This window comes from Coregonus clupeaformis, chromosome 7 (genome assembly GCF_020615455.1).
Source record: "Coregonus clupeaformis isolate EN_2021a chromosome 7, ASM2061545v1, whole genome shotgun sequence".
Classification (NCBI taxonomy): Eukaryota; Metazoa; Chordata; class Actinopteri; order Salmoniformes; family Salmonidae; genus Coregonus; species Coregonus clupeaformis.
The window spans coordinates 31,126,386-31,196,979 of NC_059198.1; the positions used below are offsets into that span (position 1 = coordinate 31,126,386).

At 43.8% G+C, this 70,594-nt stretch overlaps 6 protein-coding genes across 7 annotated transcripts in view; all 6 read right to left on the reverse strand.

Annotated features, from left to right (window-relative positions):
- Nucleotides 1-8,156, reverse strand: part of LOC121570584 (complement C1q tumor necrosis factor-related protein 1-like) — a 15,145-nt gene extending 6,989 nt beyond the window's left edge. Inside the window, exons 1-2 of the mRNA XM_041882051.1 lie at nucleotides 8,070-8,156; nucleotides 7,121-7,157 (exon numbers count right to left, since the gene is read on the reverse strand). Of these exons, the coding sequence (XP_041737985.1) occupies nucleotides 7,121-7,157; nucleotides 8,070-8,099 (67 nt within the window). The 5' untranslated portion in view covers nucleotides 8,100-8,156. The remainder of the gene's footprint in view (nucleotides 1-7,120; nucleotides 7,158-8,069) is intronic.
- A 7,589-nt stretch (nucleotides 8,157-15,745) lies between these two features.
- Nucleotides 15,746-21,320, reverse strand: LOC121570585 (interleukin-2 receptor subunit beta). 2 transcript variants are annotated; one of them, XM_041882053.2, is made up of 10 exons: nucleotides 21,003-21,320; nucleotides 19,971-20,056; nucleotides 19,625-19,745; nucleotides 19,410-19,494; nucleotides 19,026-19,119; nucleotides 18,673-18,809; nucleotides 18,184-18,361; nucleotides 17,830-17,932; nucleotides 17,485-17,557; nucleotides 15,746-16,831 (listed from the first exon to the last, which is right to left on the reverse strand). In XM_041882053.2, the coding sequence occupies exons 2-10, from the start codon at nucleotides 20,038-20,040 to the stop codon at nucleotides 16,106-16,108; spliced, it is 1,587 nt and encodes a 528-aa protein (XP_041737987.1). In that variant the 5' UTR covers nucleotides 20,041-20,056; nucleotides 21,003-21,320; the 3' UTR covers nucleotides 15,746-16,105. The 2 variants fall into 2 exon arrangements, with proteins under 2 accessions (XP_041737987.1, XP_041737986.1); XM_041882052.2 differs by having other exon boundaries at nucleotides 15,747-16,831; nucleotides 21,017-21,320.
- A 7,479-nt stretch (nucleotides 21,321-28,799) lies between these two features.
- On the reverse strand, nucleotides 28,800-31,862 carry LOC121570586 (testis-expressed protein 33). Its single transcript, XM_041882054.2, has 5 exons — nucleotides 31,696-31,862; nucleotides 30,891-30,974; nucleotides 30,628-30,760; nucleotides 30,343-30,453; nucleotides 28,800-30,024 (listed from the first exon to the last, which is right to left on the reverse strand). Exons 2-5 carry the CDS (start codon nucleotides 30,936-30,938, stop codon nucleotides 29,945-29,947), a joined length of 372 nt encoding a protein of 123 aa, XP_041737988.1. The 5' UTR covers nucleotides 30,939-30,974; nucleotides 31,696-31,862; the 3' UTR covers nucleotides 28,800-29,944.
- A 246-nt stretch (nucleotides 31,863-32,108) lies between these two features.
- LOC121569724 (SUMO-conjugating enzyme UBC9) lies at nucleotides 32,109-40,375 on the reverse strand. The gene is made up of 7 exons (XM_041880878.1): nucleotides 40,016-40,375; nucleotides 34,483-34,568; nucleotides 34,299-34,382; nucleotides 34,000-34,072; nucleotides 33,410-33,519; nucleotides 33,085-33,164; nucleotides 32,109-32,903 (listed from the first exon to the last, which is right to left on the reverse strand). Exons 2-7 carry the CDS (start codon nucleotides 34,546-34,548, stop codon nucleotides 32,840-32,842), a joined length of 477 nt encoding a protein of 158 aa, XP_041736812.1. The 5' UTR covers nucleotides 34,549-34,568; nucleotides 40,016-40,375; the 3' UTR covers nucleotides 32,109-32,839.
- A 10,723-nt stretch (nucleotides 40,376-51,098) lies between these two features.
- On the reverse strand, nucleotides 51,099-52,777 carry mpst (mercaptopyruvate sulfurtransferase). Its single transcript, XM_041882055.1, has 2 exons — nucleotides 52,166-52,777; nucleotides 51,099-51,976 (listed from the first exon to the last, which is right to left on the reverse strand). The coding sequence occupies exons 1-2, from the start codon at nucleotides 52,752-52,754 to the stop codon at nucleotides 51,675-51,677; spliced, it is 891 nt and encodes a 296-aa protein (XP_041737989.1). The 5' UTR covers nucleotides 52,755-52,777; the 3' UTR covers nucleotides 51,099-51,674.
- Nucleotides 52,778-61,557: 8,780 nt separating this feature from the next.
- Nucleotides 61,558-66,964, reverse strand: si:ch211-256m1.8. The gene is made up of 2 exons (XM_041881727.1): nucleotides 66,656-66,964; nucleotides 61,558-66,254 (listed from the first exon to the last, which is right to left on the reverse strand). The coding sequence occupies exons 1-2, from the start codon at nucleotides 66,962-66,964 to the stop codon at nucleotides 62,316-62,318; spliced, it is 4,248 nt and encodes a 1,415-aa protein (XP_041737661.1). The 3' UTR covers nucleotides 61,558-62,315.
- Nucleotides 66,965-70,594: the final 3,630 nt, after the last annotated feature.

A 70,594-nucleotide genomic window follows, 5' to 3' on the forward strand; every position in this document is an offset into this window, starting at 1 on the left:
TGTTTTGATTGTACAGGCTAGCTATGGGCCACATGTTTTGTTACTACAGAAATTACTAAATTGATTTGATAATAAGGAGAGCTTTAAATCAATCAGCCTCTTTAGTTGACAGTTGTGCCACAGAGTTCCATTTTACAGTTTAGAAGATGGACATTTGGACGCTATCCCAAATCGTACCCTATACCCTACATAGTGCAGTACTTTGGGCCCTGGTCAAAAAAGTTGTGCTCAATGGGAAAAGGGTATCATTTGGAATGCACACTGGGTAGATCTCTAGAGAAAACAGCGCGTAAAGGCTGACTTTATGAATCATGATTCAGCTGATCCAGCACCCATTGTTTGAGTTAATATCCATACACAACGGCAAAGCTGGCCTGCAGTCCTAGACCAAGGGGATGGTAACACAAGCATGGTTAATCAAGTATGACTTGGCGTGTAGTAGCAGTGACATGGTAGAGTCTGGGTTTAAAGCTATATGATCTGGTGGTGTGCTAGACTAGAGAACACACTAATAAAGCCAATGGAATGCTGCAGTAGACTAATCTGCATTAGATAAATCAAGTACAGTAGCATCTTGGAGCAAGCTGCCCCATACGGAAAAGTAATATGGCCATATATGCCCTTATATACACTACATTACCAAAAGTATGTGGACACCTGTTCGACGAACATCTCATTCCAAAATCATGGACATTAATATGGAGTTGGTCCCCCCTTTGCTGCTATAACAGCCTCCACTCTTCTGGGAAGGCTTTCCGCTAGATGTTGGAACATTGGTGCAGGGACTTGCTTCCATTCAGCCACAAGAGCATTACTGAGGTCGGGCACTGATGTTGGGCGATTAGGCCTGGCTCACAGTCAGCGTTCCAATTCATTCCAAAGGTGTTCGATGGGGTTGAGGTCAGGGTTCTGTACAGGCCAGTCATGTTCTTCCACACCGATCTCGACAAACCATTTCTGTATGGACCTCGCTTTGTGCACGGGGGCATTGTCATGCTGATACAGGACAGGGCCTTCCCCAAACTGTTGCCACAAAGCTGGAAGCACAGAATCGTCTAGAATGTCACTGTATGCTGTAGCGTTAAGATTTCCCTTCAATGGAACTAAGGGTCCTTGCCCGAACCATGAAAAACAGTCCCAGACCATTATTCCTCCTCCATCAATCTTTACAGTTGGGGTAGGAAGCGTTCTCCTGGCATCCGCCAAACCCAGATTAGTCCGTCGGACTGCCAGATGGTGAAGCGTGATTCATCACTCCAGAGAACACGTTTCCACTGCTCCAGAGTCCAATGGCGGCGAGCTTTACACCACTCCAGCTGACGCTTGGCATTGCGCATGGTGATCTTAGGCTTGTGTACGGCTGCTCGGCCACAGAAACCCATTTCATGAAGCTCCTGACGAACAGTTATTGTGCTGACATTGCTTCCAGAGGCAGTTTGGAACTCGGTAGTGAGTGTTGCAGGACAGACAATTTAAACGCGCTACGCACTTCAGCACTCGCCGGTTCCGTTCTGTGAGCTTGTGTGGCCTACCACTTTGCGGCTGAGCCGTTGTTGCTCCTAGACGTTCCCACTTCACATTAACAGCACTTACAGTTGACCGGGGCAGCTCTAGCAGGGCAGAAATTTGACGAACTGACTTGTTGGAAATGTGGCATCTTATGACGGTGCCACGTTGAAAGTCACTGAGCTCTTCAGTAAAGCCATTCTACTGCCAATGTTTGTCTATGAAGATTGCATGGCTGTGTGCACGATTTTATAAACCTGTCAGCAACGGGTGTGGCTGAAATAGCCGAAACCACTCATTTGAAGGGGTGTCCACATACTTTTGTGTATATAGCATATTTCACAGCGGTTTAAATGGTACAATGATTCTCTACACTATACTTGCTTGTTTTGTCACAAAAACTGAAATTAGGCCAGCCTAAAGGCTGTCACACCAGCCTTCACTTTGGCTCCCCCTCCTGTCCAGTTCAGGCATTCGGCGTTGCCGGCCTTCTAGCTGCTGCCGAACCTGCTACTGGCAAACACCTCATCAACCCCGGACTTGTCTCGTCATCATTACACACACCTGGTTCCAATCCCCACTCTATCACTGTATATATACTCCCTCTGTCATTTGTCTTTGTCGGTCATTGTATATGTTGCATGTTTTCCTGAGAGGGAGCTCTCCTACTATGTCCTGAGTACTTTATATTTTGCACTGTGGGTTTCGTCCCGCTTTAAGCTATGGTGCTTTAATAAATTGAGTAGTTCTAAATCTGCGACTGCCTCCTGCCTACTCCTCTCTACACCAGTGACAGAATGACCGACCCAAGAAAACAGGAAGCAGCAGGACATCCCGACCTCTCCGCTGTAGGAGCGATGTTCCGGCACCACGACTCGTGCCGGAAGCGCCTCGGGACTACCATGGACGAGGTTCACCGGGTCGTATGCCAACTGCAGGCTACACCACCACCTTCCCAGCTCCCTGCGGTCGTTCCAGCCACCCCACCACCATCTACATCACCCGGTCCGATCAGCAACGTCCACCTGCCCCTCCCGGAGTGGTTTGACGGCACCCCAGCTCACTGTAGGGGGTTTCTCCTGCAGTGTGACCTCCACATTTCCCTTCATGCCGGGTCGGCCTCCGAGAGGGACAAGGTGGCCTTGGTGATCTTGGTGCGGACAGGCCGGGCTCTGGAGTGGGCGCACGCCGTCTGGGAGAGGGACGGTCCAGAAGTGCAGTCCTATGAGCGCTTCACACAACTCTTCCGTGCCGTCTTCGACCACCAAACAGATGGCTGAGAGGGAGGTGAGCATCTACGCCAGGGTCCAGGACAGCGTCGGAGTACGCTCTGGATTTCCGGACAGTGGCTGCGTCCACTGGCTGGAACGTCCCGGCCCTGTTGACGGTTTTTCGCAGCAGGCTACAGGCGGACGTCCAGACCGAGCTGGCCTGTCACGATGAGGACCTCACGCTGGACCAGCTCATCGCCATGGCCATCCGCCTGGATAATCTCCTGTATGCCCGTCGTCACCCATCCCGGGGGTTCGGGTCTCTCCCAGGAACCTCCAGCGAGACTGAGCCCATGGAGGTTGGCACAACACACCTTCCCCCTGCAGAACATAAACGCCTCTGTAAACAGGGTCTCTGCTTCTACTGCGGGGAGTCGGACCACTCCTGGAACACCTGTCCCAGAAGGAGAACCAGGCGAGGAAGCGACAGGCCGAGGCGCGCTCCTGCAAGTTCCCAGGTAGACGTGGGCGTGGGCGTGCCTTGCTCCTCTCTGTCCACCCAGCCTGTCCTCCTCCCTGTCATCTTGCCTGACTATCCTGGTCCCCCACTGAGTCCTGCCCTAGTGGACTCACGTGCAGTAGGCCATTTCCTAGACCGGTCAGTGGCCTTATCATTACGCATTCCTCTAGTCCCTTTACAACCCCCTAGCCCAGTCCATGCCCTAGACAACCGTCCCCTAGGAACAGGACTGGTGCGCCAGACCACGATTCCCATTTCCCTCACTGTTAATCACAACCACCATGAACACATCACTTTCCTCATCTTAGACTCTCCTGCACACCCCGTAGTTTTAGGTTTCCCCTGGCTACAGTTGCATAACCCCAGTATATTGTGGACAGAGAGGAGGTTGTTGGGTTGGTCGCAGGACTGTCGGGGAGGTGTCTCTCTGTGTCAATCTGTGGCACCTCTGTGGAAAGTCCGGACCAGGCCACCCACGTCCCTATCCCGGAGGAATACCGGGACCTAAAGGTGGCCTTGGTGACACCCATTATTCCCCTGTCCTGCATTGTGGCTCCTGTCGTGTGGAATGTGGACGCGGACATTCGTCGAGCCCTGCGACAGGAGCCCTTGCCTGCCCACTGTCCTGAGGGGCATATCTACATGCCCTCTGATGTGCAGGACCGTCTCCTTGCCTGGGTATACACATCACCTGTGTCGGGGCACCCGGGTACAGCCTGTACTATCGACTGTCTCTCTGCCAAGTACTGGTGTCCCACCTTGGCCCTGGACGTCCTGGTTTACGTCTCTTCCTGCTCCACCTGCACACAGAGCAAGACACTGAGACACCTCCCCTATGGCAAACTCCACCCGCTGCCGGTTCCACAACGACCCTGGTCCCATCTCTCCGTGGACTTTTTCACAGACCTTCCCCCCTCGGAGGGGCACACCACCGCCCTGGTTGTTGTGGACCGGTTTTCCAAAGCCTGTCATTTGATTCCTCTGCCTGGTCTCCCTACGGCCATGCAGACCGCGGAGGCCCTCTTCTCTCACGTCTTCCGGCACTACGGGATCCCGAGGACATTGTGTCTGACCGTGGTCCTCAGTTCACCTCCCGTGTCTGGAAGGCCTTCATGGAACGACTGGGGGTCACGGTCAGTCTCACCTCCGGGTACCGTCCCCAATCAAATGGGCAGGTGGAAAGGGTAAATCAGGAACTGGGTAGGTACCTTCGTAATTACTGTCAGGACCAGCCAGGGGATTGGGCTGCATTTCTTCTCTTGGGCAGAATACGCACAAAACGCCCTCCGTCACTCCTCCACTAACCTCACACCCTTTCGGTGTGTTCTAAGCTATCAGCCGGCCCTGGCACCCTGGCACCGGAGTCAGATCGAGGCTCCTGCGGTGGACGATTGGTTCCGGCGCGCCGAGGAGGTATGGAACACAGTGCACACCCATCTCCAGCACTTTGTCCTCCGGCAGAAGGCGCAGGCCGATCGTCACCGCAGTGTGACCCCGGTGACAGGGTCTGGCTTTCTACGAAGGACCTGCCCCTCTGCCTGCCCTGCCAGAAGCTGAGCCCGCAGTTTGTGGGGCCGTTCAACGTCCTGAGGAGAATCAATGAGGTGAAGTACAGATTACAGCTCCCTGTCATTTACCGTATCTCACCCTCATTACATGTATCTCTCCTCAGGCCGGTGGCAGCTAGTCCCTTGGCTAGTGCTGGACCCCACGACGCACCTCCCCCTCCCTTGGACTTCGAGGGAGCCCCGGCGCCCCGGCATTGGTCTCTCCAGTACCTGGTCAACTGGGAGGGGTACGGTCCCGAAGAGCGGTGCTGGGTTCCAGTTCGGGAAGTCCTGGACCGTTCTCTCATTCGGGATTTCCACAGGCGTCATCCCGACCGACCGGCTCCGCATCTCCGGGGTCGTCCCCAAGGTCGGCAGCGCCCTGCTGCTGAAGCAACGCCTCGAGGTGGTACTGTCACACCAGCCTTCGCTTTGGCTCCCCATCCTGTCCAGCCCAGGCATTCGGCTTCGCCGGCCTTCTAGCTGCTGCCGAACCTGCTGCTGGCAAACGCCCTTCACTCATCAACCCAGGACTTGTCTCGTCATCATTACACACACCTGGTTCCAATCCCCAATCTATCACTGTATATATGCTCCCTCTGTCATTTGTCTTTGTCGGTCATTGTATATGTTGCTTGTTTTCCTGAGAGGGAGCTCTCCTACTATGTCCTGAGTACTTTATATTTTGCACTGTGGATTTCATCCTGCTTTAAGCTATGGTGCTTTAATAAATTCAGTAGTTCTAAACCTGCGACTGCCTACTCATCTCTACACCAGTGACAATTAAAATTTTAGCAACCAGGAAATGGCAGAGTGATTTCTGCATAGTGCAGTCAAAAATTGGATTTTCCTATTGTTTTTATATATAGGTCCACACTATGATGTTGGAATAATACTGTGAAATTTTGAAAATGTTAAGAACGTTCAAGCTCATTTGCTGCATTTCTATACTATTTATATGGTCCTCTGTAGCTCAGCTGGTAGAGCACGGCGCTTGTAACGCCAAGGTAGTGGGTTCGATCCCCGGGACCACCCATACACAAAAATGTATGCACGCACGACTGTAAGTTGCTTTGGATAAAAGCGTCTGCTAAATGGCATATTATTAATTAAACACTCTAAAATGCTTTTGGAAAATAGCAAAAATTATCCCAACCATTATCACATTGGTTCTTGTAGCTTCATTTACCTCAGTCGATCTACAAACAGATAGCCTATTAGCTATACAATTAGCAGCTACACATTAACTCACATTAACTCAGCACCAGGATAGTTTAATACATACAGAGGGATCTGATAGCAGAAAAACTATTTTATTAACAAAACGTAAACAAATTAAGTTTTAAAGCTAATTCCATTCAATTCTACACATTTTGCCATGACTTATGTCATGTTAATATGATACCTGAGTGAGACTGACAAACATGTCAATGAGGGCCCCTTGGAGGTTAGGATCCCTGGGCTAGTGCCCAGCGTTACCTGTCAGTAATTCGGCCCTGATTACTACACATTTAGATAGCTGTCTAGACTAACTAGGTAGAATCTCAATTCACACTCCTTGCGTCCTCTCTCCTTGCCTCCTTCTCGAAACCCATTGGATGAGAAAGCCAGAGATCCCGCCCCTCTGATCTTCTCCTCCAATGGGTTTTGAGATGGAGACGAGGAGAGAGGAGAGGACACGAGGAGTATGGAATTGAGATTCTCCCCTAGACTAATCCAAAAATGTTTTATGACATGGGCTAATTGCGTGACTGTCAGTGAGTGACATATAGCAAGAGGAAAACTGCTGATGCACAACTACATTGCGAAATTGCACCTTGTCAATTCTACTATTCTAACTCTCAACAGTAATTTGAGACCCTGACTGGGTTCCTTAAAAAAACATTTTTAGCGAATAAATTACCGAAGACCGGACCTCTCTGTCCTCATAATATGAGGTCTTGTCCCATCGCTGCAACTCCCCTACCGACTCGGGAGAGGCGAAGGTCGAGAGCCACGCGTCCTCTGAAACATGACCCTGTCAAGCCATGCAGTGTGCAATAGTAGAAATTAGCTTGAATTATTATGTAATTACGGCCATGCCTGTATGGTCATGTAGAGAGGCGGCCAACTATTGAAACTAGCTGCGGCTGCTTTATATGCAACTTCACCAGCTCTCTGGTGCTGCTCTATCCTCCTCTCTGCAAGTTCTGGCGACGCCCATCAGTTAGACATTATGTTTAATATAGCCAAATGAAAGATGTGGGACTGCGTGAGACGTGCACTCTTGGTATTGTGCAGAAGCCACCGCAGAATGACACTTAATGTGATTGATAGTAAAGCATGCTGTAACTTACCTCTCGTAGAAGTCTCTGTGCAAGTCGTGTCGATCAGCTGAGGAGAGAGAGAGGAGAGGGGAGGGGAGGGGAGGAGGAGAATCCTGAGTCAGCCTCTCTCTCTCTCTCTCTAAAATTCAAATACAATATACTTTAATGGCATGAATGACAAGGTCGATGTTGCCAAATCGAAATGATACACATAAAAAATATGAAAACTAAAGCGACAACAATAAGAATAGCTACAAATACCAAACTAAATAAATATCCAGCATCTAATTTAACAATCAAAATTGAAAATCTCTCTCAGACACAATAGCAACATTGACTAACACCAGTTCAAGTAAGAAGGTTACTTTGCCCACATTCAAGTCGTTTACTCTGACTGAATGGCTGCTGTTTCTCCATGAATGTCTTTCCATGAAATGTAACATGACATTTATAGCTTGTGAGAGGTAAGGCGGTGGACATGGCCCTAGTCATTAAAAGTCGATAACTCATGAAAAGTGATGGGAATGTTTAAGGGCTCTGACAGAACGGATGGAATGTATAGGCTATCTCTGGAGGTTCTGTTTGAACATAATAAAACCAAACAAATCTTGAGACATTCAGGATGACGTTCCATTTTGTGTAGATGTATACAATACTATTTTTTTATTTCTCAATCAAGAGCATTAATAATAGTTTTATTAGCATCACATTATAATCAAACAAATAGGCTGTGTTGTCGGATCATTTTTCTTGCCCTTTGTTAAGTTACACTATTTATACCAGACCCTCATTTGTAGGAGTCATTATCAAACATCTTACATTCTGTTAAATAAATGAATTTGAACACAAATTGGAACGTTTTATTGATACCCCATAACCAATCAAACAGTGGACACACACAGACACTACCCTTTCCCGAACCCTACACTACATTACACTACATCTGTATAATAGTTGCGGGAGGCTCAAGAGAACAAACCTCATTGCCTTTGCAAGTACTGTCTGCCATCCTTCCAGTCCAGTCCTGTATTTCTGCTGTGGTGAATTCCTTCCCCCTGCTCTTTTTTCTGCTGCTTCACATCTGTGAAAGCTAAGTCACAAAGGAGAGGAGAAGGCAGATGTTAGTACGGGAGTGTGGGGGGCCTGGAGGGGAGCTAGCGCTCCGAGGAGAAAGGGGCCACAGGGTTTTACACATGGAGTCAGGGACAGACAGGGTAGGGTAGTGTTATTGTTGGGGTGGAGACGGGAGGTGAGTGGGGCAGAGGGGAGAGCTAGGCTAGCTTGAGGGAAGGAAAGGATTGGGAGGGAGGGAGGACCATGGAGCTGGGGAGGAATTGATGGCAGAAACCTTGGGGGAGGGACAGTAACGCTCACACACACACAGAGATCCACTTTTAGCAGAGCCAATGTATGTTTTACTATTTATGGGGACCAATGGTTTTTGTTAGCTGAATTAGCCAGATTTTGTTCCATGTTCCCTTGGGACTAAAGTTTTGAAATGGAATGTCTGGCTCACTGAAACGTAGACCACATTTTATGATTGTCTTTTTGTAAGGCAATTAGAATAGACACATTTATACAGGCACATCAAATGGTACTTTTACACTTTCCTACCATCACTGTTGGTGCAGATACAGCACAACCATGTTGGCACAACGGTCTACCTGCAGCGCACAGTGAGAATGAATAGGCCTATTTGTATTTACCCTCTGCAAGTTTTTGGATGAACTGTTATTGCCATTGCTGTGAGAGCTGAGAGCGGAAGTTGATTTCAGATTGGTGTACACGTGTAACACAAGCACATCTGGAGTGCGTTATTGCCCTAGGGGTCCAGGAATGAAGGAGACTCCACAGACTGTTATGTAATGATGTCAGGGGTCTTCTTCTTCTTCTTCTTCTTCTTCTTCCATCTCCTCACCATTAACAGACACATCTGACCCAGATTTGATTGACTCTAAGACATTGACACTGACTGTCGTCCCTTGAACTACCACTGTCTATAGTACCGGTATGTCTATGTCAAGGAAGGAAGGGAGGGAGGAAGGAAGGGAGGGAGGAAGGAAGGAAATAAGGAAGGAAGGAAGGCTCATGCTTCACATACTGTCTGTTGTCTGCCCCTCTTTCTTTCCCTCTTTCTCAATTTTTAAGTGCAAAGAAAAATCGAAATGTTCAAGAAAAACATTATTTGTAGCTCAATATGCTTTCATTCAGACTATTGATTCACCTTTCAACTGCAAGCTACTCAACCTTTATCATCTCTTTCTCTGTACCTCTCTTTTTCCGCAATGTCAACACTACTCCTAATTTTAATAGAAGAAACTGCACAACGTTCCAAAAACTTTCAGCTGTGAAAACATAATTGTCCCACAAATGTAATGTGTTGAAGGGAGGAGAACTGATAAATCACATATCAAACCATGTTTTAAACTACGTCAATATGCTTTTTGTTTCATTCACTATCCTTCGATTTATTCCAGGCCTACAAGAATAAATTGTACAAAAACACCAGATAAATTATTTCAATTTTGGGATATATTAATGGTGAGATTCCAAATTAAATTATTCAGTTGACATGACCCACAGCTCTTGACCTGTGACCTTCCCTGCAAGTGGTCACATGTTTATACAGTTTGTTCTGACACACCTGGGCCTTAACCACTGACCCCTAGTTGACCTCTCATTTTCTCACCTCATAAAAACCTCCATAACCCTCTCTAGACTTGCTCCTTGTCTTTACTCAACTTAATTGCCCACCAATAACCAGAAGCTAGAGGCTGCATCCCAAATGTAGTGGACTATATAAGGAACAGGGTACCATTTGTGACGTAGTCAGAACTAATTCTTTTTATGAGGTGGCAAACATTATTTGATCTTGTGTCTGTGTGTTTGTTCTTTGGAGTGTCTACCTAAACATGGACATCAATGCAGTAGTTCATATGGTTGTGGCATTCAACAAACTTGAGTAAGAGTTTTGCTGAAATATAAAGATTTGTTTCTGTTTCATATCTAGGACTATGGATTATGAATGTATGTTTACCTACGAGTAGCCTTCTCTTGTCCAAGATCCCCTGACATCCCAAAGTAATAACCTGTGGTTCAATGGGTTACAGTTTGAAATGACCCCCCTGTCAATCATAAGATGATGTGCATGCAAAGAGCAAATAACAGGCTGCACAAGAACTCACTACTGCAATGGTCCATGTTACAAAGTGGCTCAGTGACTCATGTTTGCATTTAAATGTGAAAAAAAACAACAGTCAGCATGTTCTTCACAAAGAGGGCAACTGATGCTACTAAGACAGATGTCTGTGTCAGGGGAGAAGCTCCAGGTGGTATCTGTTTTTAAGTACGTTGGCATCATACTTGATTCCAACCTCTCTTTCAAAAAGCAGGTGAAAAAGGTAACTCAAATATCAAAATTCAACCTAGCTAATTTCCGATACATACGAAATTGTTTGACTACACTTAGTACTTTTGTCAAACAGAAAACCCATGGCAGCAGATCCACAAGGTCTGCCATGAGAAGTGACTGTATAATTCCCTTAATGAAGGAAAAGCACCTTTAGTCAAACTGCTTTCCCTGTGAGTTTCCCATGTCTGGAACACACTACCATCAGACTGCACCACCTATCGCACGTTCACAAAAAAACAGAAAGACATGTATAAAGAACAATCAGACTTGTGAACATAATCCTTAGCTATGTATTGCCGCTTTCCATGTTATCTGTTGTCTATAGCTTGTTTGTTGCTTTTGTGCTATTCCTCTGTCTGTCTGAATGCTACGTGTTGCTTGTCATATGTTGCTCTGCATGTGCTCACTGCTCATTGTTTGTCTGTATTGTAATTGTTTTTAATAACCTGCCCAGGGACTGCGGTTGAAAATTAGCCGGCTGGCTAAAACCGGCACTTTTACTGAAACGTTGATTAATGTGCACTGTCACTGTAAAAATAAACTAATTAAAGTAAAGTAAAGTAAAGTAAAAGTCTGTATATAATGCCAGGCATAAGAAGGTACATGAGAAACATCTAATTTTATATGGCTTTTATTTCAAGTCCACCACACAATCTGGAATGAATGGGAAATTAAATGGAACTTCGGAACACTATCCACATTTGTCCCTGGTTATCCCGATTGCCTCAAATACAAGTGATTCCATATGTTCCCTCCCTCTCATTTAGGCTTGTCTGTATCTTGGTAATGATTACAGTGTCGTCGCCCCTTTCCTCCGGGCTCTGTTTCTAATCCACACAAATAAAGAGGACAGACACACTCGACTTGGCCCCACATCCTTCGATTCCAGGGTGGACCCGTTCCAAGACAAGCTCAGCTTTTGTAGAATTACTGTTTTTTCATTTCCCTTTCTCTTTCTCTCTCTCTCCCTCTCTCTCTTTCTCTCTCTCTCTCCCTTTCTCTCCCTCTCCCTCTCCCTCTCTCTCTCTCTCTCCCTTTCTTTCTCTCTCTCTCTCCCTTTCTCTCTCTCTCTCTCTCTCTCTCTCTCTCCTTTCTCTCTCTCTCTCTCTCTCTCTCTCTCTCTCTCTCTCTCTCTCTCTCTCTCTCTCTCTCTCTCTCTCTCTCTCTCTCTCTCTCTCTCTCTCGCTCTCTCTCTCTCTCTTATTGTAGCTTCATCACCCATTTGAGCACAAACTGAGGAGGAGGGCGACAGGCAGACAGGCAGGCAGGCAGGCAGGCAGGCAGGGGATCCTCAAACAGACAGAGACTCACACGAGACATAACCAAGCAGGCGCTCCGTTGTCCGGGCACTTATTCTCTGCAGATGGAGGTACCAGTCTTATACAAGTGCAATGTTAGGACTTATGGCTGAAGAAAATATCAATGGATAATTCAATGGAGAATTCAGTGGAGAATTCAGTGGAGAATTCAGTGGAGAATTCAATGGAGAATTCTTCCTGAATTCATATGGTGAACAGATGGAAAATGATACAAACTCTACAGAAAAAAAGGTAGTAAGACAACTTATATGGCAGCCAAGTTCACAGTGACCTTCTGCTTTCGAGATTGATGTGGGAGTCTTATTTAGTTACGACTTTCAGTTGTCTTGTATCTCTATTCATTTGATCACTTGATACCACCTCTTGTCTTATCATTTCTCTTTGAATACATTCATTCTTCTTAGTTATAGAGAAGTCGTAGCATAATACACGGGAGTATGAACACTTTTTGTGAGCTGAAAAGGTCAGGGAATCCACTGTTGATTTACCAGTGGTGTGAACTCTTCAAAGATGTCATACCATATAGGCTCTGTGGTGTTGGCTTGTCATAACAGCCTTACGGTTATGGTTATAAAACTGTAGGGCTCCTCCCATTCTAGTCTTTGGAGTTTAAAGGGGCAATCTGCAGTTCAAACAATAACAAAGCAGTGCACCCTAACACTGTTTATGTAAATAGCTGAGGGATGGGGCTGGAGAAATGTAACCACTATAAAATGCATAGACAGAGCTATGGATGCAAGGACTGACAATCCATGAGATCAAAATTATGGTTTTAACCATGTTCTGAGGCATATTCAGTGTTTCTTTACAATTACATTGTTCACAAACATTGAAGAAGAACAAGCTTATATTTTGGGTTTTGGTGTGGTAAGACAGTTGAACTAAGCTCATAAGATATTTGTAAATTATATTCTTCAAGAATCAATGGGTATATATCATTAATCTAAAAGTCAAAAAATGTATGTAACAACTGCAGATTGCCCTTTTAAGGTAAGCTAATCAGTGTTTTAGGTCTGTTTTTGTTTCCTTGGCTGTACATTACAAGGCAGAGTATTTATTGTGTGGTATTTATTCTATTGCCACCTGGTGGTAAAAAGCTGACCCCATACTAAAACTTTAAAGGCCCAGTGCAGACAAAATTCAGTTTTTCCTGTGTTTTGTATCACAACAGCTGATGAAACTAACACTGTAAAAGTGTGAAAAATGTATTAGTGTTATTTCCTGATAGTTGCTGGTTGGAAATACAATCTGCACAGGACCTTCTAAGCAGCAGGTTTGCATGGGTGGGAGCTTTGGCTTTCCATGGTGAAATCACCATGCGGTAAATTGGTTAGTAGACCACTAACAAAGAGAGTTCCAAACGTCTGTGCCAATAACAGCTAGTTTTAAGTTTTCCCCTCCTTACTCAGACCACTACCAGACAATCCTAGCAAAATTGTTGTCAGGAAATGCAGCTCTTACTCGGGTTCTGCTGTGGGGCAGTGGTTCCACAGCCTTTCCTCTACACAGAGCCAGGTTTTCCTGTGTCTACCCTTGTCAATGGCAAGGCTGTGCTCACTGAGCCTGTACTTTGTTTTTGTAACCATGGTTGAATAAAATTTGATTTGGATTTGATTAGAATAGTTTGCCATGGTGTACTGTCCATTTAGGGCCAGATAGCAATGCATTTTGCTTTGTGCTTGTGTTTCCCCATAGGTAATGTAGTTTTGTTTTGACTGTGTTGTAATTTGTTTTATTCTGATTGATTGGATGTTCTGGTCCTGAGGCTTCAGTGTGTTAGTAGAACAGGTTTGTGAACTCAGCCCCAGGACAAGCTGGATGAGGGGACTTTTCTTTGCTCAGCTCTTGGCATTGCAGGGCTTGGTAATGGTATGAGAGGGGGTCACTGTATTTTAGATGTTTCAAAAACTTAATTGCTCTTTTTGAGTTTTTATTATCAGTGGATATTGGCCTAATTCTGCCTTACATGCATTGTTTGTAGATTTCCTCTGGACATGTAGGGGAATCCTACAGAACTCTGCAAGAAGGGTTTCAATGGGGTGATTGTCCCATTGGGTGAAATCTTGTTTTGCAAGTGGACCCCACACCTCGCTGCCATAAAGTGCAATTGGTTCAATGACATATTCAATTAGCTTTAGCCACATTTTAATAGGTATTTAAAATGTGGTATTAGGTATTTCAATTTGAATGAGCTTTTCATCATAGCAATGCCTTGTAACAAGTAAAACAACTTTTTCAAGAGAGCGAATGTCAGCGGTGGCGACATTGTTTCACAGTTAAATGTCAGACCACATACCAATACACACACTCACTCACACACCTGACAGGACATGTTTACACACAAACAGACCTAATTTCACACCCCAACTTTCGTAAGCCACAACCACCCTTAGATCGGTACACAAATACACTCTCAAATCAGAACCCCTTCCCCACACAACTCACAGGCCCACACACACACACGCACACACAAACACGCACACATACACACAAACACATACATACACACCAGTGGAGGCTCCTTAGAGGACGAAAGGGAGGACCATCCTCCTCAGTGAATTTCATTTTTAAAAATGGTAAAACATTTCAAAAGTTATATTTTTTAATAAAACTATACTAAATATATTCATGTCACCAAATAATAGATTAAAACAGATTTGTGTTGCAATTAAAGTCTACAATAGCCTCAACAGAACTCTGTAGGGTAGCACCATCGTGTAGCCGGAGGACAGCTAGCTTCCATCCTCCTCTGGGTACATTGACTTCAATACAAAACCTAGGAGGCTCATAGTCCTCACCCCCTTCCATAGACTTACACAGTAATTGTGACAACTTCTGGAGGATGTCCTCCAACCTATCAGAGCTCTTGCAGCATCAACTGACATGTTGTCCACCCAATCAAAGGATCAGAGAATGAATTTAGTACTGAAAGCATAAGCTACAGCTAGCTAAAACTGCAGTGCATAAAATGTGGTGAGTAGTTGACTCAAAGAGAGAGAAAGACAATAGTTGAACAGTTTTGAACAAATTAATTTATTCCAAAATGAAGAAGCAAGAGAGATAGAGAGAGATTGTCATTGTTTTTTCACTTTCAGTTTCACTTACTTAGCTAGCAAATGCAGCTAGCTAGTTTAGCCTACTCAAACACCCTGCTCAAACAGAGGGATGCTATGTTAGCTAGCTAGCTATGACTATCCAACTCAACATTGGAACACTTCGAATTCAAGGTAAGCTTTTGGTTTTTACAAATGTATTGCCACTGGGGCCCACCGGTGTAAGTTATAAACTGCTTACTGACTGTACACTGTAATGTTACTGCATGATTGTAGCGGGTTAACTAATGCATTAGCTAGTTCTATTAGCTATGTTGACTATGACGTTACTTTAGCTAATATGGTGACAATGATGTAGGCTGTGTGTAGCGGTTATGATATGGTTTGGCTTGGAAAGGTTTTTTCACCTGGTCACATCCAGCTGATGTGTTGTGCATTGAAGACCAAAAGCGAAGGGAAAAGGAGATAGGAGGCGAGCGCATAGATGCGAGAAGGAATACAACGTGGCTGCTATGAAAGTGAACTGTGTTTACACGTGATCATGGGTGTATTCATTCCGTCGATTCTGTTAAAAACTGGTTCTTAAACGGAAGCAAACGGAACAAAACGTGGATAAAAATACCTGAATTTGTCCAATAGAAACTCTCATTTGCACCTGTTGGACTAATGACTACACCCTAGATCAGCTAGAGGCAGGCAAGAGTGTGCAAGGCGGGATTGAATGTGTCACTGTCTGTCAATGTGTCACTGTCTGTCTCTCGACCTGTGTGCACATACGTTGTAAACTTTCATTCATAGGCTAGGTTGTAACAACCTCATGATGGGTATAGGGAAAATGTGCGTATCATGTAGTAGCCTAAACCTATCGCTGTTACATTGAACTGGGTGAATGGAATATGAATGACAGTTACCCACTTCTCTTCTGTCAGAGGATTTATTCAGGTCTTCATTCAAACAAGCTGTCAGTGAACGCATTTAAAAACAAATACAACTAGCAGCACTAACTATCTGAGATAAAGTAACAATGCATTGGCAAACCTGCTGCCTCAATAGTAATACAAGTAATATACAAAATGTATATAAAATATGAATAAGCTACATATTTAGAACTCTACAATACTTTCCATGTAAAAAAAATGTACCTGCATTATCTGAGCCTTGTGTCATAGTTTGCACAAAGAGTAAGTTCAATAGCTTAACTAAAATATAAATTGAGTGACAAATGGTTTGTTCAAATAGACTTGTTGCTGTAGGTATTCTGCAGCTCTTTAATGGTCAAATAGCCACTACAACTGGGTTCCACTGTCATTGAGGAGGATCTGCCTAGAGCAGCTTCTACTGGCCCCGCATTGTAACTGCCACTATGCGCCATGGCAGAGTTTGACTCAGGATTATGAAGGGGGAGTTGGGGGAGACTCAGGGGATGGTGAGGGCCTGGAGGGATACGAGCAGGCAGGGAGACTGGTAGGACAAGAGGAGGGGGTGAATGATGGTCAACTGGAACCACAACCCTTTCCTTCTTACCCTTTCCTTCCTCCATCACCTGGTCCTCCCCCTCTACACCCTCCATGCCGAACCCAGAGTCTGGGCTCTGGGGCTCCCTCTGCAGCCGACAGAGACGCTCTAGGCGTTCATAGGAGGAGGAGGTGATGGTGGCGGAGAGGGAGCTGTGGTCCCCCGTGTAGATGAAGTAGACGGGGCAAGACTCGATGTGGAGGCTGCTGGGGTAGTTGTGGTAGAAGTTGCCGATGTTGGAGAAGTAGGAGGACTGGCCGCTGCTGTTCCAGCCATCAGAGGGGGTGTTGGGGTCAGAGTGTAGGAGGAAGGCCGCGGTGGTGGAGCTGGTGGAGTCGGTGACGTCCCAGACGTCTGTTCCAGACACCTCCACGGGGGAGATGTCCTCGCCGAGCTGGGCGGTGATGAAGGACTCTGGAGAAAACAAGGGGCTCAGCCATTTCTGCATGGGGATGGCCAGAGACACACGTCAGTATACGCAGCACTGTACAGTGTTACAGTTATTGGTGAAATTGAATGTTATGCTGAGACTTAGGCAAAATGACAAAGGATAACTATTTTACTGCATCTACACTGGCAAGTTTAGAAAGTCACAGCAAGATCAGTGAGTGTGTGTGTCTGTGTGCTTATTCGTAAGTCTAAAATGAGTGCATATGTGAGTTTATTGGTGTGTTAATGTGTGCGTGTGGTAGAGAGAGCGTGTCTATGTCTGCATCTAACTGTTACTGCAAGGAATTCAAAACAACAGAGAAACCACACCAAAGAGCCTGTGCTCATGACTAATGTTTCCCTTGGGTTTTTACTGTGGCTGGGCACTTTCCTTTTACTGGCAACTAAAGAGACTGTTCCCAAACTATAAGCATCAAATGTAAGTAAGTAGTAAGTAAAGTTAAATAAGGACATAAATGCGGACATATCCACTCAACCAGGTTCCAGAATATTATATTAGGCCGTCCACTAGGTTTTCATATCAAGAAAACAAGAAAACAATTTTTTCATTCTGTTGCCACGCTAGTGAATAAAGCCACATAAACATAATTGTATTGGTTCAACAGGTTTCAAGTTTAGCAGGAAGTTGGAGTATTTTCCAGGTACCTGAAAGTTTCCACCGTGGACAGAGTTAAGTGGCTGGAAGTACTTGGCAGGGTCAGGCACATACTGGTGTTTCCTGTAGAGCACCAAAACAACATGGATTTTAATAAGCCATCTTGGGTCTGTCCCAGAATTAACTTGACACTACATACCCAAACATACCTAAGGTCCTGACTGCAAATTCTGCTTCATATTGGATTATGTAACCAATGATAAAATCAAGTCGATGTCATCAACATGACACAAGACCAAATTAACTCACTGAGCCAAAGTTCGTAGGTGTCACTCCTGATCTGACCCAACAATCCATACATGCATGCATATAATCCACCTTTACGCATTACTCACCTATTGTTTGTGTGGGTTTTGTAGAAGACTAGCAACATGACAACGATGAGAGTGAAAAACGCACTACTCAACACCAGCCACAAAGTCAGCTCCGGGGACTTCACTGAAACACCAGAGAACGGGAGTACGGTTGGAATATAGGTCTCAGAAATGCTTCTGGATGCATTTAATGCATTTAACACAGGTCATTAACACAATTTTGTAGACCAGCAAATGAGTTTTATTCCTGTATGGGCCACATGAACTTCACTATGCACCGACTGTCAGTTTCTCTGGATAGGATAGAGAGTCGTCTACATGACTGAACATATAGTAGATGTAAGGTTTTAGTTTGTGGCATGGCATCAAACGTACCAAAGGTTGGTGAGACCTCGCCCTCTGATGTCCAGGAGGCAGTTGGGCTCCAGTCACTCCAATGGGTAGAGACGGGTTGGGTCGGCTTGACTCTCACCCTGATGTGATGAATCCCACTCTCCTCCACACCCAGCACCATCAACAGTTCTTGCTTAAGTCTGGTCAAACTCTGGGCTTCCTTACAGAGACAGACAGATAGACAAACATAAGCATAATCACTACAAAGCTACAAGACTGTCTCAAACTATTTAGGCTGAAATCTTGATTTGAGATGAGTGTGTGTAACTCAAATGTACACACATCATGCTTTGATATCTATGGAAGTGAAGAATCAGCCCAAAATCACAGCTCTATACTCAGGCACTGGTATTATGCATGACTACCCACTAATCACATTCACTATAACACATTCAGCAGGAATACTGCGTGTTCAGCCAATACCACACACTTTTACACCCACCCACACAATGTTTTGTCTGTCTCACTCACCCTCCATAGCTGGTCTTCCCTCTTCACCTTCACCTGGAACTCATATTCAAAGATCTTCTTAGACAGCGGACTACCAGCACTCCAGGTGGCATTAGTCCCATTGATGATGACCGGGATACCGGGAGGATGCATCTTAACTGTAAGGAAACAGAGGGAGATGTCACAGTCATCTAATATCATGAAGTGGAAGTATAGAGGAAGCAGTTTGGTGAACTAAGGTCAGGTGATGGGTAACCTTGTCTGAAGACTTAATAATATTGTCATTTAGCAGCTGCTTCCCAAAGCAACGTTTACATTGATAGTGGTACATACATTCAGTATACTCTCGCAGGTACACTAGAGTGGACACTCACTGTGGTTGATAGGTGTGTATTTTAGGAGGTTTACCACCTCAGACCCGTTACACTCCACCTTAATGCTGGGGAGGTGCTCGGCTGAACTGAAATACTGTAGAGAAACACAGTCCGAAAACAGATTGCATGTTTAATAAAGTAAGAACTCTTTGCATCTGTTCTATATTCATGGAGAAGAATTCTAAGGAAAGATAACTTGAATTCTCATTTTCACAAGACGTTTTATGAAAATATATTTCACATGATATATTTAGTTGACTTTTGAAAAATAAAATAGGAATCGATAGATTTATAGAAAACAATGAAAATGATATGTACAATAACATATATATTGAGAATAACATACTGTATATCATTCTGATTCTGATATCAGTAAAAACTTACATGGCTCGCAAAGACAAAACTGCAGCCTCTGAAAGAATGACCTTGCCCCGGCCTATCCAAGGGTTTGAGATCGCAACTACTCTGGCTATACAAAACAAAATAAATGAAAAGTAAAACTCTCCATATTACACAGGGATGCATTTATACCTCAAAACACAATGCTGTCATTTTCTGTATTGCAGTAATAATAAAGACAAACAAAAAATATTCCTTACAAAGGATTGCCAGTATGGTGTTCTCTTGTACCGAGGAGCTGGCAGGCCACGTCTGGATCTATTCCCGAGCTGTTCCACATACAGGTGATGTTGTTGATGTAGTCATTCACACAAAACAGTCCTTGGAGGGAAAGACAGCAAAGGCAAACCAAAAATATTATTACTGTATAGTAACACATCATTTTAAAATCCACAAACTCACCAACTTCACAAATCTGACTTACAATTTTTGGGGAAATAAATTCAATCAATAAATGGTGTTTCTCCACAAGGTGCAAGTACTGTTTGGTTTTCACAGATCTTATCTGAATGAGTAGGCTGAGAGTAACATGAAGTCACTAGTTACCTTGGATGTTGTGAATGAAGCCTGGTGGCACAGAGAGCAGGAACAGCAGGTGAAGCATGGACCACATCATTGCCACCACTGTCTAACTGGAAACCAAAAGATTACATAGATGAAGAAAAGAAGATGAAGAAATTGTCTTGGCCATTACCACCACTGTTTAAATGTAAAACAACGAAGAGGAAAAGGAAAGATGAAGAGGCTTTTATAACAGAGCATGGGCAACACCAGAAACATTTAGACAGTCACAATCCTGAATAACAGTTACATAGAACAGCAGTAGACACATGACCTTGATAAGGGACGTCCTGACTTGATTGTGTACGACATGGAAATCTTTCCGTCACAGGCCCAATACCATTATTACCCACTGTCATCACCTTTGTCAATAGTACATTAAGAGTTTTGGTAGGCACTTAAATGCAGCAGCGGAAGCGATACCTGTACAGAATACACATTCATCCATTGACTGCTGCATACTGCATGACCTAATGTTGAACTCTCAATGAGAAAACCTTTTGTACCTATAGTAATTGTATATGCCTATACTATATTTTGGGGCATATTCGGTTACTGTAACCCAGCTGATAATATATTTAGTTAACACAAAATAAAAGTGTGTATGTGTAATAAAAGTGTGTCATCCTAACTTGAGACTTGTCTATTGTTAGTGGTTTCACAGACACCATACATCTGGCATCTCAAATCAGCGGGAAGTCCATAACACTAATTAAACTACTTCCACCGAAAGTGCAGATGCATGTCATTATAACACACACAGTTAACATAAAGCAAAACTACTCGCTGAGGGACTGCAATACAACAAACACGGAGAGTAAACTTAACCACTTGTCTCCCCTGAATAGGCTTATGTTCTAGTTTGTTTGCACCAATAGACTGCTAAAAAACTAGACCGTCTAAACACTTAGATGATAACAAGAATGATGCAGTGCTAATGACAATTTTGCTATTTTTTTATAAAATTGAAATCTAAGTTGAATCTTACAGAGAGTGCAAAAAATATAGGTACTCTACCTCTTCAGACTTACCCTCTTAGTCAGGGTCGAAGAGTCAGCACAGTCCTCATTCTGTTCTCCTACTTTCTTTGCTCTGTTTTGACTATTTGACTTTTGCAGATGCTCTCTCCTCGCTGTCTCCTTTGTCTCAGGTAGGTCTCTCCCTTTGTGAATGTCTCTCTCTGTGTGTGTCTCTCCCTTTGTGACAGTCTCTCTCTGCGCCTCTATCGCTCTCTCTCTCTGACTCTCTCTCTACCTCTTTCTCTTTCTCCCTCTCGATTGAAGTGCCCAATGACATTTCATGGTGACACACGTAACCACAACCTCTCGCTAAGGCTGACATTTGCCTTTTTCTTGCAGGAAGCCACACAGAACACTGAAGATAGAAAAAAAAAACAGTATAATTACCATTCTCTACAAAGGTGTTTATCAACCCTGGTCCTGTTTTTGCCCTAGCACTCACACACCTGATTCAAATTAAAGGCTTAATGATGAGTTGATTAGCTCAATCAAGTGCATTAGTGCTTGGTCCAAAACAAAAATGTGCAGCCCTTCCTAGGACCAGGATTGAGAAACACTGCTCTAAAACACATACTCTACAAGCAAACCCATTAGGCCCCTGGGCCCCTTCATGTGTTAAGGTATAAATAGTGAATACACCGCATCCTGTTTCAGTCGAGCACCAGTAAAGTAGGCTAGAACAGAGATGCACGTTCACACTGACATGTCGGGTGGTTTCACAAATTGAAGCACCAGATTGGCAGAGTAAAGCCTCGATCACAACAACAGCGTCATTGCATTTTGGTACACCAGATGTACATTCATGTCCAATGGAACAATGCGTTTGCCTTGCAGCATTGCGTTGGAGAGGCAGTTGCAGTGCGTTCTGTGTGGTGCATACGTTGGATTTATCGAACTTATGCGTCAAACTGTATGCGTAGACGTCTTGACAGAAATGGTAGCAGAAGGTGAATGTTGAACTTTTCTTGCACACATATCCAGATGATGCTGCGTACCATTTTGCGCAATGACGCTGTCTGTGTGATCAAGGCATAAGGTGAATACACTACATTTTGACAAATGTTAGAATAATGGTTTTCCAATATACAGTTGAAGTCGGAAGTTTACATACACCTTAGCCAAATACATTTAAACTCAGTTTTTCACAATTCTTGACATTTAATCCTAGTAAAAGTTCCCTGTCTTAGGTCAGTTAGGATCACCACTTTATTTTAAGAATGTGAAATGTCAGAATAATAGTAGAGAGAATGATTTATTTAAGCTTTTATTTCTTTCATCACATTCCCAGTGGGTCAGAAGTTTACATACACTCAATTAGTATTTGGTAGCATTGCCTTTAAATTGTTTAACTTGGGTCAAACGTTTTGGGTAGCCTTCCACAAGCTTCCCACAATAAGTTGGGTGAATTTTGGCCCATTCCTCCTGACAGAGCTGGTGTAACTGAGTCAGGTTTGTAGGCCTCCTTGCTCGCACACACTTTTTCAGTTCTGCCCACAAATGTTCTGTAGGATTGAGGTCAGGGCTTTGTGATGGCCACTCCAATACCTTGACTTTGTTGTCCTTAAGCCATTTTGCCACAACTTTGGAAGTATACTTGGGGTCATTGTCCATTTGGAAGACCCATTTGCAACCAAGCTTTAACTTCCTGACTGATGTCTTGAGATGTTGCTTCAATATATCCACATAATTTTCCTTCCTCATGATGCCATCTATTTTGTGAAGTGCACCAGTCCCTCCTGCAGCAAAGCACACCCACAGCATGATGCTGCCACCCCCGTGCTTCACAGTTGGGATGGTGTTCTTCAGCTTGCAAGCAACCCCCTTTTTCCTCCAAACATAACGATGGTCATTATGGCCAAACAGTTCTATTTTTGTTTCATCAGACCAGAAGACATTTCTCCAAAAAGTACGATCTTTGTCCCCATGTGCAGTTGCAAACCGTAGTCTGGCTTTTTTATGGCGGTTTTGGAGCAGTGGCTTCTTCCTTGCTGAGCGGCCTTTCAGGTTATGTCGATATAGGACTTGTTTTATTGTGGATATAGATGTGTACCTGTTTCCTCCAACATCTTCACAAGGTCCTTTGCTGTTGTTCTGGGATTGATTTGCACTTTTCGCACCAAAGTACGTTAATCTCTAGGAGACAGAACGCGTCTCCTTCCTGAGCGGTATGACGGCTGCGTGGTTCCATGGTGTTTATACTTGTGTACTATTGTTTGTACAGATGAACGTGGTACCTTCAGGCATTTGGAAATTGCTCCCAAGGATGAACCAGACTTGTGGAGGTCTACAATTCTTTTTCTGAGGTCTTGGCTGATTTCTTTTGATTTTCCCATGATGTCAAGCAAAGAGGCACTGAGTTTGAAGGTAGGCCTTGAAATACATCCACAGGTACACCTCCGATTGACTCAAATGATGTCAATTAGCCAGCTTCTAAAGCCAGAAGCTTCTAAAGCCATGACATCATTTTCTGGAATTTTCCAAGTTGTTTAAAGGCACAGTCAACTTAGTGTATGTAAACATCTGACCCACTGGAATTGTGATACAGTGAATTATAAGTGAAATAATCTGTCTGTAAACAATTGTTGGAAAAATTACTTGTGTCATGCACAAAGTAGATGTCCTAACCGACTTGCCAAAACTATAGTTTGTTAACAAGAAATTTGTGGAGTGGTTGAAAAACGAGTTTTAATGACTACAACCTAAGTGTATGTAAACTTCCGACTTCAACTGTAGATCACTCAGGAAAGCAGGTCAGGTCACAAAACGGTTTCAATCGTGTAGTAAATGGATAATGGAGTCAAAAGATCCTTGTGAATGTCAATAAAATGCAGAAGTAGAAATGGCAATAGAAAGATGAACTGAGTTAGTATGACAATGCAAAGGTCATCGGACATCTCATTTTGTAGCCATAAACAGACAGACCTTTTCCTCATAGATGGAGTATTAGTTGTCTGTGGTGTCATGCAGAAGGTCATGGCAGGCACCTGACTGTGTCATCTCCTGCATGATGCCCATTTCCTCTATTGGTGGATTTCTCTCACATACTTACATATTATGTGACTTACAAAACAACATAAAAAATTGATAGATATTTATGTCCCACGGTTACATTACATGCTTTGTATCAATCAACTTAGGGGAATGAATTTGTATTGAAAAGGAAAATCATCCTTTTATCATAGAAACTCATCAAAACATCTACTTGCTACAACATTACAAAATGCATGTTGTAGTAGATGCATAGCACATTGAGATGAGCAGGTCCTGTGAAGTGTATTTGCACATCTTAACTCATGCTTTATCTTTTAGTACAGGAGGGCATTGTGCAACACTCTCTTTATGTAAACGGTGAGAAACAAAGCATTCAATAAACAAAGTGAAATTCAGGCTTGTGTCGCAACAACTGCCTGTTTGTTCACAGAAAGCGAGTGAATGCGTTGTTTGGTGCTTTGGCCATGATGGCATTTTGACACCCCCAGAACTATAGGTTCTAGCTGAGTACTTTTCACTCTGCAGCACGGGTAAAGGGAGGCTTGCAGAAGAATGGCGGGGGGTAGGGTAGGTGACACACATGATGCTTGTTGAAAGGTCAGAGTCCGCTATGGCAGGAAGTTGGTGCGAGGCCTCAGTGTTATGTGTAGTTTGTGTACAGAGGCAATAAGAAAATAAGAAAAACAATCTCCATCTGTAGACCATGGGGGGGGCTGTGGTGTGGTGTGGTGTGCGATGGGAGGAGGTGAGAACAATGTTTTGTAGAGAGAAGGTGTACTAATCATATCGCAGCACCTCTGCGGTTTGCTAACTATAGGCCTTTTTGAGGTCTTGCTCGAAAAGTTGGGTGTTAATGTGCAACATGTCGTTTTTCAGACCCTTGTCCACCCGGTAAAATGAAGCGCCACATGCAAACTAATATTACCTCACGAACGCAATGGTGTTCTCCGTTTTACTCTAGGGCGCCCAGAAGCCGCACAAGACATGTCAGAAGGTAGCCCGGTACCAGTTAAAACATTTAATGGAAGAATATATGGAAGTAGTTTAGTGCCAAAAAAAAAAAGTTAAATATGGACAAAAAATAAATGTAATAATTTCCTGATCTTTCTTATATCTCTCAGATATAGGCCAGACACTTTAAAACAAACGTATTTGTTATTTATTTTTCGACTATGTGTTTGTCCATGAATGAATCTGTTAATCAATGTGTTTCTATGGGCTAATAGCAGTAATGCCAAATTCAATGTTTCATCAATTAATAAAAAAGAAATGAAAAAGATACCTAAAGGGGTCATAACATTCTAAATCAAATAGCTAAATGATCCTTGGTATGACCATCTTAAAACAATTCCATATGTTAGCTTAGTAGAAAGTTTTTTGTAATTACTGTAAGTGGGGCCCGGATTCTATCATTCTAATCAGATTGAAATCATATCCTAACTCCATAATGAGTCTCATTTGGTGTTCAAACATGTATTTTTAGAAATATGATATACAGTGCATTCGGAAACAGCCTTACGTTACAGCCTTATTCTAAAATTGATTAAATTGTTTTTTTCCTTCATCAATCTACACACAATGCCCCATAATGACGAAGTAAAAACTGGTTTTTAGAAATTTTTGCACATTTATAATAAACAAAACAACTGAAATATCACATTCAGACCCTTTACTCAGTACTTTGTTGAAGCACCTTTGGCAGCGATTACAGCCTCGAGTCTTCTTGGGTATGACACTACAAGCTTGGCACACCTGTATTTGGGGAGTTTCTCACATTCTCTCTGCAGATCCTCTCAAGCTCTGTCAGGTTGGATGGGGAGCGTAGCTGCACAGCTATTTTCAGGTCTCTCCAGAGATGTTCGATTGGGTTCAAGTCCGGAATATGGCTGGGCCACTCAAGGACATTCAGACTTGTCCCGAAGCCACTCCTGCATTGTCTTGGCTGTGTGCTTAGGGTCGTTGTCCTGTTGGAAGGTGAACCTTCGCCCCAGTCTGAGGTCCTGAGCGCTCTGGAGCAGGTTTTCATCAAGGATCTCTCTGTACTTTGCTCCATTCATCTTTCCCTCGATCCTGACTAGTCTCACAGTCCCTGCCGCTGAAAAACATTCCCACAGCATGATGCTGCCACCACCATGCTTCACCGTAGAGATGGTGCCAGGTTTCCTCCAGATGTGACACTTGGTATTCAGACCAATGAGTTTAATCTTGGTTTCATCAGATCAGAGAATCTTGTTTCTCATGGTCTGAGAGTCCTTTAGGTGCCTTTTGGCGAACTACAAGCAGGCTGTCATGTGCCTTTTACTGAGGATTGGCTTCCGTCTGGCCACTCTACCATAAAGGCCTGATTGGTAGAGTGCTGCAGAGATTGTTGTCCTTCTGGAAGGTTCTCCCATCTCCACAGAGGAACTCTGGAGCTCTGTCAGAGTGACCATCGGGTTCTTGGTCACCTCCCTGACCAAGCCCTTCTCCCCCGATTGCTCAGTTTGGCCGGGCGGCCAACTCTAGGAAGAGTCTTGGTTGTTCCAAACTTCTTCCATCTAAGAATGATGGAAGCCATTGTGTTCTCGGGGACCTTCAATGCTGCAGACATTTTTTGGTACCCTTCCCCAGATCTGTGCCTCTACACAATCCTGTCTCTGAGCTCTACGGACAATTCCTTTGACCTCATGGCTTGGTTTTTGCTCTGACATGCACTGTCAACTGTGGGACCTTATATAGACAGGTGTGTGCCTTTCCAAATCATGTCCAATCAATTGAATTTACCACAGGTGGACTCCAATCAAGTTGTAGAAACATCTCAAGGATGATCAATGGAAACAGGAGGCACCTGAGTTCAATTTCGATGTCTCATAGCAAAGTGTCTGAATACTTATGTAAATAAGGTATTTATGTTTTTAATTTTTTATACATTTGCAAAAGTTTCTAAAAAACAGTTTTCGCTTTGTCATTATGGGGTATTGTGTGTAGATTGATGAGGACATTTTTTAATTTAAAACATTTTAGAATAAGGCTGTAACGTAACAAAATGTGGAAAATGGTAAGTTGTCTGAATACTTTCCGAATGCACTGTACTTGGTTAACTTTTTTTTTTTTTTGAATAGAGTGAAAAGTCACGGCTGGGCTAATAATGGAAGTGCTTGTGACAACCACAAGTCAAGGGCTGAGCGTAGATGTGGTGCAGAAATCAAGCGCAGGACAACAGAGGCTCTTCAACAGTCTTTAGTGAGGATCAAAACAATACAAAAGACTCACGGCAAAATCCCAGCCGGAGGGCAAGCGAAAAATTACGCACACAGAAAACAGTGCGTAACCCAAACTGCGCACACAGTGCGGACACTCTCTTCAAAACAAAACAGAACGAGAGAGAACAAACTGACGCCTAACTGACACGAAACAATTACACACAACACATGACAAAACCTAAGAGAACTTATAGGGCACATAATCAACACTAACAAAGAACAGGTGTACAAACAGACCAAACCAAACGAACATCGAAACATAGAACGGTGGCAGCTAGTACTCCGGAGACGACGACCGCCGAAGCCTGCCCGAACAAGGAGGAGAAGCAGCCTCGGCCGACACCGTGACACCACATTTACTGAAAATAAGATACAGTGGGGGAAAAAAGTATTTAGTCAGACACCAATTGTGCAAGTTGTCCCACTTAAAAAGATGAGAGAGGCCTGTAATTTTCATCATAGGTACACGTCAACTATTTCTCCAGAAAATCACATTGTAGGATATTTAATGAATTTATTTGCAAATTATGGTGGAAAATAAGTATTTGGTCACCTACAAACAAGCAAGATTTTTGGCTCTCACAGACCTGTAACTTCTTCTTTAAGAGGCTCCTCTGTCCTCCACTCGTTACCTGTATTAATGGCACCTGTTTGAACTTGTTATCAGTATAAAAGACACCTGTCCACAACCTCAAACAGTCACACTCCAAACTCCACTATAGCCAAGACCAAAGAGCTGTCAAAGGACACCAGAAGCAAAATTGTAGACCTGCACCAGGCTGGGAAGACTGAATCTGCAATAGGTAAGCAGCTTGGTTTGAAGAAATCAACTGTGGGAGCAATTATTAGGAAATGGAAGACATACAAGACCACTGATAATCTCCCTCGATCTGGGGCTCCACGCAAGATCTCACCCCGTGGGGTCAAAATGATCACAAGAACGGTGAGCAAAAATCCCAGAACCACACGGGGGGACCTAGTGAATGACCTGCAGAGAGCTGGGACCAAAGTAACGATTAGGTCTGGCTCGACTGCGAGCCAGACCTAATCGCCCAACATCAGTGCTCGACCTCACTAATGCTCTTGTGGCTGAATGGAAGCAAGTCCATGCAGCAATGTTCCAACATCTAGTGGAAAGCCTTCCCAGAAGAGTGGAGGCTCTTATAGCAGCAAAGGGGGTACCAACTCCATATTAATGCCCATGATTTTGGAATGAGATGTTCGACGAGTAGGTGTCCACATACCTTTGGTCATGTAGTGTACTTTTAAAACATTATATTGTAGAAAAAAGTGGAAGGTGGCTTTGAACCAGCAACCTTGCCAGAGATTGAATGTCTGCTAAGCTGTCATCAAGGCAAAGGATGGCTACTTTGAAGAATCTCAAATATAAAATATATTTTGATTTGTTTAACACTTTTTTGGCTACTACATGATTCCATATGTGTTATTTCATTGTTTTGACGTCTTCACCATTATTCTACAATGTAGAAAATATTAAAAAATAAAGACAAACCCTTGAATGAGTAGGTGTGTCCAAACTTTTGACTGGTCCTTTAGATATATAGATAGGTAATTTCCCTAATCTGACACCACAGTCATCAAGAAATATGTAAGAGTAACATGACGGACACTTATACCCAAACATCTCAGTATTCCTTCCACTGGCCTCAGTATGACAGTTTATTTCTTGTTGTTGAGTGAGTAAGTTGAATCAGTATAATTTCAAAAAGCACCTATTTGATCCTCTAAAGCCCCAGTATGGATATTACTATAGTCTCTAGACCAAACACGACAACAAAGAGAGAGATGAGGTTGTGACAAAAAGACAGTTTCTGTGGTTTGTCGTTGAAACCTCGGCAGTGATGCTGCCACTTTACATTAGTCTGCTACTTGTTCATGGTAAAAAGACATCCGAGACAAAAATCCCCTCCAACTGTTGTCATCCTTTGAGCTTTTTTATTCTTTCCAGTTTCATTCATTTCATCAGTTTCTTATTATTGTCATTTGAGCAACTTCAATGATAATATGGTCAGGTGGATTATAGCTACTTGCATGTACATTTGAGATTTGTGCAAATATCTACTTCAATATTACTTCAAAATGTACATGAAGAAAACTTCAAAGCTGCTACTACAACTTTCCAACCTCAAAAGAACCCTTGGTTGATGTGGTAACCACCTAATTGTGGTTTATGTAATCTTCATTTGTTGGGAAAACTGTATTTACATTTTACCGTCTTATCTGAATATCGATAGATGCTATTTTAGGTTGCTGGTTTAACCGACAATCACTTTCAGCGGGTTTCACAAATATGAGTAGATTTTTTGATGACAGCTAAGAATTCATCCCCTCAGAATAAGTGAGGCCTACAATACACAGAAAATCAGATAACTAAGGGATGCTGTTCTGATTTTATTGTGTTAAAAGAGAGATCATGAACTTGTATCTACATTAAAATGTGTTGGAATGTGTTTAGAGGTCAGGAGCTAGTGCGTGGGTTGTTTTTGTACTTCTGAGAGTTTGTGGCAATGGGTGTGTGTGTGTGTGCATGTGCGTGTGCGTGCATGCATGAGCAACCGTGAGCGAGCGTACCAGAAAGGTGTTGTAAGGGCTTGCATGTAGATATATGTGTAAAAAGGGGTGTAAATGATGTGGAGAGTGCATGGGCGCTGCGGTGAGGGTGTGAAATGGCCACTGCACCATGGCCTCATTTAGACCCCTTGTTCTCCATTGCCTTTAGTGCCTTGTTCAACTTCTGGTTCACAATGTTTCTTTCTGTCCATCTCACTATGAAAGAACAAATGAAAGGAGGGAGAATGAAAAGGGAGTTTGGGTTTAAGTGGATGTAGCAAGGATAGTGCTAGTAGTCATATCATTGGTAGTAGTAATCAAATAAGTGGTGTTTATTATTAGCTTATTATCTAGCTATTATTATCCTCCATACCTGAAACCTTATTAATGAGGCGTTTATCATTTATTGCACTCAAAGCATATTATGAATAATGTAGCACTATTTGTATTCATAGTACTACTAGGAGTGGTAATAGTAGTGGTAGTAATAGTTGCTGATATAGCAATAAGTGGCATTAGCAGCAGGTCACTCACCCATGTCATCAGTCCTGCGGCCGTACCAACGCTGGGGGTCTGTAGGAGGAGCGGGCAAGGGGTGACCGATGTAGGACTCTTTTACCAGGGACTTCCACACCAGAGGAGCTCCTGGAAAGAATAGAATAGAATAGAAGCATGGACAGGAAAAGAAAAGAAAAGAACATGACCATTAAACAGAGGAACAGCAATCCTTGACTGTATATGTCACTGCCTGTGCTGATAATCCACTTTGTTATCATACTGAATCAGGGATGCCCAACAATGACCTGGTGCAACACTGACCTGGAAAAATGTTTGTGCGCAGACAGTGTCCCAGGCTGTGGTAGGAGCAGTGGGGATGGACGAAGACTGACCCTGTGTCAGTGTAGTGAGGCAGCAAGAGAGGAGGAACCTCCGGGCATGCTAAAACGCTCACCTTCAACACACACACACACACACAGAGTTGCAAAAATATAATTGAGAGCTCTGTAGTGTGCATAGGTTGTGGTGGAATACCAAGTTTTGGGATATCAACTGAATTATTCCACCCCTCCTACGCTACTGACCTGCGGCTTGTCTCCAACTGTTGTCTCTGGCTGGCCCGTGGAGGTCATTGCCTTGACTAACAAACGAGAGCTGCGAAGAGGATTCTAGGTAATGTAAACAGAGAACAGAACTAAAGAATGCACTGCCTGACCACAAGTGTTCTTGTTCTTGATACAGTCCTGCAGGTTTCCCATGTCAACATTCACTGTCCAGTGTTCCATCAAAAGATGCAGCATTATAAACTCCTTTATAATAAATCTGATGATGCACAAACATTTGGGCAACCATGAGCCATAACAAATCAACATATGATAAATCCATAAATAGAGATTTAAAAAATACGTTGCTAGATTTATAGTAACTGTTTGACAGAGTATTGGCTTTCAATAGGACTATTTGGCACTCAAAAGGTTAATGTGAATGCAACAGAGAATTATCTTGTGCTGCCCTCCCGCGGATAAGATTACATTTGCACAACTGACAGGTGCGTCTACTTTCAAAATCGCTAATTTACAGAATACTGGGACGCTGAATGACTAGGCCTATTTATTCTGTTACACAAGTGTCCGCATTAGCGTTCAAATATATAATCTCACCCTCATTAGGACATAGCCTAAACCAAAGCTCAAACTGAACCGAAGCAGAAAAATGTGACAACCGTATTTTCCTGACATGAATACATTGTAGCTGGGACAGGTGGACTACGATAACCATTGTTGACACGTTTAATTATCACGTGTAAGGGGCATTACATAGAATGTCCGTAAGTGAGAAATTACATTTTATATTATTTTGTGGGAAAAGTTACAACCTAAATATACTTACATCTGTGCTTCGGTTCAGAGCCTCAGTCACTGTGTATTTTTGCGATCCTGCGGCTACCTTACCTCAATAAATCAAGATTTTTCTGATTCCCACGCATTGTGCAATAAGCGTGAGGAGTAACACGTTATCTGGATAATGATGTCATAATTATCCTAAAAGGTAGTTACGTGAAGGGGACTCCGATACAGTGTAGAGCGCATTACCTCAAATTTGAACTCCATTTTCAGCGCTAAAGGTCAGTCAGTTATCCAATACAACACCACCACAGAAAAAATAAAAACGTATACCTCCCTCATAACAGTTTAAATAAAGCCTACCCTACTAAATAGACTCATATCCTGTACATTTCCCACACACAGCCAAAAACAAATTCAAATGTCAGCAAAGAAAATAAAAGGACACAAACAGTTTTGTATTTTCCATTCAATTAACTTTATTTCACAATTCTTACATTTAAAATGTGTTCATTACTTTTAATACCACACACAATATCAACTTGCTAAAACAATAGAAAATAACATAAGATCCATATGGACCTAAATATTTATATTATGTACATACACTCAAGTCTTTGGAGGTAAACCTCTTCAGCTCTCTATGCAGCACATTCTCAGGTCTGACATCCACCTTATTAAAGGGGCATCCCAATAAAATCTACAATAAAATTCAATGTGACCAGACATTTGGAAAAATAAGGCTCACTTACGTTTTGTTTATTTTCTATTTGTTTTTTTGATAATTTATTTTAGTACAGATTCAGTTTCAAAATGATGTATCATACACCGCAATTTGAAATTATTTGTTATTAAACCTTATGGCTATTTGATAAGACTTAATATCAGGCAAAGTAGCATCCTGATTTACAGATCACAAATGCAAATGGTGTCTTATTAAATTATATGAAAGTGTTTTAGGCATGTGATTTAGGCATGTTTTAGAAGTGAACTAGGCAAAACAAAAGTATTTTGGACAAAAATATGATTTTTGTTTTAAAACAGCTCTCATGTAGGCTAAATTACATTTTTCTCATGTAAAGAAGAACATCAAATTGTAGATTGATCATTGGATTGGTCCTCTAAGTGCTGCTTGCTGTTCAGTACCCAGGTGTTGTATCAAGCTTCTCAGGTAGATGGTCAGCTGAGCTTTATGTGGGGGCAAACTTCTTGGCCTGCGCCCTCACCCTCTTCTCATAGTCCATTCTGTTCTGACTAAAAGAGGCAACAAAGGGGGATTAGTCCATTATGAAATTGAGTATCACCTAACAAGGTTATACTTTTCAGTTTAACAAAGTGAGATTGTGTATGTTTGCAAGTGTCTTATAAAGCACACTAAGTGCCCCTTTACCAGTATCAATTATACAGTAGAACATTCAAAAAGAGAAAAACTCACCAGTAAATTGTGTAGGCTTCTGCTTGTGCTGGGTCTTGGATGTTGGGTTCATTGAGAAGCTCTTGGATACCCAACAGGATCTGTGAATACAAAACAGATGAAGTCAGCTTTTAGAATGGATTGAAATACAAAACAACGCAGATCAGAACACAATCACTCGACCGGGGAGTACCATGCTTTGATCCACATAAAAAATACAGTATTTTGATGCCTGTTGAGCCAATGTCATGCATTCCTCCAAACCGGTGAAATCACTGATACCTCTCCAATTGTTTGTGTGTGTGATTATGTGTGTTTATGTGTGTGTGTGTATATATATATCTGCCTGTTTGATGGTGATGGCTGGCCTCCAGTCCTTCTCCTCCTCCAAGATGGAAAGACACACCGTGCCAGATGGGTAGACATTGGGGTGGAAAATGGGTGGCTCAAACTTGCCTGAGAGGAAATAGAATAGATGATTTCTGTTGACTTACTTATCATCGATATAAAAAATTACTAGGAACAACACACTGCACATTAGGGGTGTTAAAATGTTTAAATAAAGTTGGGATTGTTAAAGTTAAGAAAAAACCCTAACTGTTTTGTTTTTCACAAAATATAAATCAAAGTGTAGTTATCACAAAACTACCACTAATAGGTCCCGATGAAAGCAAGAACAGCATGACAACTTCCTCTCTCTCCCCCTGCAGGAAGCACGATGTAGACCATCTGAATACACGTGGAATTTTATGATTTTTTAAATAGTTTAAACAGACCTCTCCCCCAAATGGGTGTTTAAATGTTAAGAAAAATTGTCAATTTGTCACATCCCTACTGCACATAGATATTATGTAATAATCTTATCCAACAGCCAACAAATGGATCAGACAGTGACAACACTTTCCTATTGAGGTACCCATGTGCAGGTTTACTCACATTTTGGCGGCGAGGAAGGATAGTCATCTTTGAACAGCATTCGGAGTTTGTATTGGCCTCCCTCCCACAGTGTCTAGAGAATTGAAGAACATAGTTATTACATTCTTTAATTGTTCCAGCTCATACACACTATAAAAACCACCTTTAACTCAGAACACATCAGTTTGCATTTGTACTTGTGTTGGCCATTTTATGATGTACTATAAGAAACAATATATCAGTTTACTCATTCTGACAGACTGGTAGTGGTTGTTGGGTCTTGTTAGAATAAAAACTACAGAATGTGAAAGTTGACAAACCCCCTTCTTCCCTGGAATGGCACATTCCCAGTTCATGAGGTTCATAGTGCCATCAGGATTTTTGGTAGGCACAGCAACAAAACCCTGAGAGAGAGAGGGAGGGAATGAGGTTTGAGGAACAAGCTTGCCTTCTCCAAATCATCAGAACAAGTTTATATTCATTGTTTGTATGGTAGCTACTCACAAATGGGTGGTCTTTCCTCCATGCTTTGCGCTCCTGTGACAGTCTGCTAAGAGCGATACCAGACATTTCTACTCATTAACACAGTCCTGTGGGGAGACAGAAACACACTAAATTAACATGGCTAGATAGCTACGCATCCTTGTTCTCTAGTGGTTTTGCTAACAAACATTTATTAGAAATGTCATGATATACTATAGTTGGGTTGAGGGTTGGGGAGTAACTGATAACATGTAATCAGTTACATGTAAAATGATTACAAAACACCTCACTGTAATCAGTTACGTTACAAGCAAAACATATTGTAATCAGATTACAGACACTTTTGAAAAACTAGATGGATTACTTTTAAATTCAGAAAGGATTTTTGCGGCATTTTTGGACAGGAAATTAGTAACTCACAGATTACATTTAGAAAGGGCCCGGCCAGGCCCGGCAGGTAGCCTAGTGGTTAAGAGCCTTGGGACAGTAGCCAAAAGGTCACTGGTTCAAATCCCTGAGCCGACTAGGCGAAAAATCTGTCGATGTGCCCTTGAGCAAGTCGCTTAACCACAATTGCTCCTGTAAATCGTTCTGGATAAGAGCGTCTGAAAATGACAAAAATGTAAGTGTACAATTTTGACTTGCCATATTACTCTTGAAAAATTCGTATTTACATTTACGTCATTTAGCAGACGCTCTTATCCAGAGCGACTTACAAATTGGTGCATTCACCTTATAGCCAGTGGGTGTTATTTTTTTTGTTTTTTTATGACATGAAGTTCAAATCAAATCAATTTGTATTTGTCAAATGTGCCAAATACAACAGGTGTAGACCTTACAGTGAAATACTTACTTACAAGCCCTTAACCAACAATGCCATTTTAAGAAAGAACACAAAATAAAATACTAAAAAAACATTAAATAAAAAAATATTAAATAAAAGTAACAAATAATTAAAGAGCAGCAGTAAAATAACAATAGCGAGGCTATATACAGGGGGTACCGGTTAGTCGAGGTAATAGGTACATGTAGGTAGAGTTATTAAAGAGACTATGCATTGATAATAAACAGAGTAGCAGCAGCGTAAAGGGGGGGGCAATGCAAATAGTCTGGGTAGCCATTTCATTAGATGTTCAGGAGTCTTATGGCTTGGGGGTAGAAGCTATTTAGAAGCCTCTTGGACCTAGACTTGCCGTGTGGTAGCAGAGAGTACAGTCTGACTAGGGTGGCTGGAGTCTTTGACCATTTTTAGGGCCTTCCTCTGACACCGCTTGTTATAGAGGTCCTGGATGGCAGGAAGCTTGGCCCCAGTGATGTACAGTCGTGGTCAGAAGTTTTGAGAATGACACAAATACAAATTTTCACAAAGTCTGCTGCCTCAGTTTTGATGATGGCAATTTGCATATACTCCAGAATGTCATGAAGAGTGATCAGATGAATTGCAATTAATTGCAAAGTCCCTCTTTGCCATGAAAATGAACTTAATCCCCAAAAAACATTTCCACTGCATTTCAGCCCTGCCACAAAAGGACCAGCTGACATGTCAGTGATTCTCTCGTTAACACAGGTGAGAGTGTTGACGAGGACAAGGCTGGAGATCACTCGGTCATGCTGATTGAGTTAGAACAGACTGGAAGCTTTAAAAGGAGGGTAGTGCTTGAAATAATTGTTCTTCCTCTGTTAACCATGGTTAGCTGCAAGGAAACATGTGCCATTATCATTGCTTTGCACAAAAATGGCTTCACAGGCAAGGATATTGCTGCTAGTAAGATTGCACCTAAATCAACCATTTATCGGATCATCAAGAACTTCAAGGAGAGAGGTTCAATTGATGTGAAGGCGGCGTCAGGGCACCCAAGAAAGTCCAGCAAGCTCCAGGACCGTCTCCTAAAGTTGCAAAGAAGCAAAGTAAAGAAGCCACTTCTCTCCAGGAAAAACATCAGGGACAGACTGATATTCTGCAAAAGGTACAGGGATTGGACTGCTGAGGACTGGGGTAAAGTCATTTTCTCTGATGAATCCCCTTTCCGATTGTTTGGGGCATCCGGAAAACACCTCGTCTGGAGAAGACAAGGTGAGTGCTACCATCAGTCCTGTGTCATGCCAACAGTAAAGCATCCTGAGACCATTCATGTGTGGGGTTGCTTCTCAGCCAAGGGAGTGGGCTCACTCACAATTTTGCCTAAGAACACAGCCATGAATAAAGAATGGTACCAACACATCCTCCGAGAGCAACTTCTCCCAACCATCCAAGAACAGTTTGGTGGCAACCAATGCCTTTTCCAGCATGATGGAGCACCTTGCCATAAGGCAAAAGTGATAACTAAGTGGCTCGGGGAACAAAACATTAAAATGTTGGGTCCATGGCCAGGAAACTCCCCAGACCTTAATCCCATTGAGAGGCGGGTGGACAAACAAAAACCCACAAATTCTGACAAACTCCAAGCATTGATTATGCAAGAATGGGCTGCCATCAGTCAGGATGTGGCCCAGAAGTTAATTGACAGCATGCCAGGGCGGATTGCAGAGGTCTTGAAAAAGAAGGGTCAACACTGCAAATATTGACTCTTTGCATAAACGTAAATGTCAATAAAAGCCTTTGACACTTATGGAATGCTTGTAATTATACTTCAGTATACCATAGCAACATCTGACAAAAATATATCATAACACTGAAGCAGCAAACTTTGTGAAGACCAATACTTGTGTCATTCTCAAAACTTTTGACCACGACTGTACTAGGCCGTACGCACTACCCTCTGTAGTGCCTTGTGGTCGGAGGCTGAGCAGTTGCCATACCAGGCAGTGATGCAACCAGTCAGGATGCTCTCGATTGTGCAGCTGTTGAACCTTTTGAGGATCTGAGGATGCATGCCAAATCTTTTCAGTGTCCTTAGGGGGAATAGGTTTTGTCATGCCCTCTTCACGACTGTCTTGGTGTGCTTGGACCATGTTAGTTTGTTGGTGACGTGGACACCAAGGAACTTGAAGCTCTCAACCTGCTCCACTACAGCCCCATCGATGAGAATGGGGACGTGCGCGGTCCTCTTCTTTTTCCTGTATTCCACAATCATCTCCTTTGTCTTAATCACGTTGAGGGAGAGGTTGTTGTCCTGGCACCACACGGCCAGGTCTCTTAACTTGAAAGCTAATGAACCTCTTCACTAGCTAGCTATAAAGATTTTCCCTCATTACATTTTGGATAGCAATGAAGTGGATGGTGCACTGGCCATATACCACAAACCCCCGAGGTGCCTTATTGCTATTATAAGCTGGTTACCAACATAATTAGACCACTAAATAGTACACTGCTCAAAAAAATTAAGGGAACACTTAAACAACACAATGTAACTCCAAGTCAATCACACTTCTGTGAAATCAAACTGTCCACTTAGGAAGCAACACTGATTGACAATACATTTCACATGCTGTTGTGCAAATGGAATAGACAACAGGTGGAAATTATAGGCAATTAGCAAGACACCCCCAATAAAGGACTGGTTTTGCAGGTGGTGACCACAGACCACTTCTCAGTTCCTATGCTTCCTGGCTGATGTTTTCGTCACTTTTGAATGCTGGCGGTGCTTTCACTCTAGTGGTAGCATGAGACGGAGTCTACAACCCACACAAGTGGCTCAGGTAGTGCAGCTCATCCAGGATGGCACATCAATGCGAGCTGTGGCAAGAAGGTTTGCTGTGTCTGTCAGCGTAGTGTCCAGAGCATGGAGGCACTACCCGGAGACAGGCCAGTACATCAGGAGACGTGGAGGAGGCCATAGGAGGGCAACAACGCAGCAGCAGGACTGCTACCTCCGCCTTTGTGCAAGGAGGAGCAGGAGGAGCACTGCCAGAGCCCTGCAAAATGACCTCCAGCAGGCCACAAATGTGCATATGTCTGCTCAAATGGTCAGAAACAGACTCCATGAGGGTGGTATGAGGGCCCGACGTCCACAGGTGGGGGTTGTGCTTACAGCCCAACACCGTGCAGGACGTTTGGCATTTGCCAGAGAACACCAAGATTGGCAAATTCGCCACTGGCACCCTGTGCTCTTCACAGATGAAAGCAGGTTCACACTGAGCACATGTGACAGACGTGACAGAGTCTGGAGACGCCGTGGAGAACGTTCTGCTGCCTGCAACATTCTCCAGCATGATCGGTTTGGCGGTGGGTCAGTCATGGTGTGGGGTGGCATTTCTTTGGGGGGCCGCACAGCCCTCCATGTGCTCGCCAGAGGTAGCCTGACTGCCATTAGGTACCGAGATGAGATCCTCAGACCCCTTGTGAGACCATATGCTGGTGCGGTTGGCCCTGGGTTCCTCCTAATGCAAGACAATGCTAGACCTCATATGGCTGGAGTGTGTCAGCAGTTCCTGCAAGAGGAAGGCATTGATGCTATGGACTGGCCCGCCCGTTCCCCAGACCTGAATCCAATTGAGCACACCTGGGACATCATGTCTCGCTCCATCCACCAACACCACGTTGCACCACAGACTGTCCAGGAGCATGCCCAGGCGTTATAGGGAGGTCATACAGGCACGTGGAGGCCACACACACTACTGAGCCTCATTTTGAATTGTTTTAAGGACATTACATCAAAGTTGGATCAGCCTGTAGTGTGGTTTTCCACTTTAATTTTGAGGGTGACTCCAAATCCAGACCTCCATGGGTTGATAAATTTGATTTCCATTGATAATTTGTGTGATTTTGTTGTCAGCACATTCAACTATGTAAAGAAAAAAAGTATTTAATAAGATTATTTCATTCATTCAGATCTAGGATGTGTTATTTTAGTATTCCCTTTATTTTTTTGAGCAGTGTAATTTGTCATACCTATGGTATACAGTCTGATATATCACATCTTTCAGCCAATCAACATTCAGGGCTCGAACCACCCACTTTATAACTAAATGTATACCATGGCATTATTGAATACTCGTTTCTGATTGGCTTGAAGGGTATTCTAGAGTGTACATTATTCCCTAACATTCATGGAAGAATTAAATGGCTATTTCAATCTTACATGTTCTATGTTTGACCTGCTTTTGAACGCAAAAGTCGAATTCAAAACATGATTGGCATTGTTGAATTCGATTTTCATATTAGCAAGCTAGGACTGATGAGTTAGCTAAACTAGCAAATCTGTTTGTAAAGTTACCAAAGCAACTACTGTAGCTATGTAGTAAACTTGCTAACTACTTCAATGGTGTTGAACACATTTCTACCTATAAATTAACACACTTCTAGCAACTAATGTATTAATTTATAGCCATGGTATAAAAGGGATAATCAACTAGGGGCTCTATGCGTTCACTGGAAAATAATGCAACTCCGTGGAAGGTGTGTTCCACGACGCGCTAGGTCATCATTTCCCATAGAACGCATAGCCCCTCGTTGATTAACCCTTACATATGGCTCTGGTTATTGGTATTGCCAGTAGCTAGCTAGCAGTCTAATTAGCAAACAAATCATCAAACTAGCCAACGAACTTACACCTGTAAGCCTAGTTAGCTAATATATTAAAGTTTGTGTACAGGTAATTGGTTAGTTGCTTACCTTAAAATCAAATTGATACTGGCTAGATGGCGTTCGCTTGTTGGTGTTTGTCAACGCTAACGTTAGCTAGGGGGTGGCTAAAAACAATGAGATTGGTCCGTGGCTCGGTCGCCTATTTTCTTTACTATCAAAACTAGCTAAAGCTGACGATGCTTTCGTGCTAATAATTCGACCAAGTTAGTTCCCCTGACATAAATCGATAGATTGTGAGATTTCCTGATCCGTTACCGCACACGTGAATACCTGAACGATTGCATTCAGCTAGTTAGCTCGCTAAAGAAAGAGGACCTCAATTTGTTTATCTCGACATAACCTACAGGCACTTCGCAGGGCACATTTCATGGGCTTTCTTTTCGGCCATCTTTGGTGTGGGGCTGTGTTGGCTTCATCTGGTGTTGTACAATTTCTTAGAGATATGTTATATATACATCGAAATGTTTTATCAATTAAAGCAGTGGTCACCAATCTTTTCTGAGTCAAGATCACTTTGCGTCAAAATGCAAGCCGAGCTCTACAGCTCAGATTTTTAAAACATTACTTAAACGTAAGCCAATGCAATGTAAACCAATTAAAAACAGTTCTGTAGCAATGAGGTTTGTGCAGTAGACTATATGCCTAATACATTATCACTGCATATTGGCTATGCTTGAATTGCCCTGCCAATGTTGTTCTTATCAGACCATTTTGAAATTATATATATTTTTAAGTAGGTATATGATCACAATGGCAATGGATAATTTGTTGTATTACATGTGAGGCACATCTAAGTGAGCATAATATATAATTTTTTTTTTGGACTGATGGCCTGCATTTGATGGTCAGTCTGAGGAGAAGGAGGGATCAACAGTTAGGCTGCCTCTCACCCGATTCACCATCCCTCTGACCTCCTTCCACCCGCTGAGAAAAGGGGACAGTCTTCCAGCTGATGGCGAAACTCAAGTCACATTATTTCTGCCTCATTCACCAATTAATGTTGTTACTCCGATGACCAGAGAAAGTGAAATATTCCTAGATATTAAAAAAGACACAAGCCGCTAATAATAACAACGCAAGCTTATCAGAACACTGCTATACTCATTAATTGCAGCTGCAGTGTTGGTTGTAGCGTGTGGAAGTAGGGAGAACGTGCAATTTATGGCTTACAAAAGGTGTTGAACAAAGTGTTGACAGTGCTGAGTAACGAAGGTTACTCATGTAGCCATGGTTCTATGAGCTAGGGACTATACAAGTCCCTCAATGGGATATCCTTCCTCCTGGCGGCAGGATGAGTCGAGATATTAATATCAGAGTAGTTCCATGCCATGGGTGTGATGCGCGTGCCCCCACCCCCTATAAATACCTAGGCGCATAGCATCACTTCCTCGAGAAGGATGGGGCTGGGTGGCCAGCTAGGCTATATGTTTGCAGGTTAGTGTCTACAATCCAACCATTGTTTTGAGAGGGGCTTACCATGTACTCTATCGCGCTGGCCGCCCTCCCCCTCAATACTGCTCCCCAACCTGTCAAGGAGGCGTCTGTTTGAACTAGTTCCCTCCAATGGACTTTGCCCAGGCGTATCCCGCCTGAAAGGAATTTAAGGGATCGCCATCTTGCCAGTGCTCTTACGCATTCCTTGGACACAGTCAGGCGACAATACCTGTGTTCCTTGGGATGTAAACCCTGAGCATTTAACCACCTCTGCAGGGGTCTCAAGTGTAGAAGGCCCAATGGGGTCAAAAGAGAGGCTGCGGAGAGGAGACCCATCAGTCTCTGACTCTGAAGAACAGTCACCTTCTGGTCTTGGACAAAAGGATTGAGGTAAACTACAATTTTCTGGACTCGCTCTTCTGTGAGGTGAGCCCTCATTGGAGACGAGTCGATCTGCATGCCCACGAACATTACAGTTTGTGTGGGGACCAGGTGGCTTTTTTAAATGTTCAACCTGAGGCCAAGCTCTGAGATGTGCTTCAGGAGAGATGTCGTGTGTCTGCTGCTGCCTGTTCTCGTGACTGAGTGCAGATTAGCCAGTCGTTTAGGTAAATTAATACTATCATCCCTTGTGATGTTAGGGGTGCTAGAGCGCCATCGATGCGTTTTGTATATGTTATTGGTGCCAGGGAGAGGCCGAAAGGTAACAGTTGGTACGTTATGCCATTGAAGGCAAAGCGTAGGAACTTCCTGTGAGCCGGGTGGATCGGTACGTGGAAGTAGGCATCTTTTAGGTCGACAGTGGTGAACCACTGGCCTGGGCTGATAGCCTGTAGGATGCGGGATGGAGATAGCATCTTGAAGGGGAGGGTTTTCAAGCACCGGTTGAGTGGCCTCAAGTCCAGAATGGGGCGAAAGCTGCCATCCCTCTTGGGGACTATAGGAAATATACTCCATAGAACCCACTGTGCTATTCTGATAGTTCGAGTTGTATGATTGCATTCTTCTCCAGCAGGGAGGAAATCTCCAGTTGGAGAGCTTCTCTTTTCATGGGGTAGGCTGTTGTAGTTGACCAAACCCCTCTGAACTGTGGTGGCCAGCATCAGAACTGGAGTTTGTACCCCTGTAGTACTGTATCCAGCACTCAAGGGGACTCCACAAGCCCCTCTCACTTTGCCGAAGCCGGGGCCACACCCATCAGGATGACTGAGGGGGCCCGTCCTTCTTCGGAGCAGAGGGTTGGTGCTTGTTATGCCGCTGCCTGTGCTGGTGGTGGCGCCACTGCTGTTCCAGAGCCTGTTGACGTGGCTGATCAGGGCATGGCTGGTTTGGGGGTGGGCTCAAGCGGCCTTTCAAGGCAGGGGAGAGCTTAGGTCTAGACTGCAAGTGTCTCTGGGTAGGGTAACGTGGGACTCATGAAAGACTGCAGGGTCTCTCTGTCCTTCCGCAGCTTCGCCGTTTGGTCCAAAATGGCGTCCACACCAGGACCAAAAACTTGGCCTGGGGAGATGGTGAGCTTCATAAAGGGTTTCTTCATGGAGGCCGACATCTTTGTCTGTGAGAGCCAAAGCGGTCTGCGTGATGAGATAACAGTAGACAGGGCTTTGCCATTAGCACTTGACATCTCAGCGTTTAAGATGGAGGAGTGTAGACACCTGAGTCAACTCAGCCGTCAGCTCAGTGTCATCGTCAGTGGACAGGCGAGCTATCAGACCGTGCACGTATGCCTGCAGCAGAGGGGTCGCATTCATGAGGCGAGCCACCATGGCCAAGGTCAGGAAGGTGTCCTTTAAGTGGTTGTCAGTATCCCGATGAGGTCCTTGTCTGGGAGGACCATGGCTGCAACAATGGGGTCTGGTCCAGTCCCAACTCCTCGGGAGAAGCCATGAAGTTCCAAGGCTTGCACTTGCTTGAGACATAAGTCTTCAACAGAGCCTGTCGGGCTGAGAGAGTGGAGCTATGAGGACAGAGAGGCTGCCTGGGCCTCCACCTCATCCAGAGTAGGTCCCCTGTCCTTCTTGGACTGCTTGGTGGACGGGCCCGCCGCTAAGGAGGGTTGTTTACGCTTGAGACCGCACCCGGAGCCTCTATCATTTGTGTCCTTCATCATAGCTAATCGTGTTTCACAAAGGCATGGGCCAAGATTAGCACAATACATGCAGCTGAAGGAGAAATCCACAGCCTGAATGACATGCTCTAAGCCTAGGCACATCATACAGGTAGAATGGGCATCAGCCGAAGCCAAGCCAGTATTGCATTTATCGCAGTAGTATGGCATGGATAATCTTCTCCCTGTCTAGACAGAAGCAGAAATGCAGATATGTCTTATAGACCAGATAATCTGCATAACACCCCTTTAATACTATACCAGGAGTAATAATAAATTAGTTCTGTTCTCAGGGCAATATGTGAATTAAGTAATAATATATTCTATGGATATCAGAATATATTCGAGAAATTCAACTCACAATCCCCGGAGATGTCCTGAGAACACACTGGCCAAGACAGGCACGTGTGCTCTGAATAACACTCCGGCAGCAACAGCTGAAGCGCGAGCCAGTAAGAGAGTGTGCTAGCTAGGATGTGAAGCCTGGACGTTAAGGTGCAACTTGGAGATCATCATCCTACTTCTGGAGAGCAATGGTGTTTAGCTCGAGCTAGATAACACACAGAGTCCCTAGCCTGGGTAAGCGCGATACCCAGCCTCAAACTCCAGAGAGAAGAGGATAGCGTCCTGCTGAAGCTAACAAGCAACAGTTAATGCAATTAGCCGGGAGGCTAACCCAGCGGACAGACACAGACAAGACAACTAAGCCTTGCACCGTGAACAGGTTGGCCCAACCCGTTCAGCCTACTTCGTAGCACGGTGTCGATCTGTACGAAATTTTTTTACAGACGACAAAACACTGCAGAGCACTCCTGGGAGGAGCAAGCTTCACCCAAAATGGAGTATACTCCACACACACTCAATGAAAGACTCACCTATGGAGTCTTCTACATCCACTTCTCGCTCACCTGCATAGCCGAGGAAAGAAAAGAGTAAGTGATGCTACGCGCCCAGGTATTTATAGGGGGTGGGGGCACGCGCATCACACCCGTGGCACGGAATTACTCTGATATTAATACATTCGGAAAGTATTCAGACCCCTTCACTTTTTTTCACATTTTGTTACGTTACAGCCTTATTCTAAAATGGATTAAATAGTTTTTTCCCCCTCATCAATCTACACACAATACCCCATAATGCCAAAGCGAAAACAGGTTTATTTTTTATTTTTGTTAATGTGTTAAAAATAATTTAATATTTACATAAGTATTCAGACCCTTTTCTATGAGACATCGAAATTGAGCTCAGGTGCATCCTGTTTCCATTGATAATCCTTGAGCTGTTTCTACAACTTGATTGGAGTCCACCTGTGGTAAATTAAATTGATTGGACATGATTTGGAAAGGCACATACCTGTCTATATAAGGTCCCTCAGTTGAAAGTGCATGTCAGAGCAAAACCCAAGCCATGAGGTCGAAGGAATTGTCCGTAGAGCTCCGAGACAGGACTGTGTCGAGGCACAGATCTGTGGAAGGGTACCAAAAAATGTCTGCAGCATTGAAGGTCCCCAAGAACACATTTGCCTCCATCATTCTTACATGGAAGAAGTTTGGAACCACCAAGACTCTACCTAGAGCTGGCCGCCTGGCCAAACTGAGCAATCGGGGGAGAAGGGCCTTGGTTAGGGAGGTGACAAAGAACCTGATGGTCACTCTGACAGAGCTCCAGAGTTCCTCTGTGGAAATGGGAGAACGTTCCAGAAGGACATCCATCTCTGCAGCACTCCACCAATCAGGCCTTTATGGTAGAGTGGCCAGACAGAACTCAGTAAAAGGCACGACAGCCTGCTTGGCGTTTGCTAAAAGGACTCTCAGACCATGAGAAACAAGATTCTCAGGTCTGATGAAACCAAGATTGAACTCTTTGGCCTGAATGCCAAGCGTCACATCTGGAGGAAACCTGGCACCATCTCTACGGTGAAGCATGGTGGTGGCAGCATCATGCTGTGAGGATGTTTTTGCAGCGGCAAGGACTGGGAGACTAGTCAGGATGGAGGGAAAGATGAACGGAGCAAAGTACAGAGAGATCCTTGATGAAAACCTGCTCCAGAGCGCTCAAGACCTCAGACTGGGGCGAAGGTTCACCTTCCAACAAGACAACGACCCTAAGCACACAGCCAAGACAACGCAGGAGTGGCTTCGGGATGTCTCTGGATGTCCTTGAGTAGCCCAGCCACAACCCGGAGATGAACCCGATCGAACATCTCTGGAGAGACCTGAAAATAGCTGTGCAGCGACGCTCCCCATCCATCCTGACAGAGCTTCTGGATCTGCAGAGAAGAATGGGAGAAACTCCCCAAATACAGGTGTGCCAAGCTTGTAGCATCATACCCAAGAAGACTTGAGGCTGTAATCGTTGCCAAAGGTGCTTCAACAAAGTACTGAGTAAAGGGTCTGAATACTTATGTAAATAAGGTAGCTGTTATTTTAACACATTTGCAAAAATAAACCTGTTTTCACTTTGTCATTATGGGGTATTGTGTGTAGATTGATGAGGGGGAAAAAACTATTTAATCCATTTTAGAATAAGGCTGTAGCGTAACAAAATGTGAAAAAAGTGAAGGGGTCTGAATACTTTCGGAATGCACTGTATATACAAAAGTATATGGACACCCTTCAAATGAGTGGATTCGGCTATTTCAGCCACACCCGTTGCTGACAGGTGTATAAAATTGAGCGCACAGACATGCAATCTCCATAGACAAACATTGGCAGTAGAATGTCCTTACTGAAGAGCTCAGTGATTTTCAAAGTGGCACCGTCATAGGATGCCACCTTTCCAACAAGTCAGTTCGTCAGATTTCTTCCCTGCTAGAGCTGCTCCGGTCAACTGTAAGTGGTGTTATTGTGAAGTGGAAACTTTAGGAGCAACAACGACTCAGCCGTGAAATGGTAGGCAACACAAGCTCACAGAATAATGAAGCGCATACCGTCTTTCCTCGGTTGCAACACTCACTACCGAGTTCCAAACTGCCTCTGGAAGCAACGTCAGCACAATAACTGTTCGTCGAGAGCTTCATGAAATGGGTTTCCATGGCCGAGCAGCCGCACACAAGATCACCATGCACAATGCCAAGCGTCGGCTGGAGTGGTATCAAGCTCGCCGCCATTGGACTCTGGAGCAGTGGAAACGCGTTTTCTGGAGTGATGAATCACGCTTCACCATCTGGCAGTCCGACGGACAAATCTGGGTTTGGCAGATCACGTGAGAATGCTACCTGCCCGAATGCATAGTGCCAACTGTAAAGTTTGGTGGAGCAGGAATAATGGTCTGGGGCTGTTTTTCATGGTTCGGTCCCCTTAATTCCAGTGAAATAAAATATTAATGCTACAGCATACAATGACATTCTAGACATTCGAGATCGGTGTGGAAGAACTTAACTGGCCTGCACCAGAGCCCTGACCTCAACCCTATCAAACATTTTTGGGATGAATTGGAACTCCGACTGCGAGCCAGGCCTAATCGCCCAACGTCAGTGCCCGACGTCACTAATGCTCTTGTGGCTGAATGGAAGCAAGTCCTCTCAGCAATGTTCCAACATCTAGTGCAAAGCCTTCCCAGAAGAGTGGAGATTGTTATAGCAGCAAAGGGGGGACCAACTTCATATTAATGCCCATGATTTTGGAATGAGATGTTCAACGAGCACGTGTCCATATACTTTTGGTCATGTAGTGTATCTCGACTCATCCTGACGCCAGGCAGAAGGATATCCCACTGAGTGACTAGCATAATCCCTCAGGCGAAATAGAACAATTTATACCAAGGCATTGTTGAATACTTGTTTCTGATTTGCTTGAAGGGCATTCTAGAGCGTGCATTATTTAGGTGATAATGCCCTCGAAGCCAGTGTTTGGAGGATATATTGGCACGCGGCTTCGAGGGCATTATCACTTTAATACAAAGGGTTACCAACATATTCAAATTATGATTGACATATTGTCATTAAAAGCATTACTTTTATGAATTTATTCATACTATTTAATCCTTCCACAAGATATAGTCACGACACAAATCTAGGGTGCCAGCTGGTCGTTCGTTCTATCGGTTCGGTTGCTAGAGACGCGACCCAGTCGTTCAGTGTTTTTTTTCTGTATCTATGAACGAGACCCAGTTGTTCATTCTAAATGTTCCATTGCCATACTGGCTGGCAAAGTTCTTATCCCTATATGCTGGTGCGGTTGGCCCTGGGTTCCTCCTAATGCAAGACAATGCTAGACCTCATGTGGCTGGAGTGTGTCAGCAGTTCCTGCAAGAGGAAGGCATTGATGCTATGGACTGGCCCGCCCGTTCCCCAGACCTGAATCCAATTGAGCACATCTGGGACATCATGCCTCGCTCCAGCCACCAATGCCACGTTGCACCACAGACTGTCCAGGAGTTTGTCACCTCATCAGGAGCATGCCCAGGCGTTGTAGGGAGGTCATACAGGCACGTGGAGGCCACACACACTACTGAGCCTCATTTTGACTTGTTTTAAGGACATTACATCAAAGTTGGATCAGCCTGTAGTGTGGTTTTCCACTTTAATTTTGAGGGTGACTCCAAATCCAGACCTCCATGGGTTGATACATTTGATTTCCATTGATAATTTTTGTGTGATTTTGTTGTCAGCACATTCAACTATGTAAAGAAAAAAGTATTTAATAAGATTATTTCATTCATTCAGATCTAGGATGTGTTATTTTAGTGTTCCCTTTATTTTTTTGAGCAGTGTATATATATTTTAATTTATTTTTATATTTAACCTTTATTTAACCAGGTAAGCCAGTTGAGAACAAGTTCTCATTTACAACTGCGACCTGGCCAAGATAAAGCAAAGCAGTGCGATAAAAATAACAATACCGGGAGACCCATGGGGCGGCGCACAATTGTCCCAGCGTCGTCCAGGGTAGGGGAGGGAATGGCCGGCAGGGGATGTAGCTCAGTTGGTAGAGCATGGCGTTTGCAACGCCAGGGTTGTGGGTTCGATAAAATAATGTATGTGCTAACTGTAAGTCGCTCTGGATAAGAGCGTCTGCTAAAATGACTAAAATGTAAAAAATGTAAAACAAAACATAAAGTCAAAAATACCACAGAAAAGATATACAGTGGGGGGAAAAGTATTTAGTCAGCCACCAATTGTGCATGTTCTCCCACTTAAAAAGATGAGAGAGGCCTGTAATTTTCATCATAGGTACACGTCAACTATGACAGACGAATTGAGGAAAAAAATCCAGAAAATCACATTGTAGGATTTTTAATGAATTTATTTGCAAATTATGGTGGAAAATAAGTATTTGGTCACCTGCAAACAAGCAAGATTTCTGGCTCTCACAGACCTGTAACTTCTTCTTTAAGAGGCTCCTCTGTCCTCCACTTGTTACCTGTATTAATGGCACCTGTTTGAACTTGTTATCAGTATAAAAGACACCTGTCCACAACCTCAAACAGTCACACTCCAAACTCCACTATGGCCAAGACCAAAGAGGTGTCAAAGAACACCAGAAACAAAATTGTAGACCTGCACCAGGCTGGGAAGACTGAATCTGCAATAGGTAAGCAGCTTGGTTTGAAGAAATCAACTGTGGGAGCAATTATTAGGAAATGGAAGACATACAAGACCACTGATAATCTCCCTCGATCTGGGGCTCCACGCAAGATCTCACCCCGTGGGGTCAAAATGATCACAAGAACGGTGAGCAAAAATCCCAGAACCACACGGGGGGACCTAGTGAATGACCTGCAGAGAGCTGGGACCAAAGTAACAAAGCCTACCATCAGTAACACACTACGCCGCCAGGGACTCAAATCCTGCAGTGCCAGACGTGTCCCCCTGCTTAAGCCAGTGCATGTCCAGGCCCGTCTGAAGTTTGCTAGAGTGCATTTGGATGATCCAGAAGAGGATTGGGAGAATGTCATATGGTCAGATGAAACCAAAATATAACTTTTTGGTAAAAACTCAACTCGTCGTGTTTGGAGGACAAAGAATGCTGAGTTGCATCCAAAGAACACCATACCTACTGTGAAGCATGGGGGTGGAAACATCATGCTTTGGGGCTGTTTTTCTGCAAAGGGACCAGGACGACTGATCCGTGTAAAGGAAAGAATGAATGGGGCCATGTATCGTGAGATTTTGAGTGAAAACCTCCTTCCATCAGCAAGGGCATTGAAGATGAAACGTGGCTGGGTCTTTCAGCATGACAATGATCCCAAACACACCGCCCGGGCAACGAAGGAGTGGCTTCGTAAGAAGCATTTCAAGGTCCTGGAGTGGCCTAGCCAGTCTCCAGATCTCAACCCCATAGAAAATCTTTGGAGGGAGTTGAAAGTCCGTGTTGCCCAGCGACAGCCCCAAAACATCACTGCTCTAGAGGAGATCTGCATGGAGGAATGGGCCAAAATACCAGCAACAGTGTGTGAAAACCTTGTGAAGACTTACAGAAAACGTTTGACCTGTGTCATTGCCAACAAAGGGTATATAACAAAGTATTGAGAAACTTTTGTTATTGAACAAATACTTATTTTCCACCATAATTTGCAAATAAATTCATTAAAAATCCTACAATGTGATTTTCTGGAAAAAAAATTCTCATTTTGTCTGTCATAGTTGACGTGTACCTATGATGAAAATTACAGGCCTCTCTCATCTTTTTAAGTGGGAGAACATGCACAATTGGTGGCTGACTAAATACTTTTTTTCCCCACTGTATACAGTGTGTGCAAATGTAATATATATATATATTTTTTTTAATAGGTCTACTCAATTTAGTGCAACTGTTATGCTTTCATTTATGTTTTTGACTACATGCCACACACAATAGAGGCCCTTAATTGTCAATCTCTCCATTTTTTAGGAGATGCTTAAAGATATACCTAGCTTTTTGTATTAGTGAGGCGTATCAATCATAGCATCATGACTCATGGTACTTTCATAATATATATACTTTTTTTATCTGGCATCTGGCGAGACTCACAAAATCTAACATTTAAACCGGATTGGACTGGTTTTGAATTTTCTCTGCATCAGCCACTTTCATTCTACAACTGCCTTTTAAATTACATGTTACTGTAGGCATATATGTAGAGGTAATTTGAACTCAGAAGGTACATTAATATGTACCCATATCTAATATAAGATTCACTTAATTTTAAACAGTGCAGTAATTTTGTTTTGAATGAATTTGACAGTTGTCTGTTTTTTCTGCTAATGTGAGGGTTTAGTGATGTCACATTCATGTAATGACACAAAGTATTTAAAGATCCATCCCAAACTGTGAGGACTATGAGAATGACAAGTCACAACATGCCACAAATTATCACATCAAATGCCTAACCAAAATAAGTTATAAGAATAGAAAAATGTGGTATAACCTGAAATGCTGTTACCATAAAGAAGGCCTACACATTGATGACCATCTACGTTAAAAGTAGACACGTTGGAGATTGAAGTCTTCACGTTTACTTCTTGTCTAACCAATGGTAAATATTTACCCTGAATAAGCAAAAGTTGTACAAAGGACTACTGTATATGGTAACAATTGTCATACTTCAAAGTTATACTTTGAAAAAAAGACAATACAGAGAACTTTGTACAGTAGATGCCATCTTTTTATTGTACAAATTAAACAAAGTGACATCCTGCAGTCGAACTGACAGAAACTTCTGTTAATACTAAAACCTAACTGCACTTAGAAAAAACCCTTGACATTTCATGGGCCTACATCTCATAACAAGGTCACATCAAGGCAACTACAACTACATATTACATTTTTATGGTGGATTTTCAACAAGTCTCAGTTTAAAAGTTGCTTAGGCTGAAAGCACCTAAGTAGGAGCATACAACTCAACCATAGTCCAGTTCTAACCCAAATACCTCAAACATCCCATCCTTCTAATCTATATTAATAGATTCATATAGCATAGTTTGTAACACCTTTATTGGACATCATGAATAGATACATAGGCATACTGTATTCATGGACTCTTGAATGTTGACCTCTTTCACACCAAGCCATTCATCCAACTCAGCAAAAATCATTAGTCAAAATCAGTAAAACCCTTCATATGTTGTGCAATCTGTGAATCACAGTGTCCCCTCCCTGCTATTGATCAGTAACTCATTCAACAGTATTTCCCTTAGTGCTCATCTCTACCCATCTCTCCACATCACACTTGCTTCCCCTTGCCCTCAGAGATGACATGCTCAGGGGCAGCCCTTTTGAACCATTCAGACCATGACCCGTCATATACAGACACCGACCCTGAATGTCCCAGCAGGTGAGCAGCCAGAACCACATGGCATGCAGTGACCCCTGACCCACAGGTTACCCAGAACGGTTTCTCCAAGTCCACCCCTGCCTCCCGGAACATTTTTGCCAGCACTTCAAGCTCCAACTCCTTGCCAGAGGCATCCATGAACTTGGCAAAAGGCATGTTGATAGTACCAGGAATGTGGCCAGGCTCAGTGTCTGTGTGTGAGAGAAATAAAGAAAATGATATGGAGAGAGGTAAAGAGAGGGGGAGAGCGAAAGAAGGAAGATGAGATTTTATTGTTAATGTCCTGACATTTTATAAATCATATTAGCAAAAATGTATAATACCAAATGTAATCAATTCTAGGAGGAAAAAAATACATATTTGCATATGCTCCCACTAACCATCTCTTGGTTCTGGTTCGGTTCCCCGGAACCTGCCGGCGGATCTTGCGTCAACCACTTGCACCTGTTTGGTCTCGATGTTTTCCAGCACATCTTCATACGACTTGACCCATGATTGATTGGCGGTCGCCTTGAAATCCGCATGTCCTGGCTTGGTGTATTCTGCAGTGACCGAATGCCCCTCGGCCAGCCAATTCTTCATACCCCCGTCCAGGACCGATACAGAATTGTGCCCAAATAACCGGAACATCCACCACACGCGGGGTGCGCTGTATGACCCAAAATCGCTGGTATCGTACACTACTACATGTGTATCGTTTCCTATACCTAAACCCCCCACATACTCTGCAAAGTAGCTTGCAGTTGGGAGCATATGATCCATCGAGGAAGTTTTGTCGGAGCATTTGTCAATATCAAAGAACATAGTTCCAGGTATGTGCTGTTGGTGAAATTCCGCTTTTGCATCGCGTTTTAATTTCGCTAGATACCAGGACGTATCCAGAATTCGAAGATTCGGTCCAATAAGGTTGCCTTTTATCGCATCTGCAAGCCATTTGGCTGTAACAAGCGCCCGGGTTTGCGCCGCCATGATTGTCCTAATCTTTAACTCTGAATCAGGGTTGCCAGGTTTACATAAATATTCGAGACCATGACCACTCAAAACCCGCCCACAAGGCCTGAAAAGTAGTCCCTTTTTTTTTGCAGCAGCAGCAAGATCAGTTGCCACATTTAGCTAATAAACGCCTTTTCCATAACGTTATCGAGCTAATTAAGAAGGAATCTCGACTTAACTTCTAACAACTTTAGAAGCAAAATTCGGTTTTCCATCAAAATAATAATTATTGCTAGCTAATGTGACTGATAAAGGAATTGGAATATGTTGCAAGAGAAAATATAACTCGCCCTTATTACACTTTTCTGGCAATTGTGCCGTTATTATGTGCCAGATGTTAAGACTACAAACCGTTATAAATGGCCTATTTGCGAGATTGACTTGTCATTTCAATAGGCATAGGCTAGGCCTACTGACTAAAATCTGGGTTTATGATGAGGAAGGCCCTAAAAATTGTCAAAGACTCAAGCAACCCTAGTCATAGACTGTTCTCTCTGCTACCGCACGGCAAGCGGTACCGGAGCACAGCTTCTAACCCCAAGCCATAAGATTCCTGAACAGCTAATAATGGATACCCGGGACTGCTGCTCTTTAGCTATTTGCTTTTATTTGTTATTTTTCTTAATTAAAACGTTTTAATTTGACATTTTTCTTTAAAAAACTGCATTGTTGGTTAAGGGCTTGTAAGTAAGCATTTCACTGTAATGTCTACACCTGTTGTATTCGGCGCATGTGGTAAATAAAATTTCATTTGATTTGATTTTGATTGTAATTCAACTTTGCCATGGTTTGGTTAGCTAGATGCAGGTAGCCTATAGCCCCTGATAGGCCTACATCTAATTTCAGATAACCTACAGTAGCCTAGGCAAGATGTTAAATGAACGATTTAGCAGCTTGCTTAGTTCAAATTGACAGAGTAATTTACTCAACATGAATAGTGAGGCGATTTCGAGGTGGGAAATGCTTCCGTTGCCCAAATATCGCCTACTGGTATAGGCTACTGAGGATGGGGTCGAAATCCAATAACTGAATCAAATATTAATAATTTGGATATGAACTGAATAGGCCTATGCTTGTCAACAACAGCCAATGTTTTTATTTGATCTGTAGCCTAATCTGACTGACTGTTCTTCAATCTAATGCATTCTAACAACAGCTGATCGGCAATTGCGATAGAACTGTGACCATGATCACAATTGATAACTTCCAATTTCATGAACTAAACATGGACATTCATAATTACATAATAACACAAGGCTAGAACAACAATAAACTGAAGTTATAGGCCATTGATTAAATCCGTTTGCCAGCTTCAGGTAGGCTACACAAGTGGCACAAATTGATTTGCAATTATTCCAGTGATATCGTCATTTCAACATATTTCTTGTATAAAATGGTAGGCTACAGTAGCCTAGATAGGCATATAAATTAATAGGCTAATTGATGGCCAATAGATGCAAATGTGTCAATCAGTTTCATTGTGGACTTTTCCCCGTTCCATAACTTCCCTTTCAAATGTCCACTTAGCGCTCGATACCCAAGAGCTGAGCATGCATAAAACCCTTCGCTTGATATGGTTTTCCATAGAATGCATAGAATGCAGTTTAAGCGAATTTATCCAATGCGCTCTATAGCGCCTAAAGTCGTTTTCCTGTGCTTTGTCACCGTTATTTGTTGATGCGCATCAGTTCTAGCGCGTTAATATGTTTTATGGAAAAGGGGTTGGAAATAGGTGTCTCCATAATGACAATCTAAATAGCCTACATACAACTGGTAAAATGCTCTCTCTCTCTCTCTCTCTCTCTCTCTCTCTCTCACTCAGAAACAGGCTGCCTCACTGCCTGATAGTCAGCAGCAGCAGGTCACAGTGAAATATATATTTTTAAGAAATTGCCATGGCGGCCACGGTGCAATTTAGAACTAGCACAAAAACCCGCAACTAGCTACCAACACATCTTCACGCGCGACATCGTTTTGAAAGTCGCCTAATTTGACAGGAAAATAATTAACATGGCAACCCTTTTCTGAACTATTATGCAATTTGATGCATGCACGTGATACCGGTATGCCCCCTTCATTGGCTTTCAGTGGCCCTTCATTCTGTAGGTCATTTGTAGAGCTGTAAAAGTGTACCATTTTGATTTCAGGTCTAACATTGTCGCACTTTTACCACACAATTATGTGACAGATAGATAATGATTTCCAGCTATTTATAAAAATCTGCAAATTTCTTGGAAAAATAACATCATGCAAAATTGCATGTTTAGTGTTATTTCTGACCCATTTAATGCAGGCAACTTCAAACTTTCACCCCTGCATGTCCAACAAATCACCTGTAGAGGGAGTCACTATGTATAATGTCACTTTTCTTCTATTGTTTATACATACAATTTGGTATTTGGTATTTATTAGGATCCCCATTAGCCGCTGCAAAAGCATCAGCTGCTCTTCCTGGGGTCCACATGAAAAATGGCATAATACATAGTACAGAACATTATTATTCAAGGACTGAAATACATACATTTAAGACGTCACACATAGCCTACATATATATACACACAATATCTAGGTCTAATTCATAGTACAGTGCAAATTACAATACAATATATATAAAAAGGCTGTGTCTCTTCACAGTCCCCTTTGTGCAGTAAGGTGTTCTTTTATCAGTTTTTTAAAACTGGTTTTATTGTGTGGTGGAGAAATCAGAATTAGCTAGGTAACATACAGTTGAAGTCGGAAGTTTACATACACCTTAGCCAAATACATTTAAACTCAGTTTTTCCACAATTCCTGACATTTAATCCTAGTAAAAATTCCCTGTTTTAGGTCAGTTAGGATCACCACTTTATTTTAACAATGTGAAATGTCAGAATAATAGTAGAGAGAATTATTTATTTCAGCTTTTATGTTGCTTCAATATATCCACATAATTTTCCTTCCTCATGATGCCATCTATTTTGTGAAGTGCACCAGTCCCTCCTGCAGCAAAGCACCCCCACAGCATGATGCTGCCACCCCATGCTTCACGGTTGGGATGGTGTTCTTCGGCTTTCAAGGCACCCCCTTTTTCCTCCAAACATAACGATGGTCATTATGGCCAAACAGTTCTATTTTTGTTTCATCAGACCAGAGAACATTTCTCCAAAAAGTACGATCTTTGTCCCCTGCAGTTTTAAACCTTAGTCTTGCTTTTTTATGGCGGTTTTGGAGCAGTGGCTTCTTCCTTGCTGAGCGGCCTTTCAGGTTGGGTCGATATAGGACTGTGGATATAGATACTGTCGTATCGAGTAAATGCTGGCAATTATTGCTGATAACCAAAGGAGTCCGCTCATACTGAACCTTGATCATAAGTTTATTCATATCACAAGCTTTCAGCATAAGTTACAGGTGTCATGACACCCGGAGAGCGACGCCCCAGATTGTAATGGTCGCTCTGCCCTCTTCTTCGTCCAGCATATACTTATAAACAATGCAGAAATATGGGTTGCTCCCTCTGCTGTCCAATCACCTGTCTCCCCTGGGGCGTCACCCTACAAATGGCTACTTTTGAACTAAGATAAACATTCTTTCAGTTGCACTTAAAAACCATTAACAAAGACTATGAATATGTGTCTTTACCTATTGGAAACCATGTGAAGGGATGGCATGAGGAATGGGAACAAATCACTTGTCTCCACAATGTCTGTGTGTCAGTCAACAAATATACCCTGGTTCCCTTTCTAGCAAGGTGGAAACTAAGTAACAAAAAATGTCCTTCTAAATTCTAAGTACTGAACAAAACAATGAGTTCTTTGTATTTGAGTCTAAGGTCTGGCACAGGACGTGTGGGGTTAGTGTCTGGTACCATTGTATGTTATCTCTGAGGTTGCACCTATCCTGACCAATCCTGAGATGGTATATAACCCAGAGGCTCACACCACTCAGTGGGCTCTCACTCTAATCACTTCTGTGTGGGTATTGTGACCAGCTCCCTTATCGATGATTTTTTAATCAAGTGAATATTCTGATTGGTGATTGACCTTGTCTCTCCTCATTATTGATAAAAATATCCACCACATTTGGCGACGAGGATGGGATATGTAACTTCACCTGTTGACCGCTCCTGAGGATCTGGGTAAAACTGTGCACAGGGGATCCAAATTGGATCTCAGGGGAACGTGCTCCTAAATGAGCAGCTGGACCCGCCTAAGATCTGAGAGGAAGCGGGCATGGGTGGATACCATATTCCCGAACATAGTATTAAAATATCCACCACAATTCTTAGCTTGAGTTACCTGGGGTGTCAGAGAGTTCCATGTAGTCATGGCTCTATTTAATACTGTGTTTCCCAGCCTCTGTTCTGGACCTGGGGACTGTGAAGAGACCTCTGGTTGCATGTCTTGTGTGGTACCGATGACTGACCAAACTGTGTGCCAAATGCTTGAACAGACAGTTTGGTACCTTCAACACATCAATAACTTGCACAAAGACTAATAGGGATGCAGTCAATCTATCCTCAACTTTGAGCCAGGAGAGACTGACTTGCATGTTACTGACACTTTCCCTCTGTGTACATCTAACTGCGATACGTGCTGCTTTGTTCTGGACCAACTGCAATTTACCTACAGTGCATTCGGAAAGTACTCAGACCCCTTGACTGTCACAGCATTATTCTAAAATTGATTAAATTGTTTTTTTTCCCCCTCATCAATCTACACACAGTACCCCATAATGACAAAGCAAAGATTGATTTTCAGAAATATTTGCACATTTATATAAAAAAACCCCGGAAACATCAAATTTACATAAGTATTCAGACCCTTTACTCAGTACTTTGTTGAAGCACCTTTGGCAGCGATTACAGCCTCAAGTCATCTTGGGTATGATGCTACAAGCTTGGCACACCTGTATTTGAGGAGTTTCTCCCATTCTTCTCTGCAGATTCTGTCAAGCTCTGTCAGGTAGGACGGGGAGTGTCGCTGCACAGCTATTTTCAGGTCTTTCAAGAGATGTTCGATCCGGTTCAAGTCCGGGCTCTGGCTGGGCCACTCAAGGACATTCAGAGACTTGTCCCGAAGCCACTCTGGCATTGTCTTGGCTGTGTACTTAGGGTCGTTGTCCTGTTGGAAGGTGAACCTTCGTCCCAGTCTGAGGTCCTGAGCACTCTGGAGCAGATTTATATCAATGATCTCTCTGTTCTTTGCTTCGTTCATCAGTCCCTCGATTCTGACTTGTCTCCCAGTCCCTGCCGCTGAAAGACATCCACACAGCATGATGCTGCCACCATCATGCTTCACCGTAGGGATGGTGCCAGGTTTCCTCCAGACGTGACGCTTGGCATTCAGGCCAAGGAGTTCAATCTTGGTTTCATCATACCAGAGAATCTTGTTTCTCATGGTCTGAATCCTTTAGGTTCCTTTTGGCAAACTCCAAGTGGGCTGTCATGTGCCTTTTACTGAGGAGTGGCTTCCGTCTGGCCACTCTACCATAAAGGCCTGATTGGCGGAGTGCTGCAGCAATGGTTGTCCTTCTGGAAGGTTCTCCCATCTCCACAGAGGTACTCTGGAGCTCTATCAGAGTGACCATCGTGTTCTTGGTCATCTCCCTGACGAAGGCCATTCTTCCCCGATTGCTCAGTTTGGCCGGGCGGCCAGCTCTAGTAAGATTCTTGGTGATTCTAAACTTCTTCCATTTAAAAATGATGGAGGCCACTGTGTTCTTGGGACCTTCAATGCTGCAGACATTTTTTGGTACCCTTCCCCATATCTGTGCCTCGACACAATCCTGTCTCGGAGCTCTATGGACAATTCCTTTGACCTCATGGCTTGGTTTTTGCTCTGACATGCACTGTTAATTGTGGGACCTAATATAAACAGGTGTGTGCCTTTCCAAATCATGTCCAATCAATTGAATTTACCACAGGTGGACTCCAATCAAGTTGTAGAAACATTTCAAGGATGGTCAATGGAAACAGGATGCACCTGAGATCAATTCTGAGTCTCATAGCAAAGGGTCTGAATAATTATGTAAATAAGGTATTTCTGTTTTTAGTTTTTTTATACATTTGCAAAAATGTTTAAAAACTGGTTTTCGCGTTGTCATTATGGCGTATTGTGTGTAGATAGATGAGGATAAAAAAAAAATCAATTTTAAAATAAGGCTGTAACGTAGCAAAATGTGGAACAAGTCAAGGGGTCTGAGTACTTTCCGAATGCACTGTATGTCCTTCTTTGCCGAATATGATCACACAGCTGCGACAAAACTAGGGCATGTAGGACCTCCTGTCTAGTTGACTGAGATGTCAAGGCAGAGCAACGCCCTATCATGGACAGACCTCTTCCCATTTTAGCAACCATTGAGTATATATGGTTGCTAATAGGGTTACACCCAGCAGTTTAGTCTTCTCAACTTGCTCAATAGCCACATTATTCAATAATAGATCTAAACAAGGTTTAGGGTTGAGCGAGTGATTTGTCCCAAAAGTTATGCTTTTAGTTTTTGAGATATTTAGCACCAGCCTATTGCTTGGTACCCATTCTAAAACTGACTGGAGCTCTATGTTAAGTGTGTCAGTTATTTATTTTACTGTTGCAGTCGACGTGTATACTGTTAAGTCGTCAGTGTACATAGACACAAAGGCTTTATTCAAGGTCAGTGGAAGGTCATTTGTAAAAACAGAAAACAATAATGGCCCTAGCCGGCTACCCTGGGGTACACCACACTCAACTGAATTTGCATGAGAAAGGTTTCCATTAACGAAAACCCTCAGTGTTCTATTAGATAGGTAACTCTCAATCCATAATAAGGCAGAGGATGCAAATCCATAACACCTATGTTTTTTCAGCAATAGGTTATGATCAATGACATCAAAAGCTGCACTGAAGTCTAACAAAAAAAAGCTTTTCTTTCAGCCAATCATCAATCATTTGTGTCAGTGCCGAGCATGTTGAGTGCCCTTCCCTATAAGCATGCTGAAAGTCAGTTGTTTATTTGTTTTCTGTAAAATAACTTTGTATTTGATCAAACACTATTTTCTCCAAAAGTTTGCTAAGCACTTGTAACAGACTGATTGGTCGGCTGTTTGAACCATTAAAGAGTGCTCTGCTATTCTTGGGTAGCGGAATGACCTTTGCCTCCCTCTATGAGGGCACACACCGTTTTCTAGGCTTAAATTGAAGATGTGGCAAACAGGAGTCACAATGTATTCTGCTACCAACCTCAGCAATTTACCATCCAGGTTGTCGGTACCAGGTGGTTTTGTCCTTATTTATAAATAGCTAAACATTTTCACCTCTTCCACACCCACTTTGGAACTCAAAACTACAGTGCGTTTTTCATTATTTGGTCCGTTATGCATGAATATGAAAGCTCAGCATTTGTTGTTTGCATGTCATGCCTAAGTTTGCTAATCTTGTCAACAAAAAAGTTATTAAAGTGGTTTTGTTATGAACAAGCCATCTGCCTCAATGAAGGATGGAGCCGAGTTTTCTTTTTACTATCATTCTTTATATCATTTATCTTTCTTCTATAGTGTAGTTTCTTCTTCTTTTTGTTTAGTTTAGTTATGTGATTTCTCAATTTACTGTATGTTTGCCAGTCTGCTGCCTTGTCAGACTTATTTGCTATTCCCTTTGCCTCATCCATCTCAGCCATACAGTTTTTCAATTCATCATCTATTCATGGGGATTTGGCAGTTCTAACAGTCAGTTTCTTGATGGGTGCATGCCTATCAGTAACTGGAAGAAACAGTTTCATAAATGCTTCCAGTGCACCGTCCGGATGTTCCTCATTACACACATCAGACCAACCAATATTTTTCACATCTTCAACATAGGAATCATTGCAAAACCTCTTGTATGAACGTTTATACACAATTTTAGGTCCAGTCTTTGGTCATGGAAGTAGTGTAGATCGATCAGTGGGGAGTACAGTAACAACAAATTATCAAACTCCAAAAGGGTGTTTGTAAAAATCTGTTTGTTCTTATTGATACCCTATTACAACTCTGGTTCAACTGTACAGTATGTAGTTAGACCTGGAATGTGTTGAGCAATGGATATGTGCAATGGAGAATGATCATGCCATCATCCGATATACCCATGTGAGAGATGGATAACACTGTGCCCTGTTCTCTCTGTGTGTTTCCTTGTGCCCATCTGAATCCTGCCTGGGTCAAACTCTGCATAGAGGCAATGTTGTGGTGCCTTCCCTGTGGGAGATGGCCTCAGCTGTGGGAACATGTGCTTTGTCATGGGGCTCTGATTACATGCTCAATGCCTGGCTTGTGCGTAGCTCATCGTCTGGGCAATTGAAAGAAATGACTAACCTGATCCCTGGCCTGCCTCTATTTGTTCAATTCTAGGCTATTTGACAACTTGAGGAATTTAGTGATTTGCTGATTTCCGAGGCCTTTACCTCAACTGACCCTTTGATAATCAATTAACTTAAATGTTATAAAGTCTACAAACCTGCACACAGTCTGTCAAAAGTGCAAGACTACTCTCTCTGTCACAAAGTGTTATGTGTTGTTGTGAAGTTGTTGCTTCGCTTGTGATCTTGTGTATTTTCAGGCAAAGGACAAATACCCCTCAGAGAGACTCTTGGTGATGGAAGAGATTTAGGAGATTGTTGTTTTGGGAGTTCCGCTTGTTACAAAACATTTCTACTGCTATTTTTCTATTTAGGCCCTACTCAAAGCATTCTAGAAGTAAGAATAAGGCAAGGAATATGGAATATGACACAGCAACAATTGAATTTGAATGGTAATAAGAGATTTACATTGTTTGATGGCTGACGAAGACAGCGTTTATTAATGCCTTGTTAATATAGGAAACAATTAAAAGGATCATACATGTAAAACAAACACAATAATTCACCTTCTTAATAATAATCAATATTTGAAAATTCACACAGAAGTATGGTATTTTCAAGTGTTTTTATAATCATACTCAAAACATCAATTTTCTTAAATAGGGCAGAGAAGTGTCTACCTTGACCAATGTGTTATGTTAGCAAATATCTTCTCTCACTTGATTAGACAGTTGAGATGCCTGTGAACAGTAATTATTTTGTGTGAAATGTTAAAAACTATTGTGTGAGTTGTACCATGTTATTCCTCATTTAACCAAATATTTTGTATCAAGGATAGAGAATGATTAAGAGTTTTACATAGAAGGATTTACAGACAGATACTTTCAAGAATTACAGACAGACCGATGTTTCTACATGTAACAAAATCCTGCTTTGGAAAGAAAATATGATTAGGTTCAATTGGCTGGTCTATATATGAAAATATACAAAAGGTATAATTTATAGGAAATACCTCCTCTATTTGTTGCCCCTCATCTACTCAATCAGCACCTTTTCAACACACAGTCACTGCTCTCTCATAACTGCAACTGATCTCTTGTTCCTAATGTTAGGCTTATAGTATACTTTCAGAGGTTTAAAGATAGGCTGTCTCACTTTCTGTGCATCCCTTAGGATGTTCAATGAAAGAGCTGACAGTTAGGGGAACTTTTTAATCAGTCTTTGGGTAACTAATGGGTTAGGGATATTTCAAGGCATGTATTTCCTGGCCTTCATACGGGGTATAATATGTATGTCTCTGACGTCATTATGCTGAAGCAGCCAACACAAGTAGCGTTCTGTGCCCATGCCCCACCCACTGGTGAGTAGAGGAATGACCTGCCGCATGTTGATGTACCACTTGTAGGATTCCTCTGGCACAGCGTGATGTCTGAGGGATTCTTGCACCATCTCGGGGTTGGAGTGACGCTCCCCAAGACCCAGAGTCTCCCCCAATCCCAAGAGGAGGTCTGATGCTTTTGCCTTGCGTCTGCCCGAGCCCTCCACATATGCTTGGTAGAAAGGCACTCCCAGGTGGTCCATCTCTGTCAGCCAAACAGCGCCTCCGTACTTCTCAATCAAGACCCGTTCTCCTTTGCGGGTTAACTTCCTGCCAAACTGGGGCTGGTCGTCCTGTACCCACTCCAAGCAGTCTGGCGAGGGCATCATAGGGATGGCCTTATCCAGAGTGACTCTTGGGAGAGGGGTTCCTCCCTCCAACTTCTTCAGTAAGTCCTGGACATGTGAAAGGGTCCGAGCGGAGTTCAGGATGATGTTGGAGTGTTTCTTCAGCATTGCATTGGTGAGATGAGCCACGTACTCCTCAGCTATGTGCATGGCAGTATCCATGTCGCCCAGGAGCTCACACTCAACATGGTAGAACTGGTTAAGATGCGTGGCATCTGGATCTTCTCCCCGAAAACTTGGCGATACATAGTATGTCCCCGGCAAGTTCTCTTGGAATCGCAAGAAATACTCCAGCACAAATTGCATGGAGTCGGCCAAGTACACATCCTGCCCCAGCATGTTGACGTAAACAGGCTCTGAGTCTGATCCCAAGCCCATCGGAGAGGAGATTGTGTCAGTGGTGAGAGGAGTCAGGGCGTACGCGTACTGACAGGTGTTGTTGAAGTACTCCACTGTGCTGTGGAAGAGGGTATTTTGAATTTGAAAGAGATTGCGGTACCACTGGCTCTTGATGGTTAACATGGAGTGGCTCTGTGGGTCCTCCCAGGAACGAGGAGGCCTGCAAAGTGTGATTTTGGTGTGGATCTCCTTTAGAGATTCAGGGCTGGCGGGAGGGCCATCGGCAGATGAGACGTAGCTGGGGTAGCTTTGGAAGTACTCTGGGAACACCTCAGCAGGCTTGTCACCACGTGGAGGAACCAGAGGGATCAGCTTGACATGGGCATTATCAATATCAAAGCCCTCAAAGATGAGTGCAACACCTCGAGCATGCATTCCTTCCTCCAGCAGTCCAGCTACCTTACGAGTGGCCAGGATCAGTGATGTGTAATCAGTCTCTTCCAGATGGAAAATGTTGCTGGACAGTGGTTTACGTGGCACTAGAACTGTGAGTCCAGGTGTGTTAGGGTAGGGAGTGAGGAAAGCCACATAATCACTGTCCTCCCACACCCGCCACTGTTGCTCCTCCCCACGTACGATACGGCAGAACAGTCCATTGTGGGAGGGATCTCCTAAGAAGTCATAGCACGATGGTGCGTTAGGTGTTGGCAGCCTGTCCCGAATCTTGGCCTGAACCTGGTCCAGATCTGCATCTTCCCAGCGCGGGCCACTCTTTGAGCTGCAGTAACCTGGGTCATAGGGCTGAAAGTCCTCCTCCCCGGCCAGATGGGGGCGCCAGTTGGGTTCCAGGCCATGAAGTGGTAGCACTCGAATTTGGGCCGGCTGCTCGGGATGTGGGTTAAATACTAGGGCACAATGCTGTACCCCCAGTCGTTCGCATAGCAGGTTTGCAACAGCCCGTGCTCCTTGCAACAGTGCTAAGAAATCTGGCACAGCCAGCTGAAAGATGCTGCTTGGCCCACTCAGAGTCTTTCGGGTAAGGATGGTTGCACCTGGTGTCCAAGGGTTGGAGTGTAGGTGAGCAACCAGTTCGTCAGTCTCCCAGATCACATTGGAATAACTCTTCATGGGTCTCAGGACTTCGACACGTGCAATGCCACCAACCATGGATGCTACAAACAACACCCCAGCATTGGTTTCAACAACAGCATTGCCTTTGACATCTACAGCAATGATTCCAGCACAGCTGCCCTTCAAATTCTCAGACATGACTTCTCGACACGCCGCCCTAAGGCTGTAGCCTTTATGATGGTAGAGACTGGCCACTTTTTGTGCAACTGTGTGCCTTAGAAACAGATCTCCATCGCCAGAGCAGGTTACTGCAAGCTTGTCATCAGCAAATATACCTGCTCCCACTACTGCTGTGTCCCCAACTCGACCCTTCCATTTTCCCACCAACCCACCTGTGGACGTGGCAGCAGCTAACCTACACCATCGATCCAAAGCAACAGCTCCCACTGTCTGTGGATGGTTGTTTTTGGAGGCGTTGCCAGCACTGAGTTTTGCTATCAGCTCTCTGCGACGGGCATCAGTTTGGAAGTACTCCGCCCTCATAGGCTTCTCACTCTCTTCTAAGCCTTGCAAAAACTCTTCTGCACCTTCCCCTACTAAGAGTGAGTGTGCACTCTTCTCCATTACCTGTCTTGCTGCTTTCACTGGGTTCTTCACACTCTGCACACAAGCCACCGATCCAGAGTTCATCCCGTTTCCATCTACTATGGTCGCCTCCATCTCATTTTTCCCATCTTTGTTGAAAACAGATCCCTTCCCGGCGTTAAACAGAAAGCAGTCCTCAAGAGCTTGCACACTCCGCTGCACTGCATCAAGACTGCTGCCTCCTTGTTGTAGCACTTGTGCTCCAAGGGTCAGGGCTGTCTGTAGAGAAAATTCAATGATGCCTACCACCTTTGTATTCAGCATCATCTCCTCCCCAGCTCCACCATGGATCACCAGAGTGTAGTCTGGACTCATGTTGGAGGCAGAGTCAGAGGGAAGTGTTGACTTGGACATTGTCTTGCCTTGTTTTTGGCCTGCTGGACTGATACTTTTGTGAATTTCCCCTTGGGCGGATCCATTCCTTCTTCCTGCTTGTCCTTCTTCAAGCAGACACTCCATGGCTCCCATTTGTCCGGCGACGGCATATCTGACAGCGAGTTGCATCACCAGCTTCAGATTTACTTTCAGGCTATCTTGAAGCTTCTTCAACACTGTGGCAAATGTGCCTTTCCCATTGAGCACCATACGGACCCGGTCTCTCCTCCCCAGGTAGGTTACAGCCAGTTGGTCTTTAGCGTATACATTCCCTACAGCAAGCTCCACTCCCTCCATCAAATCCTTGCCAGTAAGGTAAACGGAGGGGCACCCAAAGGGGTCAAGAAACTTCTTGAGAGGGTTGTCTGGAGACATGGACCAGCGTAGGGCTGCTAGGTGAGGGCCCACACCATGTCCACTTTTAGTGGCTTTGATCAGGTTCTTGTGCTCCAGGAAAGCCACATGGAACAGACGGAGCAGTTCGTTCGTGTATCGAGGGTTGTTGTCTGGTCCGATGCAGGATGCCAAAGCACCGATGAGCTGGCAGGATTGCATGGTGAGGGAGTATGTCGGATCGCAGCGGCCATGCTTGTAGTGTCGCATATGGGTAGGGGTTACAAGAATGTGGCTGGCAGCAGATTCCCCAAGAGTCTGCCTCAGGGAGAGCTGCAAGGAAAAGTTGATCCAGGCATCGTACAGGCCCCTGTGACCCCGGAGGGTAGCAAAGACATCTGGGTAAGAGGGAACCTCAAATGTGATGATAGGATGAATTGCTTTAGGGGAGGACTTTGGGGGGTCTGTTTTAGTTATACCCTGTAGTGGGAATGCTAGGGGGCTTGGGGAGGAGGAATCAGCCTTGTTAAGATAGGCTGACCCATTGCTTCCTGTGTTGGCCTGGACTAGGTCTACATTAAGAGACTCAGAGAGATACCACACAGTCTCAGCCACTAACCCAGCCACCATTCCATCCAGTGCACTGTGCTCGAACACCATCCCTGCTGTGCTGTCTTTGAATACCACCAGGTTCACCACCTGTAGAAAAAGTATTAAAAAATAGTTTTTATTTTACTTGTGATACTTGTGATGTTTGCTTGTGATGTTGACCTAAAGAGGAACCTAGGTTTTCAAGTCTTGTGTCAGTGAGTTAATAAACTGAAGTTTGTTGGGTGTAATTACGTATGTCTGATGTGCAGTAAAGATCCACTTACAATTTGATTCAATATTGAAAAACTGATTTAACTCAATTATCTAGGGTATATTTTTGTCAACACAGAAATTCATGTTCCAGGTTTTAATGAGATGTATAATTTAAGACCATATCCTCATCCGGTAACCCGATGAATCCAGTTGATTCACTACAGCACCACTGTACTATACTGTACTGTAGTAGTTGTCATCCACAATGACAGTACCACAAACATCCCATGCTGTACCTTGTCATAGTATCTCAGACAGGGCCCATCTCCTCCTCCCAGTCTGACAGCGTTGAGGGTGTCTGCCAGATCAGCTGGTGGATTGCAGTCTTCCAGGGAGAGAGCCACCACAGCACTCTCCATCAACCCCAGTGAGGCGGCCGCTGCCCCTCCTGCTCTCAGGATCTCCTCCCTCATGGCACTCCAGGCTTGCCGCTGCAGGGAAGAGAGGCCGCAGATGGCAGAGGGCTCGTTGTTCTTGGCAGCTCTATGTTGGCTCATCACATGAGCCACTTGCCTGTAGATGTCAGGGAATGGTAGAGGAGACATAGGCCCTCCTGGGCTGGGACGCTGCAGTATGTTGACTGAAAATACCCCTCTAGCACAGATGACGATGGCATGGAGGCTGTCTGGGTATACCTGTAATACAAATAGCACATTAAGAAGTAGGAGATAATCACATTAGATGAAAATAAGACAAGGGAGTATGATGAACTGATATCATTATCGTCAGAGATGGTGTATGAAAACACCCATAAACACTGAGTCAAAGTACTCTATTTATTTCCCAAAGCTTACTTTAATCTCATCTTGGGTCTTTCCAGGAATGCGGCTGGCAGCAAACACCTCTGATTGCTGTGTGCGCTCAGTTGGCCCCTCACCCTCTACCAGCGAAGGCTCACTATACATCTTCGCCACAGCCCAGAGCAGAGCGGCAGCCCTCTCCAGTTGGGCACACTCCTTGGCTCTGGAGGGGGGCAGGACAGCGGGGATGGCTGTCGAGGTGGGCAGGGGGTCGGTACATGAGAGCAGCCGGCTCTTGAATTGCTCTGTCACCCAGTTCTCTAGACCAAAGGCGGCAGCTGCAAAGCACTTTTGGGCATCCTGCAGGACCTCCCTCTGTTGGCTAAGGGTGTTTTTGTATTGAGGATAGAGCTCAGGGCTCAGGGTGAGCTGGAGCACACGGCCTGCCTCTTGTAAGGTGACATCCAGCTCTGGAATAGGGTAATCGAGAAGTGCCATCCTGTCCTGTCGATAGGGGGAACCTAATGCATTGAGAGAGAGAGGATGCACAATCAACTGAGTTACTGTAAAGACACTCAGGTAATTTGCCCCGATATTCCCTCTCAACCATAGTATGCAAAAACGTAACATACTGTATTAACCTGTATGATTACAAAGACTGTAATTCAATCAGGCTATTCATGTAATCTAGGAGAAGAGCTCATGAGACACACAGAGGACTCTTTATGGATTAATTTGGCTGACATGAATGGACAGTACCCTTAGTTTGTATGCCAGATCATCAGTAATACAATACCTCCTGTTAAGGTCAATGTATCCTTTTGAGATACAATGGGACTTCTTTATCACACTGTGTGAGAGAGTGGCTACTCCCTCATCCCTTAATAATAAGAATAGCATGGTGTTTGTATTGCCAGTTGTCATGGGAATATGTCTCATGCTGCATGACCATGTTGGGGTAATTCGATTTGTGCTGATTCGCCTAGTCAGTCTCTCTTTACAATGCTGCCTGTTTTTCATTCTTCTAAGGCCAGATTCAAGTTCAGCTATGCCTCTGACCTTGTGATTACCAGGCAGTTACTAATGACTATAACTAAATTAAATTACAATTGATAGGTTTTATGTAATACCACCTTCATAAACCGCATAGGTAATATACACTACCAGTCAAAAGTTTGGACACACCTACTCATTCAAGGGTTTTTCTTTATTTTTACTATTTTCTACATTGTAGAATAATAGTGAAGACATCAAAACTATGAAATAACACATATGGAATCATGTAGTAACCAAAAAAAGTGTTAAACATATCAAAATATATTTCATATTTGAGATTCTTCAAATAGCCACCCTTTGCCTTGATGACAGCTTTGCACACTCTTGGCATTCTCTCAACCAGATTCATGAGGTAGTCACCTGAGTCACCTGGAATGCATTTAAATTAACAGGTGTGCCTTATTAAAAGTTAATTTGTGGAATTTCTTTCCTTCTTAATGCGTTTGAGCCAATCAGCTGTGTTGTGACAAGGTAGGGGGTGTATACAGAGGATAGCCCTATTTGGTAAAATACCTAGTCCATATTATGTCAAGAACAGCTCAAATAAGCAAAGAGAAATGACAGTCAATAATTACTTTAAGACATGAAGGTCAGTCGATACGGAAAATGTGAAGATCTTTTAAAGTTTCTTCAAGTGCAGTTGCAAAAACCATCAAGCACAATGATGAAACTGGCTCTCATGAGGACTGCCACAGGAATGGAAGACCCATATTTACCTCTGCTGCAGAGGATAAGTTCATTAGTTACCAGACTCAGAAATTGCAGCCCAAATAAATGTTTCATGTCACAGACACATCTCAACATCAACTGTTCAGAGGGGACTGTGTAAATCAGGCCTTCATGGTCGAATTGCTGCAAAGAAACCATTACTAAAGGACACCAATAAGAAGAAGAGACCTGCTTGGGCCAAGAAACACGAGCAATGGACATTAGACCGGTGGAAATGTGTCCTTTGGTCTGGAGTCCAAATTTGAGATTTTTGGTTCCAACCGCCTTGTCTTTGTGAGAAGCGGTGTGGGTGAACGGATGATCTTCACATGTTCAGTTCCCATCGTAAAGCATGGAGGAGGAGGTGTTATGGTGTGGGGGTGCTTTGCTGGTGACACTGTCTGTGATTTATTTAGAATTCAAGGCACACTTAACCAGCGTGGCTGCCTGTCACGACTTCCGCCGAGGCTGCCTCCCCTCCTTATTCGGGCAGGTTTCGGCGTTCGTCGTCACCGGCTTACTAGCTACTGCCGATCCCATTCTCATCACTCCACTTGTCATGTCTTGTCTTGTCAATCATACACACCTGGTGCTCATTCCCCTAATTAGTATGTGTATAAATGTTCCCTCTGTTCCCTTTGTCTTTGTGAGTGATTGTTAATTGTGCGAGCGAGTAGCTCAGTTGATGTTGTTATTGCCAAGGTGGAATATTTCCCTTGTGATAGTTTCGTTTTGACGCTGGGTGCGTTTTATTTATGTAAATGTAATAAACTTTGGACTTCGGTATTTTACCTCCTGCGCCTGACTCCTTCATTCACACCTCGTCACAGAATCACTCACCCGCTGAATGGAGTCAGTAGGAGAAGACCGCATGCCTGGAGTTGTGGCCAGGGTCCAGGAGCATTTCTCGATGCTGGCCAGCTTGGGTGAAGCGATGGAACGGGTTCTTCAGGTAGTACAATGCCTGGAGAGGAGAGGACCCGATCTATCGAGACCAGCTGGTCAACCGGATCCAGCCACCTACACCCCAGACCCTGGAGGGATCAAGATATCCCGGCCACCGGCGTTTGATGGGACGGCAGCGCGATGTATGGGATTTCTGCTCGAACTAGAGTTGTATTTCTCCAGCATCAGGCCGGCGCCACTGGAGCGGGAGAAGGTATCCGTCCTCGATTCCTGCCTTTGTGGGAGAGCCCTGGAGTGGGCCAACGCAGTGTGGAACGAGGGAGGTGCCGCGTTGGAGGACTACGGGGAGTTTTCTCGCCTCTTTCGGGCCATTTTCGATCACCCGCCTGAGGGTCGAGAGGCGAGCGAACGACTGGTCCATCTGAGGCAGGGGACGAGGACCGCACAGGATTACGCGCTGGAGTTCCGGACGCTGGCAGCGGGGTCCGGGTGGAACGAGCGGGCCCTGATTGACCATTTCCGGTGCCACCTAAGGGAGGACGTCCGACGGGAGCTAGCCTGCCGTGATGCCATGCTATCGTTCTCCCAACTGGTGGACATGGCCATCCGGCTGGACAATCTGCTAGCAGCCAGAGGACGTCCTGGTATGGGTCTGCCCGTTCCCACTCCGGACGACTCTGACCCAGAGCAGATGGAGCTGGGGTGAGCCGCCGGTCGAGAGAGCGCAGGAGGACAGCGACCGTGCCACTCTGGTGGCACGAAGGG

Coding starts and splice junctions, on each gene's coding strand:
- mpst (XM_041882055.1), bottom strand. CDS start 52,754: ATGGCGGCGCAAACCCGGGCGCTTGTTACAGCCAAATGGCTTGCAGAT. Junction 51,977..52,165: donor CGAACCAGAACCAAGAGATG/GTTAGTGGGAGC, acceptor TCTCACACACAG/ACACTGAGCCTGGCCACATT.
- LOC121569724 (XM_041880878.1), bottom strand. CDS start 34,548: ATGTCTGGTATCGCTCTTAGCAGACTGTCACAGGAGCGCAAAGCATGG. Junction 34,383..34,482: donor GGAGGAAAGACCACCCATTT/GTGAGTAGCTAC, acceptor TCTCTCTCTCAG/GGTTTTGTTGCTGTGCCTAC. Junction 34,073..34,298: donor CCATTCCAGGGAAGAAGGGG/GTTTGTCAACTT, acceptor TCAATTCTCTAG/ACACTGTGGGAGGGAGGCCA.
- LOC121570585 (XM_041882053.2), bottom strand. CDS start 20,040: ATGATGTGGTCCATGCTTCACCTGCTGTTCCTGCTCTCTGTGCCACCA. Junction 18,810..19,025: donor ATACACACCTATCAACCACA/GTGAGTGTCCAC, acceptor GTTTCCTTACAG/TTAAGATGCATCCTCCCGGT. Junction 18,362..18,672: donor GGGAAGACCAGCTATGGAGG/GTGAGTGAGACA, acceptor TGTCTCTGTAAG/GAAGCCCAGAGTTTGACCAG.
- si:ch211-256m1.8 (XM_041881727.1), bottom strand. CDS start 66,964: ATGTCTCCTCTACCATTCCCTGACATCTACAGGCAAGTGGCTCATGTG. Junction 66,255..66,655: donor GTCTGAGATACTATGACAAG/GTACAGCATGGG, acceptor CTTTTTCTACAG/GTGGTGAACCTGGTGGTATT.
- LOC121570586 (XM_041882054.2), bottom strand. CDS start 30,938: ATGACCTCCACGGGCCAGCCAGAGACAACAGTTGGAGACAAGCCGCAG. Junction 30,761..30,890: donor CAGTTGGAGACAAGCCGCAG/GTCAGTAGCGTA, acceptor TGTGTGTTGAAG/GTGAGCGTTTTAGCATGCCC. Junction 30,025..30,342: donor CCGCAGGACTGATGACATGG/GTGAGTGACCTG, acceptor GTTCTTTCATAG/TGAGATGGACAGAAAGAAAC.